The sequence below is a fragment of the Colias eurytheme genome, chromosome 12 (assembly GCF_061535395.1).
Source record: "Colias eurytheme isolate Ceu_HAF_F1 chromosome 12, ilColEury1 Martin Lab GWU primary, whole genome shotgun sequence".
NCBI classification, from domain to species: Eukaryota; Metazoa; Arthropoda; class Insecta; order Lepidoptera; family Pieridae; genus Colias; species Colias eurytheme.
In genome coordinates this window covers 6,703,383-6,775,471 of record NC_142991.1, presented here as the reverse complement: position 1 = coordinate 6,775,471, position 72,089 = coordinate 6,703,383, and the positions used below count along the sequence as shown (strand labels likewise).

The 72,089-nt window shown below is 34.8% G+C and overlaps 1 protein-coding gene across 1 annotated transcript; it reads right to left on the bottom strand.

The window, feature by feature from the left end:
• Window positions 1–15,950: 15,950 nt before the first annotated feature.
• Window positions 15,951–59,073, bottom strand: LOC149904112 (zinc finger homeobox protein 4-like). The gene is made up of 4 exons (XM_090108300.1): window positions 58,852–59,073; window positions 27,842–30,605; window positions 21,954–24,649; window positions 15,951–20,788 (listed from the first exon to the last, which is right to left on the bottom strand). Exons 2-4 carry the CDS (start codon window positions 30,567–30,569, stop codon window positions 17,948–17,950), a joined length of 8,265 nt encoding a protein of 2,754 aa, XP_089964426.1. The 5' UTR covers window positions 30,570–30,605; window positions 58,852–59,073; the 3' UTR covers window positions 15,951–17,947.
• Between the last annotated feature and the right edge of the window lie 13,016 nt (window positions 59,074–72,089).

Genomic DNA, 72,089 nt, shown 5'->3' with positions numbered 1-72,089 from the left:
AGTAGGTACCTGATTGGTGTCTATGAACGATCTTATTATAATCATACACCCATACTTATGTATTTATACAAAAGGAATACCTGAGAGTAATGTAATGCATGCATTAGTCATTCAAATTAGACGAAAACAAGATAGTCGACGAGTGATGGACATTCAATCTTTGTATTGTATGGTATTTGCATAAAAATCCGCAACGTTCAGACGGCAGAGCGCTTTTAATGCAGATTCAGGGATTGTACGAACATAAATACAATATTATACACATAAATTATATAGTGGACATAGTGAGGGGTTTTTATTATATGTTACGCATGTGTATGTGCTGAGTGCGTGTGATTTATTTTTTTATTTTTATAGACATAACATTTTGATTATCTTATATATAAAATTCTCGTGTCACAATGTTAGTCTGCATACTCCTCCGAAACGGGTGGACCGATTCTCATGAAATTTTCTGTGCATATCGGGTAAGTCTGAGAATCGGCCAACATCTATTTTTCATATGTACCACGGGCGAAGCCGGGGCGGACCGCTAGTTTTTTTATATAATTATAAGAGTTAGCTTACTACCTGTAAATCAAGTGTGTTTTAAGTTTGGTAACAATTCAAATAAAAACTATTGAGCGACACTTAAAAGCTCTATACTCTACAAAGGTGAGTAAACTTGAAATCTGCTGTTGAGAGTAGCAGTAGAATTAAAGTATTAACTGAATCTTCTAAACGACATTGAGCTTGCCTATATGGTGTTAGTATTGACTAAAAAAAAAAACTGAAATAACATAATATCAATATAGGGACTTTATGAATCATTAAGAAATAAAATAATGAACTAAAATTTTCTATTTAAAATTGCAATCGATTCTACAACCAACACAAATAAACATTGGTAATAGCAGTTAACATAAAAAAGGAAAAATCCACATCCGCTAACCGTAATTTTGATACCTTAATAAATATCGAAATTTATAAGGCTCGTATTAGTCTTGTAGATTTTTATTATCAAATTAGTTTTACGGCGATGTTATTGTCATTTGTCCAATACCTGTCGATTATTGTTTATTTTATAGGCTTGATATGAGGGCACAGGACGATATCGCATAAAAGTGAGCATACATGTTATGCATCGATACACATTTCTCTTAAAAATCTCCATAACATTTGCCCAGCGAATTTAAGAAGCTATAAATTTAAGTCATTATAATAATAATAACAGTTGGTGTGGTATCGGGACAGGATGTTAAAACGTCTTTTGTTCGAATGTTCGTTTCACGCATACCAATGATCTCGGATTATTAAGCAAGCCACATTTTTTTCAATCAACGCGTTATTATTAATGTTAACGCGACACTTGGATTTAGGTCTCTTAATCTTAATATAGTTGTTTCATAGGTATAGATATATGTATATACAGGCGGATATAAAGGATTACTTTGGTCTTTGACACACAAGTTACGCTTTGTTACAAGTTGCGAAATATCGAAATTTCCTCAATTTAACGTCACATATGAAAGTTGACAGATTCGCACAAAAACGTATGCCTTTCGCAAAGCAATTTAAAGTATGTTAGTAACATTAAGAGGGCTATCTAAGCGCCATACAGATCATTATACAACTGGGAACTTAAAACAACCCATCATTAGATATTAGCATAACAGCACACAGCAAAAAGCTGGCAAAATGTCAGAAAATATGCAGCGTAAGTCACCGTGTCGAATTTTAACGACAGCCGAGGGAAAGTCACACAGCCACTGATTTATTGTCGCGTTTGATAACTTATTTGATCACTTTATGATAGTAGGAAAGCTCATAAGGCACGTCATGCAAATCAACTGGATTAAGGATGTAACGGACGGCGCTGCGTGACAAAACGACCGACCTTTACGCATCATAACGGGACAGAAATTATCCAGCCGCCACGGAAATGACAAGAAAATCACCAATGGCTTTCAATGCTAAATCAAACTTATTACGCCTCTATACAGTAGGTACACACGTCGCACATTCGAACATTAAGCTATCTCTATTAGTTAATGTGACTTTCGAATACGTATTTATATTTCATCGGCAAAAGCAATCACAGTAATTGTACGAGCGAGGTGTAAAGAACCCATTATGAAACTCATGACTCATTTACGCTTAAAATAGAATTAAATTTTAGCAGCAGTTGGACTCGTATCACGTTTATAATAAGAATAAGTTAATTTAAATAAAATGTACGAATTAGCATGCCAGTGTGCGCGCGGATCTTTCCATTGTTTTCGCTAAATGACATCAAAGTTGAGGCGGCAGTGTGTATTTAGCATGTAAAATGAAATTGTTGAGTTTTCTAAGAAATATGTAATGTAAGCTCAACAGGTGTACTGCATGGAGTAATCAGTCCGCGGAGATCCGATACGGATTTACCTATACCTTTGAAATGTGCTAAATTCAGCTCAACGGCATCAACGAACATAGCGATACGACGCGAAGTGATTTCTAATTATTGCTTAAACATTTAATAGATTGTGTTGCTCGTGACCAAAATTGCTGTAAATTATTTGAAACGTCACAGATGTGTAAATTAAATAACAGCCTGTGAAATAACTGCTATTTGGCAATAAATTTAAATAACAGATTTGTAACGATTCAAAGATTATTGGAACAACTTACTTTAGATTTAATGAAATGTTTTATTGTCTATCTTACCGTCAGTAAATTATATTGATTGCTAAGTAATTTATATACCTTATACTATGAGCATCATCGCATGGTACATGAAACAAAAAGATAAAACACCAATTAATCATTTGACTCTTAGTGAATTTTTTAAATAGCGTAAATTTGCAGATAACAATTTGAAAAAATAATTGATTATTTTGGAATTTTGAGATATTAAAGTATCTAAAGGAGAAATATCACAAAGAACAGTTGGTACAGTTAATACCTACCTATAAACATTCAAAATATCCTATAATTCGAAATCCTAATTTCACAGAGAATATTAAAGCCAATTATTGTGATTCCAAAAGTTTTCTTATTAGAAATTACGCATGTATGATTCTGAAATTTCCTTTGCGCAGATGTTTATGATTTTCGAGTTCTCAAACGAAACTTACAAGGCTTTATGTTAATCCACGTATACTAACTCGAAGGTTAGTCGAAATGACACCTGATTATTATTTATCAGTTATGAAAAGCGACCGTCACGTTTTCTGGCAAAAAGCGTTCGAAAAACATGTAAAAGGGTAAAAAATCAGGGTGATATTAAAACAAGCTTACGTGCAGTCGCGTTCGGGCTGCAGTCACGTTTGATGGTAATGACAAATTTGTGACCATTGTTATTGTTGACGATTTTCATCAAGGTCCGACTTTTGAACAACGGACGTGTCAATAGCACGTTTTATTGCAGTTAATTATGAAAAAATGGATCCCGTGGTAGAGTTTAGCGCGCAAGGTCGACGATTTAGTCGTTCGGTTAATTGTCAATTAGATTACTATCTCGGGTCAGAAGAGAAATCTGTTATCACGAAGTGCCCTCGAAGCACGGACGCGTGTAATTGCGATAAAGATATAGCAATTAAACGTTTGTTTGACGCAACGCTTAATAACTGAGTCGCTGTAATTAGAGACTACAATGCTGTCACAAAGAACGCTCTGCTGTAATTTATTGCTTAGACTCGCTATTACGGCCAGTCGTGTTAATAATAACGAATTTTAAAATAAGCTTTCGAAAAGCTCAGATTCGCTTCCAATGCATAGTTTGATACAGTTTGCCATTGGTCAATTGAGGTAAAGCAGAAATGTAAATCAAAATAACATTAATTGTCGGGGTTATTAATTACGGCGTCACGCAGGCTCCATTAGAGGACTCATTACGTGAATAAAGTCTGTGTAAACAAAGGTGACGGGGGAATCACGCGACGATGACTTGCATTAGACCGTGGTCTTAGCTTTGTGGCATCCGTTTTGGAAAGTGAAACTCGATAAACGTGCAATTAATGGCAATTGTAGCGTTCTGTTGGTGTATTCGTGTAATAACAGTGCTGCCTTTGTTGTATCGCATCGACAAATGTTTGCTTATTGTCTTCGTAACTGGGAATTAAAGTTGGTATAGAATTATTTTGAGAAATTCGCCGTTGTGCGGTAAAAGTGGTTTCATGTTTTTTTAAATTTGATAGATTGGGTATGTTTTATTGTGAAATAGAGGTAAATTTGGTTTGGAAAGCACGTTTAGCGATAGTTAGCAAAATTAAAATGAAAATTGATGTTTGTAACCTGTGTAATTATGGGTAAGCAGAATTTATCTAAAGCTTTAAATTTTTTTTTTGACGAAATAATATTAAATTATCACTAAAGTAAGTGTGTACTTTAAACTTTAAAGTCGTTAGTAACACTATTGCTCTTTTAATGCGTTTATGTAATAAAAAATAAATTGTTTGTTTGTTTATTTGCTTGTTGCTCTAAATACTCTATGTAGAGTAGGTAATCGCTACTAATTCTACGTCTAAATCAATGCGCTAATTTTCTATTTAATGTTTCCGCTAAGCTCAACAATCAGTGTGAGAAATCTGTACTACTAAAAGACAATCCAGTTTAATTAGAACTAAAGTTAAGTCGTAGGGCCGTTTCAAAAGTCCATGAATACAAAACTAAGGGGACATTTTGATTTGATACACTTATTGAACGTCCCGTTGCTTGCCAAATAAAAGAATTAAATAAAGGAACTGGTTCTTAGGACAAAGGGCCCTCATAATGAGCTCTGCGCTTTGTGAAGAGCCCTTAAAATCGGTGGATTGCGTTGCAATATGTTTTTTCAAGTTAAATGTAACTATTCATTGTGTTCACTTGTGTGTGACGTATGTTCATTAATTTGGCTCGTTGAGTTAGATTGTGATAAGATTGCTGGCTGTTTTGAAGTTATGATTAAAAATATTAATAGTTTTATGTGGTAAAATAACTCTATAAATTTTAAATGAGCTAGCTTCATCTCATAGCTTCGCGACGTAAGTATTTTGGGCAGTAGGCTATAAGTAGATAGAAACTATTTCAATGTTCGGCACTTATTGACATAACTTGTGTCTAAAAAAATATCGTATACTAGCGGTCCGCCCCGGCTTCACCCGTGGTACATGTTTACGTTTTCTCTACATAAGAACCTCGTACTTCAAGGAATATAATAAAAAAAGAATTATCGAAATCGGTTCAGCCGTTCTCGAGTTATGCGCTTACCAACACATTTTGCGATTCATTTTTATATTTAAGATAATACGAGTCGAATAAACCAAAAGTACCTGTACCCCACAATCTTAGTTTTTCTCAATACCTGATCATTGAAATCAAAATCAAATGAATCATCTCATGAAATCATTTTGTACAAAAACCATTTAAGTACTTACTTACATACAGTACTAAGATGTACGCTATTTATTGATTAGAAAATTGTAAGTATATATTTTATAGATAATAACTTCTACAAGAAATGTGTCAGAATACGAATAGTTCACTGAGAACCTAACCTAACATAACATTAACTGTTAATCTACAAAACCGTCAAAATTCTAAATTCATTTGAAAACAATAAAACAAAATCACAATACCCATCCATAGAGCGCTGATTAAAACTGACATGTATCTATTGAAACAATGGACAACGATTCTCCCACCAGGATTAGACAAGAACTTCCTTATTGCGTTAGCGTGATCGTTCTGAAATCGTTCAATCAGATAATAATCTAGTCCCGGCTCAATCCTGACTATTTAGCGCTTCGCAATGGGCTCAATTAGAGGACGACGGATATGCGGGCCCCTTCCTAGCTCTGTGGAGCGATAAAATGACGCTTCTGTGCGATTTCGTTCGGAAATTATGGGTAAGCTTTTAATAATTATATTGGAATATATTGTATATGATTTTGGAGTGATTATGTATAATTGTGTAAAGTAGCTACTTTTTGGATATAATGAAATAGTAATAAATTCAATATCCACTAAAGTTACAAGTTCTTAATAAATATATTATTAGTTACCTATTTCTACGAATAATTTGCCTATTTGAGTACAATATTTATGTAATAAACGACATTAAGTAGATAAATGTTCATATTGGTAAAAAATAATTATTTATATTAACATAATTTTAAAGAAATATTTTAATAAATAATAATTGTAGATCGGAATATGATTTGTAGTGTACTACTTTAATATTTTTATTTCGAACTTATAGTACCTACCTACATTATTATTTACTATTATAATGTGTTCATGACTTGCATAGGTAATGTTATTAAAGAATTTTCTTTCTTACAGGTACAATTTCTCAATTGTAACTCAACATTTCAAATATAACATTTAGCCAGCGAGCTTTCTCAACATAACGTTTTAATATCTGTGGCCGGTAAGCGCCATTTTAGCCGCACACACTTCGTACACTGATTCCCGCTCAAATTAGTGAGCGAGTGATTTCAACGGGGACATTAAACTAACCGTTGGAACTCCGATGTGATTTATTTTCAGTCATAAATGATTCTAATTTGTAGTAAATTTTATGTTTAATGAAAATAATGAATAAATCTAAATGTGTTTGAATGTTCATCGTAATTTGTAGTCAGTACCTAGTCACTAGATTTAAGAAAAGGAAAGAAAAAACATTGAGGTCATTTAATGCGGAATGTTTTTTTAAATTTATAATAAGTAAGTACCTAAATTGGACAAAAGCACAAATTGAGAGCTTTCTATCGACAATGCTTTTTACTATCCGTAATCCGTTTCTAAACCCTATCAGTTATCGATTTAATATTCCATAAATAGAGCGAGAAATAAACTTATTAATTTTAATATATTACTTACTTATATGCTACAAAATTGACTATTGCGTATGCGCCAAGTCACGTGTCAGCCTTTAAAAGTCAAAATAACTGTTCACAATGTATAATAAAGTTCCTTAAGATACAAAAATTTTCCACTATGAATTAATCAGAAATAAGACAAGGCAAGCCAAGAAGGTTCTCTGATTTTATGATGATGGCTAAATATGTAAAATGCATGAATTCATATTGATTTATTCTTGCTACGTGATAGTTAAGGGTTATTTAGTCACCAGTTTATTTAACTAGTGGTTTAAATTATTGAAATAATAATGAATAAATAATTTTGTAAAAAAGTGTTTTAATTAGTATTGTAATAAGAAATGTGTTTGTTTGTTTGTCCTGTTAAAGAATTATGCAACTGTTTCAAATAACAAGAGTTGAAACTTTAGAAGTCATTTTATATTAGGAATTAAATCAACAGGTTGGTAGAGCACAGAAAATAAATAAAAAATAAAAGTAAAAATCATATGACGGAGGTAGCGGTGAATATTTTTCATAATATGAATAAAATTTCAGTGTTGGAAGTTGGATCAACAAAAGTAAGTTTCATATAACGGCTTATTGCTGGAACTAAATTGGCAAACATGTTGAAAATTAGGCATTTCAATGCTTTAAAACTAAATATGTATCAAATACTTACAAAATACACATAAAAGATGAAGAAGAATAGAAAAGAATAGAATTGATAGGATGAAAAATATATTCCTGTCTCGTGATCTTAGTTGAAAATTGAAATCGTCTAGATCTAGTTTTGGGTAATTTTAGTTTATATTTCCAGATATTCACAGTACATTTCTAAACATCAGGCAATATTATAATAGTTTTAAATATCCATACTAATATTATAAATGCGAAAGTAACTCTGTCTGTATGTCTGTTACTCAATCACGCCTAAACTACTGAACCAATTTTCATGAAATTTGGTATGGAGATATTTTGATACCCGAGAAAGGACATAGGCTACTTTTTATCCCGGGAAAATGACGCAATCACGGAAAGGACCGGGACGGGAACGGGAACTATGCGGGTTTTTCTTTGACTGCGCGGGCGAAGCCGCGGGCGGAAACCTAGTAGTTTTATAAACTTGTAATGTTTTTGCATAGGTACGATTCAAATGTAAGTTATTTATAGACTAAGTATAGAGCTCTACGCATTGTAGACATATTATGTGACGCTTAGAATATTTCTGTAAATCGATTGCATTATTGAACATTTTGATCTCAAAATAGCATCATTATATTCGTAGATACTATATGCTGAATTTCTGGTACATATTATACATTTTTGACAGTAGCACAAAATGCTCACAATATTATAATCCATATTAATATTATAAATGCGAAAGTAACTCTGTCTGTCTGTCTGTTACTCAATCACGCCCTAACTACCTACTGAACCAATTTGCATGAAATTTGGTATAGAGATATTTTGATACCCGAGAAAGGACATAGGCTACTTTTTACCCCGGGACATAGGATAGGTTTTATCCCGGAAATACCCCGGGAACGGGAACTATGCGGGTTTTTCTTTGACTGCGCGGGCGAAGCCGCGGGTGGAAAGCTAGTAATTAATAAATAATAATTTAATACTAAATTTGCTGTTAAATGTGCTATTGTATGTAAGATACTATCAATATGTAAATTTCTACCAATAAAAACCTAATTAGAGCTTAAAAAAGCCCCTAGTGTTTGTATTTAAAAATCTGAAAGGGATAATATTTTTATTATTGTGTAACATCGTTCGATAAAACCCGTCATAAATATCATCTGACAGTCAAATCTTAAGGTAATTTGTGACGATTTTGTCGCTCATTTAATATCCAAGGAATATAAAGTACCTACAGACGGAATCGATTATATTGCAGCTGCAAATCAAGAGAATCTGACTATGAAAGCGACGACGTCATCTTTTACTCGAAACAACGACTTAGTATTCATTCTTATATCAAACATATAGGTAATGTAGGTATATGTGTATGTAGGTTATGTTGCAAATCGGCTGGTGCCTGCCATGGTCAGGAGGAAGGTGCCGGGACCCGCTAAGTATTTGCCGATATCTAAATAACATTTAAATTCCTACACTATATGAATTATTTACGCCAAATTCCATTTACTTGTATTTTGTTACGTTTACGTACCTCTGAATATTGTATAGGTACAAAGCGAGATAACAGTTTATTTAAAACGTGTAGGTATAGTGAATACAATTAACGGAACGTTTTATTTAGAGGATAAGGTATGTAAACGTATTTTCAATTCAAATTCAGTTAAACATGACATGAGCACAATTTAATTTATTTCATTTATACACATAATCAACCGCTTTTCAAGACAACAGACGTCGGTATCTTTCTTTTTTTATGTAAAGTTTAAATTGCGTTTTTGCTATCGAGGTCTTAGAGTCGGGTGCAAAAATGTTTATTTCATATTTTGATTAAGATAAATTTGCGTACCATTGTCCCGGGTTATGAGTAGGATTAGTGTTACATAATCATAATACATAGATAGGTATGACTTCTAATTTGAGTGTGTGACATACTGGAAGAAATGCTTTTCAGCGTATTGACAAAATGTTCTACGATCACTTAATTCCAACCTTGTAGAATAGTGTGCATGAAATAGACCAGTTTTGAAATGAATAGGTAAGTATTATGAATGAATGAATAAAAACAGTTTTTTGCAAATAAAGGATAAAAGTTAAATGATAAGTTTTCCAGTAGGTATCATTAAAAAATCTAATAACTTAACTGTCACAATATTACCGTTAGTAGTGTTAGAAAATAAGTTTTTCGAACTGATGCCTATACATTATTTGAGGCAAAACCCATTTCGTTTTTCGAGAGGCATTTATTCAATGACTAGTATGCTTTCAATATAACAACGTAGTACTACAAAAAATTATGACGATGATCATTCCGATTCAATTACAGTATCGAGTGCTTTATTAATAATATTAAAATGACAGCAAGTTATCCGTATAATTTCGGCTAAACTTTTGCGAAGCATTGATGTTTTTTGTCATGGCAAACTCTATTTCACGCAATTATAGTTCAATCCAATCTGAGTCACAATTCAATAACAATGTAGTTAAGTTATTGTCGTCAATTTTTGTAAATTTACAATTATCTAATCTGTATCACAAATCTGTGTAAGGCTAAAATAAATCTACGCTTCGATATGCCGTATTTTCTGCAAAATACCACGATTCTTGTTAATCTAGCTCTAGTGTATTTTTTATTTAATTTGCAGTCAAGTTTTAAATGAGATTGTTTTCTTTTATTATTTTCAGTTCGGTATTGTGTAAGAAATTTTATGTAAAATGTATCGTTCGGTCGTTCGGTAAAGAAGGTCAAAATTTACGAGCAAGTTTCACTTTGAATATTTAGAAGGATTATACCACTTATACCAGTATAGGTTATTTGGAGATAATAAATGTTTGCACATAGTTGATTTATATACTATTATGGTCTTTCGGAGAAGACAGGTAAAAAATAAACTCTCGAAATTAGACTGAGAAGTATTAAAGTGGATTTTTCTTAAACAATGAGTACTTAAAGTGTTAATGTCAAGCAGTTGTGTTGAGCGGTTGTGGATACCATGAAACATAATTAAGTTGCAACCTCAATAGGCAGTCAAAGTAAAAATTGCTTCATTCCTTGTATTTGGATGTGATAAGCAATACGGCATACGCAATTTTTGTGTAGATACAAATTACTTAAGTTGTCGTAATAAATTAATCAATGTGATCAATCAACGTGCATAATTTTTATTGCATTATTTTCGATGAAATAAAAATTTAATAGACAATTATGTGTTTTATTTTCTATACACCAATATAATGTGAAGAATAAACTACTGTAGCTGTTTTATTATGAATATTAAATAGATACCTATCTGCCTACGCCAAAAGCTTTTCCTCATAATATCCATGTAGGTATCAAGATTTTATACCAACTTCTGTAGATCATCATATTATATACCTACCTTAATATCAATATAAGATAAACTTGTTCTTTATTATTGTTTACTAATACATATAACAGTAAAACAACATTTTTATAGTCAATGGTCGCTTAAATTCAACAATATGTAAATATTATAATTTATTACACATCTTTATTAGTTTGTCTATCATTAACTTCTTTTATCAGTCTTCTATCAAAGTAATTTAAAACAAAATTCGACCATAACCAGTCTTTAATCAAGTAAATATTATGCCTACGAATTATTTTAAACAATTATAATTTTTTTCATTATAAGCTTATTAAAGTGTGCATTAACTGGTTTTTATAAATATCCCTATTAATGATTAATACAGTAATAAAAGGAATAATTAATTTTTATGACACTTTTGCTTATCATCATCCATTTATGGTGGTAATGAAAATGTAGAGTCGGGCGTGGCAGCGGTTTGCGCTAACCACTCACTTGTTAGATTGTACCACTTTGTTACCGATTTTCTCATTTGTAAACTACAGTTTTATTAATCTGGATTTATTTTCGCTTTAGGTAGTTACTAGAAAATTTATATAGGGTAGAGTTGGAGTAGAAATCCATACGTAATATTATAAATGCGAAAGTAACTCTGTCTGTCACGCCTTAAATACTGAACCAATTTGCATGAAATTTGGTATAGAGATATTTTGATACCCGAGAAAGGACATAGGCTACTTTTTACCCCGGGAAATAGGATAGGTTTTATCCCGGAAATCCCACGGGAACGGGAACTATAGGCTTTAATCGTAACTTTGACCTATTAGTAGTTTACGTAGAAAGTAATAAAAAACTGATCAAATCAAGTTCATATTTCTAATTTAAACGTTTATTCATTCAACCATATGATATTTTACTCCTCGTTGTTTCTCAAATGACGACACACAAACAACGGCCAATTTCGAAACGAGATAAGTTCGTCTAACAAGCCCTTAGAACATTCCACACGATGTAGTACCGTACGGATAATTACCGCTAATCTCACTTGTTTCCTTTTGTTAGCGAAACGATTAAAATAATAATCACAGCGTTAGGTAGTAGGTACTCTGTTAATTAGACGTTCTGAGTCTATACGATTTAATAACTAGATATGGCAGGCTTTTTTTGACAATATTTTATCATTAGGAACTTTAAAAGTTGGTTAAAAAGGTAGTGCATCAAATACCTAGCTAGTAATTTATTCAACAAGTTCACATTTTTATATCACGACTTGATAATCGTATTTAACGGGACAGTAATGCATAACAATTCAACGCAAAATCAATAGCAACAAATTGCAGCGTGACCACAGATTGGAAAGTATTAATACGTTTGTCTTGGTTTTCCTTATAGGTGATTGAACTTATAATGTACCAAATAGTAATAAATAATAATGGTGAACGCTTAACGTGTAACATCGTTAGCTTTTAAATGTCATTACTTTACTATGATTATATGAACACGAATTTGAAGGTAAAGAGATATTAACAGAATGGTAAAAACTCTTTGAATAAATTTCTTAAATGCTTTGTATCTTCAAAAGGTTACGTACCTAATTATTATGTCTACAGAATGTTTCTACTAATAAAGTGCCTGTAACCATAGATACATACATACTCAAGATACAAATGGTACCTCTTACTTATTAGGTAAACTTAGCTATAGTCTTAATCTTAATACTATTATAAAGGCGAAAGTTTGTAAGTATGGATGTATGGATGTATGGATGTATGGATGTATGGATGTTTGTTACTCTTTCACGTAAAAACTACTGAACCGATTACAATGAAATTTAGCACACATATAGAGGGTAACTTGGATTAACACATAGGATAGGTTTTATCCCGGAAATCCCACGGGAACGGGAACTATGCGGGTTTTCCTTTGAAAACGCGGGCGAAGCCGCGGGCGGAAATCTAGTTTTGCTATATAACAGTTTCATTACTAATTCAGGGTTAGGTAGGTACCTATACCCCATCCTATCCTTCCTATCCTATCCTACTAATATTATAAATGCGAAAGTTTGTGAGGATAGATTTATGCGTATGTATGTATGTTTGTTACTATTCTCTGAAAGCTAGTCATCTATATTTTTATACAACCGACACTAGGCTGTCCACAGATGAGCATGAGCAGTAAGTCAATGGCCGCAAACCATCCGGATCTAATTACCAACGTTGTGTCATTAAACATCGCGGGGACGGCACGTCCGTCTAGGAAATGGAATCGAATCATTAGTTGTTTGATTACAAAAAAGGCTTAATAGAAATATAATAACGGACGGAGAAGAAATTGTAAAAAGATTGTAGAGCGATCCAATAATTGGCGGTTATTCGTCGATACGGTTTGGAGCAAGTAATGGGCTGGGATCTTCGACGTGACTGCGAGACGCCCTTACCCCTTTCCCCCCTTCATTGTATTACAATTTACAATTTAGCTTTATTTCGCTATAGGTTATTTGGAGATAATTACACTTTGTTTGGATGTAGTGTTGATTGAAAATTATGTTCGTGTAACAATTTGCGAGATTATTGCAATTGGTATAACTCAATTAAACAAGGATTTAAATAGAATGTAAATGTAGGTAGGTATGGGTTTGTACTTATACAAATAAACTGTTAAAAATAGTTTTATCAATATTCGGATACTTCTGAGAAGATTGTTGTCATAGATATCATGTTGCTAAGTCGTTTGATAGAGCTGTTGTATGAGATAAATTCTAGTCATTCAGAGCATCTTAATAAAATTCATGTGTATTGATCATGAACAAAGGATTTAAAATATTACCTTTCAGTAAATCTCATTTCCATATTTTGATCTGTTAATTATAGGCTCTACCTACTCTATCTGTTGTATAATTTTATGGAATTTTTTTAAACTGCAATTTTAATTCATACCAATAGTCATAGACCATGAAACTCTACTCATAAAATATTATTTTAATACTAACACTTTACTTAAAGTTGAATAAAAGGTAATTTTTTTTGTCACCTATTGTGATTTGGGTGGGTTTTACCTAACAAGAAATTTGATAGATACAAACCTATTAGGACCTATTTTTGAATACAGGTAAGAGCAGATTATGAAAAATTTTCAAAATTTTTAATTACACATTTCTATGTCTGTCTGAAAAATACGTAGCAATATATTCTTCAGTATAGGTATTAACTTTTGATTGTAGTTATTTAAATATGATTTTTATGAAGAATTTCCTGAAATGATTATGATTATTATTTATTATAGTAGTTAGGTATCTATGTTAATTTGAATCTAGATATAACTAGGCACCTAACTTTCTTTTGTAATGGAGGAAAGTAATCGTGTTGAAACTTACCTTACTGCTTGAAATAAGTAGACAGATACCTACCTTGCCACGACACCTATAGGTACCTATAAATTTAACTTTCAGCGATTTTTTGATAGGTTGGTTTTGAATGTGTAATTTAGGTGAGATTTTACTAGTAGGTAGGTATGTGAAGATAGTATGACGACTAGCAGATGTCTATGGTAGTAGATTTCAAAACTTTGGGAAGGCTAAAGCTATCATTATTTGAGAAATATTTAATGGATTTAATGTATCAACATATTTAATATACAGTATTATAATTTGATTTGAGAACTTGTAATATGAAAAATATTTAACTACTCTATAGGATCGCAGTGTGAATTGCTATTCTAAGTACATATTCAAGAATTATTATAGGTGCCTACCTAATAGTTTCAATGGATTTAGAACAGTAGCAGTTTCTTTAATTGTATAATCTGTCTCTGAATATCCAGTTATTATGAAAATTAAAAGCTTTCGATTACACAATGCATCACGTGACATTAGAACACCGTTATTCATATCAAATATAAATAAATGATACCCTTCAATGATATACCTAGCAATGGATCACGGTATCGGTTATATTTTATAAAAAATCCATTGTATTATAACAAAAAGAGTTGTTTTCTGGTAAGCACGTCTTGCTCTGGCATTTAACAATGAAATAATTAGCTAGTACCCAAGAAACGGGAGGATTTTTTCCAACTGCAGCCTTATTCTATTGTGCTGTTGTAATTTAATATTTTTTGTAATGAGCTCTCGAATATTGAGTGGGTGGATTAAATACTTTTTTGTTGAATTTCATGAAATGGTTCAATGATAGTTACGTATATCGGTTACCGAGTGATTTCTGCAGGTAAAAGTATACTTTTCCTTAAAACTCTGGAACTTATAGTTTATTTTGGTTTAAGATGAATGATTGAGACGTGACTTTAGGAATAAATATTTAGGCTTTTTACGTCTATTATCTGAATAAGAAAGTCATCGATACCAAATGAAAATACGTAGTAGGTATACTTGTTGATATCTTACTTAATAGTGAAAGTAACTAATTTTATGCTTCAAATGAGTTGATATAAGAAACATCTACTGAATATATAATAAATTTATCATTTTAATTATGCAAGTAAACAACTAATCACCAAAAAAAAGTGTATACTATGTATATATCTGTATACCAATAATAAACTTGATTTTGAGGACATTAATTGTAGTGTAATGTAGAAATAGATTTATCATAGAAGCAGAAAATGATATGCACCTATTGATTGAGGCAATTATTTTATAATTCCAAGCATTATGTGTCTTTCATATTATTCATAGACTGGTAGTATATGTAGTTGGGCTCTACTTCAAGCAATTGTAGCATGCCGTCACGATCGTTGCTTATGCATTATTGTATCACATGATTGAATATTAATTATGACTAGCAATCTGTTCTGCTTAGTAGAAACAAACACTGAATACAATTCAATGACAGCACCACCCACGAAGCGGGAAATGTATGAATTTAAAACGTGTTTTGTCTCACTGTAAAGGTGAACAATATCCGTCTCTCGTTATGTGTAATCTACAATAGACTGCTTTGTTTTAAGCTTCAGGTATTTTGTGTTACACAGCTCATTTTTTCCTCACCTTACCGTTTCACTACAATGCTCACCTGCTTTAATTCTTCTTAAACTTAGCTGGAGATTTAAATAAGAGAACATTTGAATGCTCCCAAAACAAAAAATATATATATATTAAAAAAAAACATAAAGAACTCAGGATAAAGGAACCAAGGAAACAAAAAATAAAATAAAAACATAATTCAATAATATAAATATTGCATTTATTTCAACGAATTCGGCAAATATAATAACTGTAGATAATAATTATGATAATACTATTCAGTTTACAGACTCGACCGATCGGCATTTAGCCGGCAGAGACCACATTTATATCACTGGCTGGCACTGGGCTTCAGTTAATCATAATTATAATGTCATCTGAATAACAAGTAAATGCAGATTGCATAAAATTAGTTTATAATTAAATTATACAAATAAAAATAAAAATATCGGAAGTCGAAAAGGAGGCAAATCTGTCAACATCAGCTGCCTGACGTTTATATGTCTACGAAAACAAAATCGATAATAAAACTAAAGAACAAAAAATATATACAAACATAACATAATGCAAATAATAAAAATAACAAAAGCGATATGCAAATAAAAGTAAAACCTGTGGAAATATTTGTAGCGGATTAAATAGTGAACGTTTGTATGCGCCTAGGTTAAGTGCGAGATTTGCATCTCAATAGTAAAGTGGAGTATGACACGGCGCTAAGACGGAAGGCAAGTTTTCACATAATAAATTTGAAATATAATAGCAACACCCGCAGCGCGTGCTACGATTCGCTCACACATTGAGACCGCACGAGCTTCGGTATCATTATGTACAAGAAAACATTAGAAAAAATATTTGCATATCGCCTAACCCTCCAATTTCAAGGTAGTCTTATGTAAATGTGTTAGAAACTGCAGCCGGCGACCCCACACGAATCGAATTCATTATTATGTAAAATACTACAAACTTTCTATGTTATGTCTGTATGTATTTCGTGCCCTTCAGTGAACATATGCGAACTAATTAGATACAGTATATCACAAGTTTTAAGATGCCTCTACGAAACGAACCATATATTTATTAATATCTATCTATCTCTAATACTACACATCGTAGTACAAGTTCACGAGCGGCAATCGCAAACAAATTTTACAACTTTCTATCGTTACCAACTAATAGTATACTTTTACACGATTCAATTATTTACAGTGGAGCTACGATAATAATTTACAAAACACTTGAATCCTACAAGGCACCTTATTTAAATAGTAATAAAGATTTCAGGCTTCGCTATGACTTTATATAATAACTAAAACGTTTTAAATTCTCTAAAATATATAATTTGGTTTTCATTACACACCTACAACAATCGACATCGCTAAAACCTAATAGGAGTTTTAAATATGAACAACTAGGAAGAATAATATTATGCAACAGATTACTATCAGCTATGCTGTGTATATGCGGCGTTAATTTTCAAATCGAATAAATACAAGAGTAAAAGTTTGGAAAGTATTTTCGATTGGCACGATATGAATAATTGATTATTCATGTGGAGCGAATGCATATGCGGCAGATCGGTCCCATTAGATATACGACGTCCTTCACGCGTCCTAACTCCTACCATTGTTAAGTTCGTTTGAATTTGAATAGCGGTGTTCAGAGCGGGCCGCCCACCGGCCGCCCGGCACGCCTCTCGCGCCTCCGAAGACGTCGCGACTCATCTCGCGATCCATCACTCACATATTCAAAAACAACAACCGAACAAAGCGTCCTAATGACATTACGAAACAACTATTCCTCTAGTGCATTCATTGATTGTTGTATTTGGATAACAATTTATTGAAATCCTAACTATGAGGCATATGCGATTAACCGTTGATATTTCATGCTTATCTTCGTAATAACTGACACAAATCTAACGTCGATAGCTATAATAATTTTCTATCTTAGAGATTCATTACTTTGAATATTAAAGCCGCATATACCGAACAGTTCTTTTCACTCAAATAATAATACATCTAAAGTTTATTTACAGGAATCACTAGTAGGAAATATAGATCAACGACCGTCACGGCACGACATGAGCTCCGCCCGGTTCACGGTAATTGCTATTATCGGATGCAATGCGAAGCTCGCCACTGCGAGGTACTAGATAAGTTCAAACACAGCGCATGCTAACGCTACCACAACTACGTTCAAGTACACTCACCGTTGCCAGCGAGCTGTGGTCGGAGGAAGGCGTTGTGCAGCTCGGTACCCAGCCCGCTCTCCAGCCGCGCTGCCATCTGCATCAGCGCGAGCGTGCCGTCGTCGGCGGCGCCCGCGCTGTTCTCGAGGCGCGCGCGCACCGCGGCGATGTGGCCCCGCGTGAACACGTGGTCTTGAACTGAATACTTGTGACTGTACTTGAAGTCACACACACGACACTCGTCGGGCGGCTGCGCGTCCGACACCTCCGAGAGACCGGCCGCCAATCTTGCCTTCTTCTCTTTGGCACGAGCGTTTTGGAACCACACTTGTACTACTCGCTTTGGTAGGCCAATTTCGCGTCCGAGCGCTTCGCATTCTGCCATTGTCGGCGTTTTGTAGTCACCGAACAGAGCCTTCATAATCTTAACTTGTATTGAAGACATTTGAGTTCGAAAACGTTTGCCGGGAGGCCTTTGATTTGGATGCTGACCCGCTAAAGGGGAGGTGGGGTCATCTTCTTCATAGAATTCCATGGTTTCAGATGCCGTATCTGACCTCTCGTCTGCGTCCGATCCAGGTCGTGACAAATCTACAGGTTTGCTGAGATCTAAAGGTATTTCAGATTTTCCATGTTCAGGTCGTCTCTCAGATGGTTCATTGCTACTGCCATTCTGTTGGGCGGCAGCGTGAGCTTGAAGCTCACTAACATAGCGCTTCATTGACTCCTCACTATACTGTTTGATAAATTTCTCCATGTCTGAGTGAAACGGCGGAAAAATAGGGGGCAACATGGGAGCCCCCCCTTGGGAAAAATTTTGCTGCCTGTCACTTTGTTGAGAACCAAAACTAGGCGTCGACTCTGTACTTAACTCCTCATCAGGTAAAGCGTCCACGTTGATTTCTCCTCTTGCACACTGATCAGCGTGTTTCGTGCTTAAGTGGCTTTCTAATGCGCTTTTCACTTTGAATAAAGCAGGGCAAAAGGGACAGCGTTTATTTATAACTTGTGCATGTGCACGAAACTGACCCTTCCTTTCACGCGCTCTCGTGTTTTGAAACCAAACTTGGACTACCCTTTTTTTCAATCCAACTTCTCGAGCAATATTTTCGAGCATCTTTCTGGATGGGTTTGATTCAATTTGGTACTTTTGATACAGGTAGTCTAACTGTTCCGGTAAAATCGTTGTTCTCAATCGTTTATCTTTTGGCTGTTCTCCAGTATCTGCCTCCTCAAACTCATCAAATTTTCTTTTAGCTACTTGCTGGTTTAGAGCAGCGACTAAAGGGTGGCGAGCTTCTTCATTTGAGAGTGAAGCGTTGAGCTGTTGTAGCTGAGCATGTTGTTGTAAGATCCCAAAAGGGGAATCTGGAGGGTAGGTGGGAAATAAATTTGGGTTCATAATATGAACCAACTGATGTTCTCGCCAGAGATCAAATCTTGGGAATACTAAATTGCATTTATCGCATTGAAAATTTCCATCTTTTTCTTCTCTTGGTTGGTGCGATAAAGGTGTTACGGGTGTATGAGGTGTAGTGGGAGCCGGAGATACTGGATAGTTAGGCGCGGCAGGTGTGGGAGTACGAGGTGGTGCCGGTGAAACTGGCACATGCGGAACGTGGTGTTCTACGGTGCTAGAGTTAGAGTCTTCGCTGCTCAAAGTAGCAGCAACTTGCGCAGCTGCCGCTTGTGCCTGCGCCGATCGTTTCGCATCCTCTTCCTTAAAACAATGAGTTTTCTGATGTCTAATCAACTCGTAGTATCGTTGAAATACTAATTGACATTTTTTGCATTGATAGTTCAATCCCGGTGTGCGTTGAAATCTATTTGCGTCATCCATCGAGCCCGCTGGTGGATCAGCTGCCGGTTGATTCTCGTATACTTTTCTTGCTTTCTGTCGAGCGTTTTGAAACCATACTACGATGACTCTCGGACTTAAGCCCAATAATTTAGAAAGATATTCTAGATCGTCATCCTTTGGGTAAGCGTTATTTTCAAAAAACTCTTGCAATACTTTAATCTGATAGTCAGTGAATCTAGTTCTGTTGGCGCGTTTGCCAGAAGACCCCGAGCTGTTGGATCCATTCGAGTTGCCCCCGGAAAGTCCGAAATCGGCCGGTCCCCTGCCAGGACTGAGGCTGCGATTTGGGGTCAAAGGTAGGACGTTCGGGGGCGCGGAGTTTGGGGACGTGAAATTAGGATTTATTTTCGGTGGTAGCATAGATGGATGTGGCGGCTGAGGTATACTCGTAGCCGGTATTGAGTCAAGTTGGGATTGTATTAAAGAATTTAACGATAAGTGAGTTGGTGTTTGAGGACGAGATATGCTTTGATGCAGTTCTGAGCTGCTTAATGCAGGACTTTGGGATGGAGCTTGTGGAAAGATGAAGCTTTTGTCCTCTTGATGGCGGTCGTCGTAGGAATTATATTTTTCTTCCATTGTAGGCTCTTCATTAGGCTCAGATTTAACTTCTTGTTGGCTAACCAATGAAATTTCTTCAGTTTTTGCTTTTTTTTCGGGCGGTGGTTTGCCTTCATCGGAGCTCGCTGAAGAATCTAAAGGCGTCACTTTAGCCTCTCCGGTCTTTTCGTATTCTTCAAGGTTTAATGTCGTAGATGGTGGATTGTTGAAGTTGTAAGGCGAATCCTTGTTTCGTTGGCGTTCCTTGAAAAGTGTATTTCTGAACCAATGCTTGATAACCTTTGTAGCTAGGCCGGATTGTTTGGCCATTTTCGCAATTGCTTCGTCGCTTGGCGAGTTATTAATGTCAAAGTGCGATCGTAAAATTTTCAATTGCTCGTCAGTTATACGAGTACGAGCTCTTTTCTGTCCAGCTGCGGCGTTAGCCTGCAAACAAGAAGATAATATTGTATACAACTATACCAAATTATTAAAAATACAGATTTTTAATATTAACTTATGTTTGTTAAGTATGTAATTCGCATTTATATTGATAAGATAAGATAAGAATTAAATGTGTATGTTATCGAAATAAGCTTCTAAAGTATAAAATACATAAAAATATTCATAAAGTTTGTCTCTACAGTTAATATTGACTTTAAATAAATATACAAAACGTAGTTTTCTATATTTAAAACTAAACACATCAAAGCTTAATTTGTAATTTCAATAGTTAATATTCTTAACGCATACGAACGATTGCAGGTAAGTTTGAATAAGGTAATTGTTAGAGATAATAATACCCCGGCCCTTGGCACCTAACAAAGGACCCTCTGTTGGTTTGGACAAACAGCATAAGCTTATCTTATAACATGTAAGTACGTATATTTTCTTGCTACGATTAAATAAACGAATGGCAACAGAATTATAACAAATTACACACATAATATATTTTTCATATAAAGCATTAGGTGATATCAGGATGAGTATTTTGCATTATTTATATAGTAACTATTGTCTATTAGGGAGCAATTAATTAAGGTAAGTTGTTTAATTATACCTACATATGTAAACATAGCTCTCAGTATGCTTTACATGACGTAATTATTCTGTACTCTGAGTATTCATAATATAAATGAAGTAGTTAGTCAATTAACATTTGACGGATCTGTTTATATTTATTAATAGTTACAATTAATTATTATTCCACGTACGTTAATATAATTTGCAAGAGATATTAGTATGTAAATTTGTAGAAACTATACCTATATATTAAACACGTGGCTATGTCAGCTTGTTCGAGTATGTTAATAGAGGCAATGTGTTAGTCATTTAAAACTTAATGAAGAAAATTATTTACATATCTCTTGTATGTTTACTTATGTGTGGCTGTTATTGGTTGATTCATAACCGAAATTATGTATAATTAGTCACTATTGAATAAATTTTTATAGTAAATAATTTGACTAAATATAAATCCAATGTTAATATGCCATTAGAGTAATAAATATTTTAGTAGATATATATTCAAAATACTTGAAAATATTAAAGTAGGTATAATCATGAAATGTTAATAATTAATAATTATTGATACATATTGCAAAAATCTTACCTGTTGTTGTTGTTGGATTAATTGTTGTTGTTTTAATTGGGCGTCATGCGAAAACGGCATTGCGTCGAATGGTGGTGGCGGCAGCATGAGCGGCACCAAGGGAGGCTGCAGGTTCATCGCTGCGAGGGCCCCGACGTTCAAGCCGAGAGGCAGCCCCAGCGAGAGCATCTGGGCCACCATGGGATGCAGTTGTCCGAGCTGCTGTTGCAATTGCAGCATGTTGAGTGCCGCCTGCATCTCTTGCACTTGTGCGGCGAGCAAAGCTCCAGCCTGCGCTTCACCAGAGCCGTTCGCGTTCTCGTTGTAGTTGCCATTGCTGTCACCACGGGGTGAAGGCGAGCGGTCGCCTTGCGGCGCAGGTGATGCGGCCCGCGGCGAGTTCGGCGCACCCGATTTCCTCTCATATTCAGATTTAAATTGCTCCGCGAACTGTTCCAAAAACTCGAGCGGAACTTTATCTTTATGCACTTCTTCACAATGAGTCTTTAAAACGAACACACTAGAGAACTCCTTATTACAATGTTGACACGTCGATTTGTTTTCACTGTCCGGGGGCTTCTCTTCGGGCGGCGGAGGCGGCGGGCTCGGCGCCCGCGCCATCTCACGTTCCTCTTGCAACTTGCGGCGCTGATTCTCATTGTACTGCATCACGAGGTCGAAGCCGAACGTTTCTAAAAGTTGCTTATACATTTGCGAGTTCCTTTTGGGCGGATTGCCCTTCGCTACCATCTCGTCGAGAGCGGCTGCTTCTGCGTCTCCAAGTGGCGAGTGCGCCCGCGCATCGCCAAACGGACATAAAGTAGCGCGATGTGCGTCGAGTAGCTCCCCAGTCGGGAATGACGCGTGGCATCGCTCGCACGAGGCGCTACCTGCCCGTGGGGACCGAGGGCTACCTGGGCGAGCGGGGGGCGAGGAGCGCGGCCCCCCGCTGCTCGTAGATGAAGGGGATGTATTTTTTGGCGACAATACGTCTTGTAAAATTTTGGCGGGGTCGTTTCTATCCGGCTGCTCTACTAAAGGCCGTGTCAAGTCGACGTGGCCCGCAGCGGCGAGCTCTTGCAACTTTCCGGCACGTGTTTGATGCAAAACAGATCGCATATGAATATCTAACGTGCTGCCTTGCGTATAAGCCACTTTGCATATGTTGCATTTATATCGTTTACGGTCATCCTCTTCGCTCGATGTACTTTTTGGAGTGAGAGTTAAATTCGATGGCGCTGTTCCCGCGCCTGGTGAAACGGGCGGATTGTTATTGTTCTGTTGTTCTTGCATGGCCCGTTTCAATTTGTGTAAATGACTGACACTGTTATAATGAACCAATAAGATATTTTTCTGTGTGAATGATTCTTTGCATACGTCACATTTGAACGGTCTGTTAGGATCCAAGTATTTTTCCATAGGATATGTTAATTTTTCACCTTTTCGATGTAAGAGCGTCTTATTATGTGCGGTTAGATAAGATTGCCTTGTAAATGCAACTTTACATCGGTGACATTTATATTTTCTGTTTGGATCATTATAAGAATCTTCAGCCATAGCTTGCGAGTTCAAGTAATCTTCTAAGAATTGTTGATCTTTGTAAATTATGGAATCATCTGAATTTTCAGCGTCATTGTGACCGGACTCGTCAGCAGCGGTGGCACTTGAATCTCTGTCTTCCATTTCTCCCATGTCATCATCTGGTGTTCTCAACGCTTCTTTTCGCAATAAATCTGCAGTAGCTGGGTCTAAAGCTGTACCCTGGCTTGATTGCAATAGGGGATTTGACGCCAAGCTTCGCTTGAATGCAGATAATTCATCTTCAGACAGTTCAGGGTGTGAAGTCTCCACGTGTTTTTGGAGCGCCAGTATTGATCTAAAGCTGCGTCCACACAAAACACATTTAGTAGCGTCGCGTATAACATGATATTGTGAATGCAATTGAAGCTTTTCAACTGTTTTGAATGCGAGACTACATTGATTACAACGGTACTTGTAAACGTGTTTCTCCGATACCGACATGTTTGCAATAGAATTGCGCGCATGAGCTTCTTTAAAGTGATTCTGTAGGGCATGAGCCGCTTCAAAGTAACGATTACATCCTTTCTTCCAACAAACGTAACCGGGACCTTGCGGTGTTTGTTTTAATTCTAAATGGCCTGACTCATTTTGATGATGACAAAGTTCGTCGACGTTGCGGAATGTTCTGTTACAAGTCGAGCATCTTTCTGTCTCTCCGTCCACACTGCCCTCTGAGCGTGGAGATGAAATCTCGCGTTCTTCATCGCCTTGTCTTGAATCTTCTCGTTGCGCTTGCGCACCGCCATTCAACCAATGGCTTTGGTCTACTAAGAGTAGAAGGCGTTGTAGACCTTCAGAGTTCACGGAATGGATTTGCATTACATGTCGCTCGAGCGCGGGTCGGTCCTTGAAGGCGTCTTGGCATAAAGGACAAATGAAATGCCGCGCTGTATCACTATGCATAGAATTAACATGAGCGTGAAGTTTGCTTTCACTATCACAACTAAAATTGCAATACGGACATGGGTGAGATCCCGTAACCTCTTCTTCGTCTTTCTCACTGGAAGTTTGTTGCATTGATTGCTGCGAAAGCTGTTGCTGTTGTTGATGTTGCTGCTGCTGATGTTGTTCCAAAAATCTCAACATCTTTTGTTCTTGGGTCAACTCAGGTTTCTGATCAATGGGCTCCTTAGTATCTGTTGACAAGATAAATAACAACGATTATTATATGTATCGTGTCACTAGAGCACGGCATGTACGCGTGGGCGTATACCACGAACTTTCCTCTGCGGAATGTGCAAACCGAATGGATAGTAATCGGTAATCTGAACATGTTAACAATGTCTACCTACGTCTACGTGAGATTTATCTACAAAAAAGATTATTTTTATAAATGAAGCTAACTATTGTTCGGTGCGAGCGTTTGTTACTATTCTGAATTGAAGTTAAAAATAAAATTCTTCTCCTTTATATTATTAGTAAGACTCGTTTTGTTTGCGTCGTCCCAGCAAGACAAAGGTATTGCTCTATCCATCCTGAACGCACACATTCTCAGACGCATTAATACTAACGTAACAAGTATATTGTAATTTTGCACACAAAGGAGATACAGGACGGGCAAACAATCATTGTTCATTATTACAAAAGGTTCGAATATTTCGCTTCGCGTCAGATCAAATGCATTCGGCAGATCGTATGTGGATGTGACAATGAGTGCGAGAGAGATGTACAGCTACTAAGAGAATATGTAAGGGTATTTATTATTTGACCAGGGATACGTCCGCGGCAGCGTGTGAAAGAAGGTCCGTATTGTTTACGCTTAAATAAGGAAGGTGAAAGAAACGACCGATGCGAAGAGCGGAAAGATTCGTTAATATAACGTTACAATTATACTTTATTAGATGAGCAACCGATATTTCCATTGTTAGATAAAAACTGAGACTGACTATCGATAAATGTACAGTTTACCATAAAAGCGACATCCGAATGCGACTTGAATGTGTGAAATGATCACGACACATCATATTTTTTCACGCCAAATATGTGATAAGGCGAACTCCGTCACAGATTAAGATAATACTTTTTGTGGGAATGAAACCCATGATCATAAAATAAGGACATTTTATTTTGACACCAAGACAATGGGATTTTTTTATAGGGAGATGGACTGAGGAACTGTTTGTAAATTCATAAAATCTGTTCGATTATTAAAATTCGAAGACCAAACTTTAAACGAATAGCTTGCAAAGATAAATCTTACAGGGAACAAGTAAGGGGCGATATTTACAATTAATTAAAACTGGAAATTATCTCACAGTCCAGCGCAGCTGAAAGCAGCCGGTCCCTTGTGGAACTCGTTTCATAGTTTTAAGCAGTTGTAACCGTTACATCTAATGAAGGGGAGAGGGATAAGTAAATCCGAACGCGTAATAATAATCAAAGAGACTGACCCTAATCGTGGACTGGAGTGACCAGTGAATGTAATTATTTATGACGTAAAATCGTCGTCCGACAGTCTGGTAGGAGCATAGAACAATGGCCAGGTAAAGGGACCATGTCTGCATAAATGCGATCTCCAACGCTTTTTGTCAATGGACAAAGGGTCTTTTCTAAGGAAACACCACATCGTTATGGCGTCGTAAAGTAAGTATTGTGCAGTATGTGCTTTGTTTTGTGAGATTTGGGTCAGGATTTTTACAATGTGGCGTCTGGAATACAATAAGCTTAAACAGTGTATGTCGCAATTTGAATTGGGGCCTGCGAAATTAATTTAATAGAATTGTATTGAGTAAAATATTGAAGAATTTATTTTGCCGTCAACTTCCAAATAATAAATTAATGACTTCAAAAGCAACATACCTAGTAATACGACGTATTTAAGTCAAACGAATTTTTTAACGATGTCAGCATAAAATTAAATTCTATTACTTACACGATATTGTGTTAATAATGTGTTGAATTTAATTTAGTGTCTTCTTTGATAATAACCATATCGATAAAGCGAAGACTTATTTACAATTTCGACAAATTTTTCGTCCAATTAGTGTGTCGAGGTTCAAAAAAGGGAGAGTTAAATTTATGGACGTCAATCGTTTAAAGTGTCTACTCGGTAAGGTGAAAATAAGTAATAAGCATAAATATGAGGGACACAATGGTGTAAGTCGGATTTCTTTCGCCTCCACATTTCTCTCGCAGTTTATTGTATTTCACCGTGGCCATAAACATCAGCGGGCAATGCGGCCGGCGACATTGTAAGATGATGTAGCAGCCTCATCACAAGGGGGCAATCATTCTTAATGCGCGACGGCCACATACGTAATGCGAGTCATTGTCCCGCGTGCGGTACTTATGGAAAATTCGCGTTCTCGATTCAAATCTTCTCGTCGTCTCCCTCGCTCGCGGGGCGGAGTCGCTTCCGACCAATGGCGCAGCCCGACTGTGGCGACACCGTGTAAGGCGTACGTTATTAAAGAAACCTGTTCTAATATTGTGCGCTTCAAATTAAATTTTGTCCGTGTGTAATTATCTCATTATAGTAATTACGAATTCCTCGCTAAATACTCATCGCTTTAAATGGTCGCGACTCGGCTCGAACACGACGCGTCGGTCACGCGTCCCCCGTTAATGAAGCCTTCGATGCCGATAATAGAACGTACGTTATGTTAAACACCTTATTTCGCCGAAAACTTGGTGCGTAAAAAAGAAAACTTTTGTTATTTAACTCGATCAAAAGTGAGAAGTTTGTAAAAAACGCAAAACAAAATTGATTAAGGAACGAATCGTTTTAAATTGGAAACCGATAGTGACGTTTCGAAATCACATTCATAAGTCGGTTCAGTATTATTTTATCGATATGAACACCGGTAATGGTTCTAGTTACATTAATTTTAATGGAATTTTCACGGTTTATAGTATAAAATATTGCAAAATATGTTAAGTATAATAGTTATAAATAACAATGTTATGCTCACGAAAAGTGTTGCATAAGCGACATCTAGTGACAAGTGAAAAAATTATTCACGAAGTGGCGCACGCGCAACTAATTGCATTTTATTTTTTTCTAAACCTTTTGTAAATGTTTGTTCTTATATTCGTTTCTTAGTTTTAAGTATCATTAAGACTTGTTACTTAAAGAGACAATAACTCGAGGAAGTGTGCAGTACAGTAACAATAGGTTTGTCATGCTTGGAAAAATATTAGTGACGAACGCGGAGCAGTTTCCTTATTAACACTAAATTAAACATGTTTTTTTCTTTTAATTTTATGGGAACCTATATGGAATTTATTCACGATTATTTAAAACAATTCTTTTTTAAGAAACTCGTTTGAATTTTTCATGCTTAATTTATTTTATAATCAACTAAGTATAGAATACATTATTAACTTACCATTTTCTTGTTGATCGAATGGACTGGGTAACTCCGGTGGCTGAGGTATGACTTGGAAGAGTTCAGCCACGTCTGGTGTGGGATCCTTGCCTTCTGACCGACGTTGAAGTTGATGGATTTGTTCCATTTGCAGATGTTTGACGGAGCGCACATGCTGTAAGAGTGGTAGGCGATGTGGGGCTCCGAAACCGCACAAACCACAACGGTACACTCGAGGGCGATCACGTGGTATTCTTGATGCACAGTCTCGAACATGTCTTAGCAACAGCGTGGCTGCCTCGTGGCGAGCACCAGCTGCGTGTAGTTGTAGTTTATGCGCCGAATTCGTATAGTAATCACACGCGCAGCATCTCACTTGCACACCACCTACACCTGCACCACCAGTTCCGACACCACCGCAAAATTTCAATTTCCACTCATTTCGAGGTCCACCTTCTTTCACATGGTTAACATGTTGTAGCCTTTGTAGATGTTTGTCTGTTTTGCAATGCAGTTGGAAGTTTGCTTTCAAGTTTGTTTTGTATGTGCATAATTTGCAAACGTAATGACCAGCGACTAGCGCCAGAATTTCTTGCTCTCTTATCTTGGTGCGGTCTTGAGCTAAGTGGTGACCCAAGGCTTCCAAGGAATCGGTGGAGAAACAGTTACATATACAACAATGGAAAGTCCTTTCGGGTTCAGGGTCGGCTGGTTCTGGTGGTGGTTCCATGGCGTCAGGGTTGAGACCCACGTCTAAATGTGCGCCAAGTTCAGGTGGAGATGGTCCAGGTCCGCCGGTCATCAGCTGAATCATAAGCGCTTGATTGTATGCCATATCGGCTAATGCTGCTTCTGGGTTTGGTGGTGGAGCATCTCCCCCATGGAAATGCAAAAGGCTTTCTAGTTGTTGTTGACTCTGTTGTCTATGATGTAGAGCCGATAAAGTCTGCATATGCTTCACATTTTGTTGTAGGACAAGCATGTTATGCGTATGTTTTTCAGAAGTCATGTGTATCCTCAAATTTCTTGCTACATTAGTCTCGTAGTTGCAGACGTCACATCTGAACGTTGGCTTTGGTTTTTGTCCTAAAGGTGAGTGATGTGGTAATGGTGGTTTATGCACACCTGGTGGTGTATGTTGTGATGGAGGTAAGTTGCTTTCTCCAGGATTGCCACCATTTTGTAACTCTTGCATATTATTAAGATGTTTATCCGACTGCATATGTATGCTTAGGTTACCTTTTGTCGTAGTCGAGTAGTTACACACTTCACATCTGTAAGGTTTGTATCCACAAGTGTACGTCTCACCTCTTGCTAACCGTGGATGAGGTTGTCCTGCAATGCAGTAAATACAACTTGTCTCTGCTTCGGGATGTTTCTCTTTCATATGAATTTCCAATGTTTCTTGATATTTGTAATGCCAGTTGCACTTCGGACATTTGAGTGTTTTACATGAGTTTCGACTGTGCATACCAGCTAGTGGTCCACCTAATCTACCAGAATTTAAAATAAGCTCGCATTTTGGGCAATCAGCACCTGACGGCCTTCCACCTAAATGGTCTGGGCATACTCCTATTGTAGTGCCCGACAGGAAAGCTGGTGGGGCTGCTTGGAATGGTGGAGATGAATTTGGACTTCCACGTGGTTGTACTGACGCGTTAATAGTATGAGGATGAGCTACTGAAATCAATGAATGTTGTGGCATCAGAGATTCAGCCATTGATCTAGGTGGTCTCCACGCAGGCGGGCTAGGTCTTCTGTCATCGCATGATCCATTAGGTAACATATTGTCGTTTTCTCTATCCGGTGTCATAAGGTCTAGCCTTTTATCTACTGATGGACTCGATAATTCTGACATATTTGCAGGGCTACCAGACACGGAAGCACGTGGTGGTGCAGCAGCACCTACAGGTTCTAAGAATGAGACTAGTGGTTCTTTGTCTTTTCCGACGCACTGAATGATGGCAGATGCATTTTCCCTCGATAATGCATCTCGTTCTGTATCAAGTAATGATAAACTATGGTCTGACTGTGCATGCGCTACAAACGACTTCGCGTAGCCAAAGCTTAGTTTACATATAAAACACATTAGAATTGGTTTAACTGGTACACTAATAGGACACTCAGGGGTTGGAGACTGGGGTCTCGGAGTCTCTTTTCCTCCACGAAAACTGAACACTCGATAACTATGCATAACAGGCGCGTCAGGTCTCGCTCTCGCTCTTTCAGCAGCCAGTCTTCCATAAAGCGCACCGTATAAAGAAGGGTTTCTTGAAACATAAAAAGCACTCGCAATCTGAGGAAAGTCAAGTTGTCTCTCGACGACGTTGCTGTCTCTGCTATCGACGATGCAGCCCGGTTCTATTTTAGGTAGATCCGACAAGCTCGTTTCACCCTCCGATAGTTCAGGGTCCTCGATGATGTAAGCGGAGCCGTCAGGATTGTAAACTATCTTGCCGTCAAAATGTTCAACATCAGAGGAGAGGAGCGGTGAGTCACGTCGCGAGGTAAGATCTACGGCATCCGGGGCAGCGGGCGGCGAAGTGGGCGCGGGAGCAGAGGACGGGGCCGGAGTGGGCGCTGCCGGGGCTGCCGGCACGTTTCTAGGTTCCTCCTCGGGGCTCATGTTGCCGTCGTCGTCGTCTGGCTCGAGCGATGCTGAACTCTGCGGGTCGTCGCGTTTGCGGCGCCGCTTGCGCTCCGGAGGCGGGCCGCTAGCGGGGCCGCCGGGCTGCAGCGGCGTGGGCATGGCGCCGGGCGTCAAGGGCCGGCATCACATGCTCTCCTGAAACAATTCATAAATACTATGTTAAATTTTTACTTACTTTTTACTATAAATACACCCCTTGTGATAAGAATCAAATTATAATATTAAAGTTATAAGGCTGATATTATTTTAGATTGTAATCAAGTTGATATGTCTACTGCGACATACGAAGCTATTCCTAATAAACATTTTAAATATTTAAATTAAAATACACGATAATCGGCCCTTATCTATCCGATATTTACGCAAACAAATGCCATCATTTATCCAAATGACAGCCCGTCAATCCTGTCAACGGCGACACTATTACAATTAAGCAACCAATGGTCTTGGAACTCGGTAAACAAACACATATAGATCATGATACGAGATTTTATACGATAGTGATCCTTCTGGCGTACACTGTAAAGTCAAAATTCATAAATGCTATATAAATTTAATTCTCGAAATAGATTGAGTAATACCTACTAAAATTTGTTAAAAATTGAGATTAAGCCGTCATCTTCGTTATCTACAACGTTATCATTGATAACTGTGTCTCACATACGCCCGCCTAACGAAGGCATGAATATTATAAGTATTTTTACTTATTTATTTAGTTGACAGACTTAAGATAACTAATCGCTGGATTGACGTTTGACACAAAATAATTGATGATATAAAATATTACCTGGGATGACATTATTATTTACTATTTATTAAGGTATTGAGTTCACTTTTAAATATTATTTTTCTAACCACTCACAATACATAATTCACTTTTGATGTCGATCACAGCCACGGTTATTTCTACTTATTTAGCATTACTAATAAATTAGATTTGCGAGTCTCTAATCACTGACTAATGAGTGAATAATACCAGGATGTTAACGATAATGTGTTAAAATTAATCATATTTCTAACCTTACACCGGATGTTTAATATTGATAAACTATTCATTTAAATTAGACATTTTTAACAATTAAAAGACCTTGATATTTTTTCGTGTGTGGACAGAACCGCGCCTATTTGTATGTTTGCTTAGCTAACGGTCGAGTACAGCCCTTGAGAATGATTGTGCGATAAATTATATTACACCAGAATTCGATAAAGTCAATATTTACTTAAACGACAGTTATTCTGTGTGAAAGAAATGCCTTGTCCTGGGATCCAATTGACGTGTTCGCCGTCCTGATTACGGGTTTCTGCTTGGAAACGAATAATTCAAACAAATTATTAACTTCAGTTTTTTTCTATAATGCGCAATTAAAATGTCATTTTGTACAGCATCGCCATTAGTTGATATTGTAAAAGGCTTTAATTACAATTGTAATTATCCAGCATTTCGCGGAGGCAGCAATTTGTAGATAATTTTGCAGTGCTAATGTGTATGGAAATTATGCAAAGAACCGGTAATTAGAGAGGTGAACGCTCTAAAACACATGATTTCTTATGACTCAATTTTTCCAACTAAAGAATGAAACTCTATTTGTATTTACGTTCAAGAGTTAACGCTTTCTAATAAGAAAGGCGATGCATAAAATATTACTTTACATTGAATAAGAACGCCCATTCGCACGGAGCTGTGTCATTAAAATAAAACAAACGCGAAATTATAAGAGGCAAATAGATGCGGCTATAATTTGTGTTTTGCAAATGGTGTTCTAAAGTGGCACTCAATAAGGTTAATGTTTAATGAGGACGCACGTGCAGGGATTCCCATCGTAACGCTAACAATCAGTGGTGTCGTCAATTACCACCGATGCCCTGATGTAAGCAGCAGAACTAATTCCCAATAAACACTCACACATACAGTGTCAGCGCAAATTGTGTGCATGTGAGCGTGAGAAAAATACGACGGAAATATTTGTTCCGATGCACACATGCGTGTTTTTGCATGACTAGGTATTAACACACACACACGCGTGCAGACACACTGCCCGCATCGGAACTGACTACAATAATTGCTATCAGTCATAATGGCTTTTAAAATTTTATGAGGACGTGATTAATAAACGAATTAATTAGGCAGTTGAATCCGAAAGGTAACCGATACACAAAATATTTATAAAGTATTAAGAAGAAAATACTTTCAGACTTGATAAAGTAACTTGAGTAATGAAAGGACTCATTAATGTTCGGTCTAAATGCAGTTCGTGATCCATGGATCACTTTCGAATAAGAATTTACTGTTTATTAGAAACCACGACAATCGCTGCGCTTACCACTTTCCTTAATGTCGTAGCTGTTATTATCATAAATAATTCATGCTGGTGTGGGGGGAAATTTATGAAATTCGTTTGTTGCTTGATTTGAAAATCAAATACGACACAGGTACAATATGAGAAATGGCAAATAGAATGATAGAATTCATACTAATAAAAATAAAAATTGAGATGAATATCGTACTGCGTATACATTGCGAACAAAGTAAAAAACTTATGTTCTTTAACCAAAACTTGAACTATTTAAGAAAAACTTAAACCACGTTTACCAGCATAAAATTGGATACAAATATCAGTTTTAATATAACTAACATTATATTGAAGACGGTTTAATGCTTTCATAAGTGTGTGGAATGCATGTAAGATGTACGTAATGAAGGTAGTCTTGTTAGACGTGGGAACGATCGAGTAGAACATGGTAAGGCTCGATCCGACTTTGTCCACCGTTAGTGCTTAACTTTAAACCTTCATTAAATCGTAATGGATTTGAACTTGCATCAAATTGCTCTTTTTACAGCGAAGTAATGGTTATAGCTGCAACGCTTGTTCGTGAAAATAACTATGTAAATATATAAGATTTAGTTGTTTTTGTGTTTAAGTATAGGTAAATTAGAATGCAAAATACTAAAATTTGTAGATTTTCATTTCCTATTTATGCTACACAAGTTTCTAAACCATATAAAACTAAGAAAACGTTAATTTTAGTACACCTACGCTAAAGTGATATACTTGCAACAAAGTAACAACAAAATTCAATTTGCAAGCATTACTAGTGCTTGAGCATTAAACATAATACCTATTATCCTATAGAACAAACTAGACGACAATTTAATTAAATAATCCAATGAGAAAGGTATAATTAAAACAAAGCGACTGTAAAATTGCGAAAGACGATCCGTTCTTATACCGCGCGACGTATGTGAAATGCGAATCTTGTAAGTCAATTAGCGATTCTAATTTAACTTTCCCATTAATTTGTCATTTTAATTAAAGCCGGCGTATATTTAGAAGGAAAACCCACAAATAAATAACAAGGCTTAGAACGTGAGCGAACCGAGTAATCATCTAAATGAGATCGAATCATAAAGAAGATGATTTTATGATTTATTTGCTTTCGAAGCTAATTGTGTGAGGCGCCTGTCGGCTGTCGTTCGACGTTACTCTAGTTAAAATCATGGAAAAGCCTCGTAAACTATTTATCTTGTTTATTAGAAACCAATATCTAATAGTATTTATTTGTATGAATCTAAAGTAGGTACTTAAGTATTCATGTAGAGTAGTGTCTAGTTATATCATATTAATGTTTTATACTTGTTGGCGTTTTATATTTTGTACGATAACCAAATTTTCATTCATTCATTAACAAAATAAATATAGGAGCAATTCTAATATCTTTAACCTGTATACCTTTGCATGATGCTGCAGGTAACCTAGCAGGCGCCACTCAGACCATGTGCTCTTAGGAACCGTCAATTTTAGCTGTAATTATTGCGGACCCTTCGATACTTATTTCTATTTTTTAGAGGCTTAATTGTTACAACAGATGACTTTTTTGTCGAACCACCTCAAAGAGAGCGGAAAGGCATCAAACGCAGCGTCGAATTTGGAAATAATTATACATAAATAGTCCCTTGAGCGGCCGATTAAGACAATTTCTGAAGCAAATTGCCGCAGACGAGCATAATAGCACACACGTTCCGTCATAAATAAATCTGGATTACGTTTCGTACGAGATTAAGATTGATTCGATCTCGATGCTTTCTGCTATTAATGCCCGCGCCGGATAATGTTTCGATCGTGTTAATATTTCAAATCATTATATTCCATTTTTGTATGTGATTTGTGGGATAATTACGATCGACAAATTGCGGAGCGTCATTAAAAGATAACGGGTGGATATCGGACGGTCGGTCGATCGTAATTAATGATCGATACATGTGAAATAATTAATTAGTGGCGAGGTGGGATCCTACGGCGCCCGGGGCCGGGGCTGGAGTACAAAAAACAATGACGTGCGGTTTTTGGTTCAGTCGGCGCCGAAGCCGTGGCGACATCCACTGATCAACCACTATAATTTGGTAGACCACGAATTAGTTTTAATCACATTTCTGTGAGATGAGCGTGACGCCGAACCAGTCTCCAGAATGTGTCATTAATGATAATTTCAATGATTGTGTTTTTTCCATAGCGTAATTATGTGGCTCTCGGTGTGGGTTAATCAAATTTCAATATGAAATTACTTTTCTTGTAATTATATGTGACTGTAATGGAATAAATATTAACTTTAATAGAGGTATAGGTAATATTGGAAGTTGTTATATATATTAATGAGGAATTGTTTGATCGTGGAAATGAAAATGTGGGAAATAAAGAAAATGTTCATAATAGTTTATATTTGATTTGTGTCTTTTTGCAAAACGAATAACAACATTTAAATTTCATTTTAAAACAAATGTTACCCATGCTAGTCGTTACCATTTAATTTTAGCCTCCCACATCGATCTTGAAGCATCCAAATCACTTATGTGCGCGTAATTTCAGGTCTCAGCAATAATTATAGACCAATTGTTAACCTCTAATGAGGTTACCTAAAATCAATAGCAATTAAGATTCTCACGATATCCACGATACTTCAAATCCGTGTTCCATCGAGCTGCGTGTGCGCAATTAAAACGAAACCAGCAATCAGCGGCCATGTTTGTACGGACGACGTTAATAGCGTTCAGTAATTACATATCAGAATCATGCTATCGTTGTTTCTCGGAACACTGATTGGATTAATAGAACCTATTTTAGGCTTCATTTAGGTGTTTATCCAAACATTATTTTGACCTTTCATTTGTTGAGGGACATCCATTTTACATACCAGAAGAAATCTTGTAACACAAACCGTTTTTAAAGTAGGTAGTAGGTACCAGTTAGTCATATATACTTAAAAAGACCTGACCTTACTTGACTCATACATAAACGAAAGATTACCGCAACAACAGACGATATTGTCACAGTCATATCGAATACGCCGCCACAATTTTATTCATCCTCAAAACTAGCTGTCGTTATATCCGGGAGAATATCCAAATTCAATTACAAAGCCTCCGTGAGGTGTGCCGTGCACCCGCGCCTCCTAAAGGGTGTATAGCAACTCAATTTCTCCATATTATTAAGACGTAGGGTGAGGGTAGGTTGGGGTGGCGCGGAATACAAAAAGAATGCTAATTTAAAATTCCCATTGCCGTGTTTGTATGCGCGCGCGCTCTATGTATCACTGGAACAACAAAAGGCGAAGGAGACCCGCTCGAGCGCGTAATTTCAATCTAATATTCAATTTGAGACGCGAACTTCAACCATCTTTTATTTATATGCCGGGATCTAAGCGTTTTTCATGAATTCACACATGATGGTACAGCGCAAGTGTTTTATTAGCGGCTTCTACGACTCCATTGTTGCCAAATGTTTTTATGAGTGCCGAGAGATTTGGCTTTTATTTCGTTCGTGGTTGGATTCGTTTATTCTTATATTGTTCATAAAATTTACTATACATAGTGAAGCGAGTATATAAGGAAGCATAACGCCTTTTATTAAATCGTAAGAGATTTTGTCTTCACGCGTTAAATTCTAATTGTTCGATAGAAAAAGGGCGTCGAATAAAACGATGAAAAAATGCAGTAGTTAATATAAATTGGATACAGTTTATTTTTATCGGACAAAAAGTGCTTTATTAACTTTGTTTATATTAATTTCTTGGAAAGAGCGGTAAAATCGATTAACATAGCTTTGCTTCCGTAACAGCCACTAAACGTGATTGGTCATTTGAGTATGGCCACAGATAATTGCTCTATTCCACGCTACGATCAAATAAATATCTGCTCACAATGCTTATTTGTGATTGTACTTTCAAAGTAGATGAATAATAATATGAGATTGTTGATTCTTGTTAAATGGTATTAACAAATTATGTAGCAAATAATTTAAAATGAAATATTATAAGTATTTCCTTGTGCTGTTATCTCATATATTGTATGAAAATAAACAAGGTACCTACCTATTAACTTTTTTATAAGTTACAGTTGCACTTTTCATACTTCAAGTCGCGACAGAAATAGACATCTATTTAATTTGAAAGTGTTGCCAAAAGTCGAAGATGACCTCACTATTGTTTATATTATCACGATATTTAAATCGTGTTCGTGACGAATTTGTATCGAAGCCCTATCAGCCTTGACTTTAAACAATACTTTTGCTGATATTAATTGAAGGCGTAGCTCTGTGACCATGTCTAATGCTTAAAATGGATAAATTGTATCGCAAAAATCTAACATTAATCGTGGATGGATATAAATAATGAACAAGTCTAGTATGTTTACATAATGTGGTATGTATAGTTAAATTGTAGGTTCTGTATAGAGGTAGGTGGGTATAACAAGTAACATCAGCCATTGCAGTTAAGTATTATTCTTACATTTAGTGTGTTCAGAAAGCGTGCGCGGGCGTTTCTTGATAATTTGCCGTCGACCTGTCTCTTGCGACTGCGCATTTATTTTTATTGACACGTACAAAACCCATTAATTAGTTTAATACAATTTATTTATAATATATGATAAGAAATATCTTAATCTTCATACTTTTGTTACACGTATTAAACATTATAATAACTTTTTATTACCTCATTACCCCAAAGATAACGCGAAGGAAGTTATTTTTTATTTAATTATATTTTAAAGGCACTCATGATGTAAGCTAAGCTTAAGGTTGTAATTCATCAGGCACCCACTCCCGAAGCTGTATTCATAAAAAATAATAAATTACAAAAAGCGAAGCAGATAAAACCGACATTGTCGCATGATAAATGATCAGATTTAAATTTAGGACCAAAACTAAAGGCACCTCATATAACGAACGCGACGAGCCCCGTTTATAATTATAATTAATATTCTTACAGTATAAAGTGGCCGGTGATAAAAAAATCGATGCGAGAATTAATAACAAACAAATGGGCTACCTGCCACGTTTTTTGTGACTCCCACAGGTAAGGCCGCGCTGATGAAAGACTCGTATGCCTGTCTTAGGTTCTTAAACAATGTCCGTTTTGACACGGTTGCACCTTTTTATGGGAATCGGCGGTCTCATTCATAGACAATGAGTAAACAAGCAGAAAAAACGAACCAACACATTTCGCCACTTGATAATAGATGGCGACACGTAGCGAAGATAACGCAACCGGCGACTTATTCGCAAAACGCCTTACAAATATGAAATATGAGTTGAATGCACTCCGAAGGTTTCTCGTTTCTTTAAGTGTGACTTATCGAAAAGAAAACAAAAAAGTTACATTTGTAACAAGAAACCATCGATTCGAAATACGGGACAAAAGCGAGGAACTCTCTAAATGTGATACCATAATGACAAAACAGAAATATGATTTCGATTAAATTGTGTGAACGGGACGGCGTGATTGGCCGGTCGTGTGTTGAAAAGAGACGTGGTAGTTGTTAATAATAAAAATATTTTATTTGTATAGTGGGGTAAAACACCCCCGCTGCGGGCTGTTTGGTCGGGACGGCATCTATCATCATTATATTAACCGATTTAACACTTTTGAACAGATTCCTGTGTCAGTTGGTGGTACGTTTACCCGGGGGACAAAAGTGCACATTGCAATGAAACTTGAATAATGTATTGAATATTTCTTTCAGATCGTGATTAATGGTTTGCGCTCTGATGATATACGTCGAGTTCATTTTATTTAATTATAAGTGTGTTTTAGCTCCAAGTTAGGTTATAGTCTACTGGCTGAGTATGGTCACATAGCTATTAAATAGACATGTGGAAACGAGGCCAAACTAATTTAACAGTCACATAATGAAGTCATATGATGATTCCTTTTATTCATTATGATTGTGATAATTCGATTGTAAACTTACAAACCGACATAGTGTTAATGGAAAATTACTATATTTTACTGGTATGGTGGCAAATGATAATGTAACTAGAGTTTCACACGCACCCAGTGACAACATATAAGGGTTAAGTAGCCCTTTGGCCTTAATATAAGTGATATGTGGTGCAATGAATATCTATTTACATTGACTACTTGAAAAGCACGACTGTTTGAACGTTTGTCATAATTTAAGTACACATTGAGCATACTTTTAGAAAGCCAACACTGATGTTTCGTAATATATCTCAGAGAAAAAATGTCTCAGAATAGAATTTAGTAAGAGCTACTTTTTATCTACACGTGTAATTATTTCATAACTAATCGCAGCTTGTTATTAAATAATCGTTTGAGAAACTAAACGTCAATTACTAACTCACATTAATTGACATGTAGGTAGCATTGACCAGCATTCACGTAATTAAAGAGTTTTCTAATCATTTCCGATCTCGTCTCGATCTTATAAATGTTCATGTACGATGTGAAATATGATGGGAAACTTCTAGAAATTAAAACTATATTATTGTTGTGTTTTAACAATTTGGTGAATAACCTAGTTATTCACTACTAGAAGGTATGATAATTTGGTAGACGTAGAGCATACTTAAATTGCAATATTTGGGTATGATGATTTAAATTACATGACTTTAGTATGTCAAAGTTCATTGATTAAGGAGCTTTTATAATCAAGTAGTTTCACGTAAAAATTAGCTTAATAGTTTTGAATCCTAGTCATTTAATTGTAAAATAATTGTAACAATCGTCCGCCATGGTCTATTTGAATATCTAATGTTTAGGGAAATGCAATTAAGCCTAATGATGCGTGTCAATCGAGATTGATATGCAAATAACTGACTCGCCCATGTTCACCAATTTTTGTTCGTTAATCTGAGTCATTTTCATTCAAAGTATTCATAAGCAACAATTGATTAGCCATTGTAATACAGGCGTTGTTTAGAATTCCATGTGATGTGATTTTGTGTGTGATTGTGATGTGATTTAGTTTCATTTCAACATATTTGGCTGGTTGTATTTAATAAAATGAACAACATTATATACCTACTTAACTATGTTTTTATGTCTACTAAATTCAATGCGTAATGGTAAAAATATGTATGAATTAATTCATTAAAAATATAATATGTCACTGTCAAATAAATGCCGACATAGAGACAAAATATTTCCAATAATATAATCAAACAACATAAATATTCATTTATAATTTATCCATTAGCAGCTCGGCCGTAAACTCATATTGTTATCGTTTAAAATTCGCTTTAAATGCAAATTGTATTCAAATGAAACTAATCATTTATCAGTAAGCGCAAACGTATCAGTGTCATATCAAATCACGAAGGGCACCCATTCAAGTGTGCCCGTATGCCGTATACCCAATAATTAGAGGCGCTGATTAAATCTCAGGATAAGACTCATTCCATTAATTACTCCCTACAGCTAAATACACGGCCTCGCTTTTTGCGATACACAATATAATAAGCATATTAACCGGGCCGATGCCATAGATAGGTATAAAGCCTCGGGCGATTCTCGCTAATATCCTTATAATGCTGTTAATATAGAAGCGAGCTAGCTCGGCGACACATTCTCTCACCGCGAGGTCAGAGTGGAATGACCAGTAACCGCCTAATGGAAACCAGAAGACGTTCGTTACTCGAATCACAGTTGTCCAAGACACATTCGCATTACAATCAATTGAAAGCCGCTCACATCGTGTAGTCTATGATATTGCGTGGAGCGTCGCGTGTGGCGGGCGGCGGGAGGCGGGCGGCCGGCCAGCTGTTTGGCTGTTACGGTGATAGTGCGAATGTACGCGCCGCTCCTATAATGTGTACTTTTACCAGTTTAGTGCTGACGTCTAATCAGGACAAATTAACGTATGTATTTTAAAATCGAGTTTATGTCACACGGAATAAACTGAACTTAAGGTTTACAGAAAAGCTCTTGGTGAAGATGCATGAAGTGTTTCTTTGTTATTGACAAATTTGTTAATTGATAATGTTGAAAAATAAAAAGAACTGATGTTGGCTCGAAAAAGTGTCGATAAAGAATGTTTATCGCAAGTATCTGAAAAGTTTAATTAGACGGTCACGTATCGGCAGGACACGTGTGCGCGTCCATCTGTGGCAATCAAATTAGGAAGCAAACAATGCGACGCAGCGACCGAGCGCCCGAGCGACCGGCCACCCCACGACAAAACGTTTTCACGCAATCTTCGATCACCGGATTAAGGGACAGTCTCGTCTCGTACGTTTTATCTTCGATTGTCCGCACTTAACGCGCACTTAACGCCGAGTGCCCCTCGAGAGGAAATTGAAAGCGATCGCTTTCCCTATCTTATCTGTAGTGTTACACTAATTAATCGATGTAGCGATCATCGTTAGTGTAAATAATGGGCACATTGAAGCGTCGCAGGTGATATATCGGCGTGAATAGACAAAAGTGTCGCGGGCGGAGCGGACAATGCGATGGAATGTCGTCGCGGCCGGTCGTCGCTCGTGCGGCGCGCGGCCCGCGGCCCGTCAATGCGGATTATTAATAACTCGCTCGTACCCGACACGATACGCGACGCACTACAACTCCCACCTCCGCGAGCCGCACCATCCACTCCACCCGAGTCGTGTACCTTTGTGTATTCAACTATCATTTTAATAACAACTATGACACGAGTTGTCATCCCACAAACTCACTAGATGCATACTTTATGAGATCTCGTCGAGAACCTCGAGTATGTGGAGCTTTTGAAGCTTCGTGCTACTTACTTCAATTTAGCGAGGAAAATCTGAACCAATATCGTCATAGAATATTGTTATCAATTATATTAATACAAAATTACAAATTACCACTTTCCGTTAGATGCATTCCAATTTCCCCCAAGCTCGATTATCCTCCGTCCCGTGAATACAATGCATAACAATAGGGTCGGCGCGGATTATAACAAATTCCCCAAATCGTGTGGGTTCATATTTTCGCGTAACAATAAGACAAAATAGTGATAATGTCGCATGTGTACGTAGCTGCATTTGGAACTAATTGGGATAACGTTTCATAATACTTTGATTATTGAATGCGACATCTGCTCCCACGAACTCTGGATTCAACTGTGAAATGAAACGCGAAGAATTAAATTAGAATTTTCGAAAGCCTAAAGTGTTTTAAGAATTTGTACAAAAAACAATATATCAAGGTAAGTGAATAACGCCGAATAGCGAAGCGTATCAAAATGAAAATGCACTATGAAATTACCTTTCACGATTTGATGCCGATAGAATTAAATAAGAACAGTTTTTGTCGCCAACTGCAGAGATATCATAAGTTTGGCAGCCCTACGGTGTCACGTACTTTGTAATATCGAAATGAAATCGTCCCACATTTTTGGTTTCCATTCGAGATAAAGGTATATTTATTGGTTCTGCTCAGACATTGTACATTGTACAAGTAAATAAAAATTTCGAACGAGAAACGATAATTAATCGTTTCGATAAGCGACATCGATACTTCTGCGAGAGCGATAACGACAATGATTTCGACTCGATCGCTGAAGACGCTACTAAGAGATATGTATAGATATATAATAGATTCGACATTTAACAATTAATTGTTGAGCAACACGTTTTTTATGTATTAGCCTTTTTATATTTCTTTGTTGGATGTGTCACGAATCATTTTTTGCGTATATCCATCGAATAGTTATAATCAATGTCGTGAGAGATGCGATTGAATGTTGTTTGTAATTAGCTTTACCGTTACCATACTTTACATTTTCTACGGGTGGGCTCGATGCAACGTCGCAGCCGTGACATGACATTCTTCATTTTGTTGTCAAATAATACGATTCTTTAAAAAACTTAATAAACAAGCAAAAAGTGTACGGTCACTGGTGGCACATTTTTTGTATTGAAGCCTCAGTAGTACCACTGCTATTAAAATTTAAAACATACGCAATAGGCAAATAACAATTTACTTATTGACTCTCACAGAATCTTTCTTAACAACGTGCCAGTAAAAAGGTATGTCAAATTAGTTATAATTGTAACCACTTCGATAATTTTCCAGAAGCTCATATTTCAGTTTGAAATTGTTTAGTGACTCGAAATTTGATTTATTAACACATTCCGATGCTAATTGTCGTGTCGCAAGAAAGTCGTGTCGTGTCACACTTATTAAGTGGAGACGCGACTTTTTCTCAAAATTTAATTATCGGCATTTGTATGCCACCAAATAGGAAATCGCTACGTGAACCGACACAAGGCTTTGTTTGCGAAACCACTTATGATATTCTATTAGGTATTTTCTAGAAAGTTGTTAATTTATTCGTATAACTTACAAATGAAACTGTCAAAGATAAATAAAACATCATTTTTGAATTATTCTTTAGTGAGCCACGAATAACAAGGGTGACGAATGTTTAGTATTATACCCGTGCCTTCGACGTTTTTATAAAAAATGGCTCATCATTTGTCCCTAAACGATGCTATATATTCAATGGATTCAATGAATACGACTTTAAGATTACAGATGTACCAATTTGAATTTAATATTCTGTTTAAATAAGTAAGCACTTAAACATAAAATACATTGTCGGCATAAATATCAAACCCATTACGGCTGTATAACATCGTTGAGTTTAATATGTACATAATGAAGTAGTTAAACCCAAAAAAACAAATTAGCATGAGCTCTCTAAAACAAATAATATAATTTAATTTACGTGTCAGCGACGACGTAAAGACTATCAAATTATAGATACAACTATTTGAAAACATACCACTCGTGATCGTCGCGTTAACGCGCCTCGACCAATGGGATCGTCCTGAAAATTGCTCATCTCCATAAAACGACCGACTGAATTAACACTATCATACTAATTTACACCTTATTTGTATAAATTAAGGTCCACATTCACCCGACCGTTAGTCGGAGACAGCACAGGTAATATGTCAAATGGCTTTACCAGGTGTCTGACAAATAGAAAACTCCTAATTAAAATAATTTACTCGGGCCGTAAAAGGAAATACGTACTCGGTCGTAAGAAGTTTAATTAATCTGCTGACGCAACCGATGGATCGTTTTCCTTATATTAGTGCCCGAAGCAGTTTGTACAATTGATTCTGTATGTAGCAATAAACAACTCCAATCTGAACTGTGTTTGTGTTAAAAATTTGAAGAGTTAACTTAACTAAAGATCAAAGCTGTATTAGTGTTGCCCGGACCGACGTACGTGGCCGGCTTTCGTAACCAATAATTGTGATACACGTATTAGCACTATTAACGACCAAGGACGAAAACCTAATGCTTATTAATTATAATTTGTGAGTCGACGTTGTGACAGGAATGATTGTATTTCACATAATTGAAGCAAATTGCCGTAATAAAATTATGAAGGTAACGCCATTAGAATCTGTTCGAGACAATGTGCCCCTAATGAACGTCGGAACGGGTGAAAGAAATTATTTACGCCACACGACAGCGACATTTCTAACGTGGACAGAAAAGAAGATATAGAACCTATGTAATGACGCAAAGTGAATAGACTTCAGTAATTACAGAGCGCACCGGTGCCTTAGTGCGTATCGTCGCAACACTAATGCTTCGCCTCCAACAAGGGGTAATTTATAACATTCTGTATCGCATGCCCGCTCTATGTATTTCAAATTCGAAGCTATCGCATTCCGACCGGAGCCATATATTATCGACATTAAATAAAATATGTTGTGATACAATAATAGGTCCAATATATCCGGTTCTGTGAAGATTCTATTGTAATAAAGAATGCGACATTTCGAAGACATTAAAGTTCTCCGGATCGTAATAATTAAAGACGACACATTTTAACATTAAGACACCCACGCGCGCTCTATGTTGTGGCATTAAACTCGTATAATTTGTGTTAATGCTGTAATATATGAGACTTTAGGGTTCCCTCGGCCGGCGCGAGCGATCGAGCGCTCGATGTTTAATAAAATTATCAAAATCTAAACAGGTTTTTATGGCTCTCGTGCGGTACACTGGCGGAGGCTGCGTCCGAACTTATGAATGGAAATGAAATTTTGGTTATTTCAAAGTGTTTTTGAGGTCGTAAATTATTTATCGCCGCGTGATGTTTCCGTCGGACGAATTTAAATGTTTGAATTGATGATCGCGGCGATTCTAACCGCTACCGGATTTAAAATCCGTATCTACATAATAAATAGCTTTTTATTTATAATTTCATTCTAATACTGGCATATTAATAAAAATAAATTTGACGTTAGATAGATTGTAAGCTCCATTAATTACATCTCTCGTAATAAATTTCCTTTTTATACTTTTAATTTATTATTGGCTGGTAAAAACGCCTGCACGATATTTCAAATTATACCTATTGAAACTATGTCATCGCTTAAATGTCAATCATACTATTATTATGGACCATTAAAGTTTTTTTCGTGAACATAAATTTGGCTAGATGTTAAGGAATGTCACTAATAGAGTCATTGTGCTGGCCTTATGGAATTTAAATTCTGTGATTTACATTATATACATACACTGTTACTGTAAATGGTCAATAAAATACCAAAAAAATTTAACACCTACGAAAAAATATCTAATTAATGAATTCCAAAATTCTAACGTCAAAGAGTAACAAGAAAACGGATGAGTGATTGATTATAGTACATTAAAGCTAGAAGTGATTAAAATCGATATCAGCAAATGTTACGTCATCAGGTTACTTATGATTCAGCTCTTAGGTACTATGGAGCCGTCTGAGCACACGTGGATATGGTTTATGGGCGAACATGGCCTGCCTCACAAACACACACCCTTCTCTTTAATAGGTTAACGACTTTACCCGATCCATCGATTGACGACGAAATTTCTTACATCTTTGGTCGATGTTTTTCCTTATTTAGTATTTAATTTTGTTTCTTTGTGTTATTTGGCACAAAGTTTGACTTAAGTTTTAATATTGTAATATTTTTTTTTTTCGTGTTTTATAATTATAAGTAATCTACTATTAATCCATCAGTCCTCGGAATCACAGACACAATAGAAAATCTATTGTGTCGCGCCCCGATCGGGCCTTACGGTGGTCAATGGGTTAATTACCTAATACCAAATATGGAAGATTATGTAGGTATCTAATATTCACATTTAGATTAAGTATATAGAAAATTATATGTGCACTGAAGAGAAAGTTGTACTTAACTGCAACTGTACTATGGAGCACAACTCAGCGAGTTTAAATGTTAAGAATTAATCGATACAATCTTCTATCTTTATCTAAGTACCTATGGTGTAGGTATTGAATCAAATTAGAAATATTTAAATTGCAGTTAACAACAATGGCCGGTTACATCATCGTATATTTTAATATCTATTAATTTTATACATATAATATACCTACTAATGACCAAATTCACACTTAAAGACTACTGGTTTTTATAATTCGCGGATCCAAAGATTAATTTTAAAACGTAGGCGCGCCATTTGTATTACCCATCACAAAAAGAACGTAACCAAAAAGGTAAACATAAATGACAAATATTTATTTACCCTCATATCGAACCGTGAAATCACGTAGTTAATTTATTTGCATTTATTTCATTCGGTCTTAATATATGTTTTGACACGAAGGCTTCTTGTTTTGATAATGAGGCGATGTTTGGGCGTAAAACCGGTAGCATGCACCACCAACGAAGGCAGATAATCTATAGCGGACGCTGGACACTGATACAAATAAGAAAACGAGTTTAAATATTTCAATTTAACTCAACCATTTTATATTCTAAACCACAATAATATCGTCCTATCAATACGCGAGTCGTGTAGGTATTTGCGTTCGGCATAAAATCAAGTAGGTAACCAAGTGTCAGATCTGTTTTTTGCATAATCTATTGAATCGTTAAATATATGATACACGTATCTAATAGCCTTGATAGACAACCGCTTTATCAATGAAATAGTAACTGAATATGAATGAACTGAGTGCGTTGCAAGTAAATTAATGACTACATCCTAGCCTTGTTTCGTGACAAAAATTATATTGAACCATTGCGATATATAACAGGTACTTATTATCTTACTTACTAGGTACACCTACGGCCTACCTATTGTTTTATGTTATAAAAATAACAGCATATTAATTACTAATTATTTCTTTCAATCGAAACGCACCTGTTAATTTTTATGCATATTGATATTTTATTCAACAAAGAGACCCGATATAGTTAGAATAATACGAATATAATGTTAATTACAATTTGAATAATATTCGCATTAAAATTAATGGCGATTAATTATACAATTAATGATTCATAGTCTTTTATAATAAGGAAAATGTTTATGTACATGTCACGATCATTTGCTGTCTTAGATGCTTATTCAATGTGAATGTTATAGTGCTATTGATATCCTATTCTGGTATTAACATTTCTGTATAAATAATGAACATTTTTATTTTTTATAGTACTTTTACATTTTTGGTAATCAATATGTAAACTTTATAAGCTAGGTAACTACTTATAAAATATTACTCGAAGGTATAAAATATTTTGTATTTGGTACCTACTTATTTATTTTGGTAAAAGTCATCATAACATTGAATCTTAAAAAGTTTTGCTTAGATACGTAATATTGTCGAAATCATTCAAACAAATACGTAATATTTTTTATGATATGAGAGGAAATGAAACAGCATTCCAAAAGGCATTTCAGTCATGCGTAATTTAGTGAAAATAAACGGTCAAATTACGTTCCAATTAGGCAAAAACCTCAGGTATCGAATAACTGCCGATCATCGTCGAAAGTTAAACGAAACAAAATCCCATACACTTGGACGTTTCGACAAATGGCTGTGGATGAGTAAAACCGGTAGTTAATCTCTACCGTTACCTGTTTTATGTCATATTAATTATTCTTATAGAACTCCGCTATGGAATGCTTTAGAAAGGCTTACAAAACCTATAGGCAATTTATTACAAAATAAATTTTATGGCAATTGTTTACAGTTCCTATCTCGGGGTTCAGTAGATTATTGTATTATTACATTACTGTTTAAAATTGTAATTTATTTTTTTGAATATGTATAAAACCACACCTAACTGAACAATTTGAATAATCTCGTTATATACAAATGTCCGTGACAATATTTAAATGTTATAAAAATTCGAGTCACGTCTTTGTTATCGTTACGACGGTTAATTTTGTCCGAATTAATCAAAGGTTTAATTCTACACGCTTAATTAATAAACATCTTATTATAGCACCTTGAACTTTATTGGCATGCACTGGACAATAGACCTCGTTATTCATCTCATATCTAGTCGAAGTCGTATAACAATCACAGACGGTATATCTCAGTAATTAATCGTTCTTTGTGATTGATTAAAAACATTAAACGAGAGCTCCATTTGAATATTTAATCTATTAACCGCATGACATAACAAAACATTTTTATCCCATTGCATAAAACATACCTATATCTATTCAGTTTTGGTAACAATAATAGGCGTCTCATGCATTATTTATACCTTTGGATCTAATGGAAAATATCGGAATTTATGGAGAATTAAAATGTATTTAAATCAATAACGCGACGCTGATAAAAGCGCGACATTACATTGTTTTTATGATTGTGTCGTAGGTAATTAAAAATCTGAAGTGAAAACGTTTTATTTTATCATTGATGAATTTTAATTACCTATTGACATACATTCATTCGAGATAAACGAAACACCATAATTACTCAATAAAAATACTCTTTAATCTTTATTCATTAAGATTATTAAGCTTTACTAATAATAAGTTAGCACCATGCCAAACGGTAGGAATCTTGACTAACTCTTGCATTATTTGTTAAGTCAAACAAAAGGAGAATATTTATCGACATGTAGAGGGCAACCCTTTACCGCGAGCGTACAAACAACTGCTAGTGATGCGTAACGCAAACTGCGTTGTCGATGTTTACACTGCGACTGCAAACACGACACTCGATATTTGAACAACTCGAGCTAATGGCGCGAGGTGTCCGACATCTTGTTTGCTCGACTCAGATTCACACGTACGCTACTGTAATTAAAAGTGAGGAAATTTTTGAAGCATCGAAGGTTGTACGCTTGTTTACCATTAATATATGTATGTTTATACTATTCAACTTTAAGTTGAGCATCACGGGAGATGACACATTTAATTACGGGCCAGGTGGACTTTGTTAGTTTTATTGACGATTGAAGTATCGGAAAGGGTAAACGTCTGGCACATAAAATGAAATAAGAATTAAAAAAGGAATGCCATAACTTTTTGAATTCCGAATGGTATTCCCGTCTCACTCTGAACGGTCGCAGCGGGGGGCACCATCGTTCTCACCTCACGACTCGAGTGGTAGCCGCTCTTTAATAAGCATCGATAAAATATGAATATGTACATATAAATATTTCTGATACTTATCCTTTTACTAAATTCAGAGTAAACTTTGAAAAGGTTACAACTTGCTCGTTTTAAATTCATGTTTTAGGATAAACGCCTCAGGATACGCCTATGAATACTTATTCTTAGAATAGCTAAGTTGAAGGAAGTTCACACAATAAACTTACAATTATCAGATACCTCAATTTAATAACTAGTTTATGACCGACAATATTAATTTAGAACCGGTTTTCGCTAAAAATAACTTGCGCCTCAGGCTTTTACGAACTTTTACTTGCAAAATGCAAAATTTCTCTCCACGCGGTCACGGAAAACTGACTTTTGGGACATAGAGCTTTTTTCAAAGGCGGCCTTACTACTGATATTTATAAGTAAGGATATGAGACGATAAAACGTGACCTTCTTACTAATTCGTAAACATCCTTAGAATTCACGGGTTGGCTCTGTTTCTAGGCGAGTTGCGTATCTTTTTAATGTAAGGTAAATTACGGAGGCCACAACCCATGGAGTACATTTAATATAAGCGTACTTTACGATACGATCTCCACTTGTAACGATCCGTGTGAATGCGACATGGGATTGTATTTTTCAACACCAATTACGTAATTCTTGAATGTGGACAAAAATGACTCTAAACAAAACATCACATTTTCGTACGTTATCTTAGTATGGATTATAAAACTAAGGGTCTTTAAACGACGCATATTTTTTTCGTATTTTATAGACTAGATATAACAAAATCATAAACTGTGACTTTCAGATTTTTTAACACGGGTGTGAAGAAATATGCCCGCCGATAGTTAATCGTTGTTCAGCGTAGTCGTGTCCACGTTTTTACGACCGTAATCAAAACGTGATTGTCGCGCATTCCCAAAAAACTTACTTAATTGTGTTGGGGCGAGTGTTGATGACATAAACAGTAATTACGTAGTACCTTGGACACCAAAAATGTTATTAAAATACGCTTAACCGACACGCTCCGCTGACATTCGTTTAGTTTTCGAACCTTTTAACGATGTTTTGTTGAAAACTTACACTTGGAATATAATTTTTGTAACAATGACTCTAACACTTGGAAATGATACTTCAAGTTTATGTTGCTTTCGTCTTGATTATGGACGTGAACGGTGCAATGAATTTTTTATTGCGCGGCAATGTCTACATTAACCTAGCGTTAAATCAATACAATTACTACACGAAAATTGTAAGTTTTTCTGTATTCTACCTTTTAGATTTTGATGGAAGAGAGGTAATCCTGCTTTATAAGAATCTCAATGCATATAAATGACCGTTAATTCATAATTATTAAACCGTAAACTTTTATGCGCTTCGAAAGCGTTGTATAAAATCTGTAACCACACCTGTTGGTAAGGAGCGTTTAGGGCGTATCTTTGAAATAATTATCGTGAAATAACGCATCTTGGCCCGAGGGTGGTATTGTCTTAAGATAATTTTTATTGCATTTAGACCTGAACAATGGGAGCTGGGAGGGTAATTTGGAATGTCGAATGCATTTAGCTGGAGGCGATGCGGACATGTGGACGTATGCGGGCTTATATATATATACCTACCACCTATCTATAAATAGGTCGTTTAATTATATATATTACCTTTATGTGATTTTGATATTTTGTACTGAGGTAATTAACTGCTATAAGAAGCCTGAAAGGAATATATTTTTTGTTTTAAATTAAAATAATACATTGTTTATAAGTCGTATCCATACATGTCTTGTAATTGTTAAAATATTTTTATAATGACGAATTTAGTAGTGAATAAAATTAGTTAAAAAGATAATCTTTACATTCATATTTCAAACGAAATTATAAATACATGTTCATGACGTCAACTAATTTATTAATAATTTTATTATAATCTTACATAAAGATAACCGTTCAAAGCGCCGCCAACGCTAATCCCGTGTAAGTATAATTATTTGACTTGTTTAATTGCCAGCAATATTAATTATCAAAAAACAAAATTCCGGCGCGTTTATTACGAGATACAGAATCAAATTAATACTTGTTTATTTTGTATAAATTGAGCTGTAAAATAATATAACGATCGTAATGTTTATTGCTTAAATACGATACCTATTAATTACGTGACGAGATATCGCTGTACCAATTATGTAATTAGATTACCTACTTTTTGTTTTATAAAGCTCTTTTTGGAAGGGAACCTATTTATAAGTCGACAATGCATAGGTATGCACTTAAAGTTTACATTACATTTCATAAATGAATGCGCAAATATTTAATAAATAAGAGCGATCCAATTATAGTTCGCCTCAGATCCCCAGCTGGAAGCCGAGCCAAGCCTTGTCAACCGAATTAAAAGTCTCACTCATTGAATATTACAAACTTATTCATCACTGAAATATGTAGTTATCAGGAATTTTATACGCGCTTCGTCCATGTTAACTATCCTTGAATGCAATGGCAACAAAATTATGTGAACCTATAAATACTTGCAACATATTTATTTTGGAACGCTATAATGGATCATTAATAACTCTCCATACAAAAGTCAACCACATCTGCGGCAAACAAAACTTAATTAAAGTGACACATTGCATGCATAATATAATCGTTCACGCACAATCGTCAGTTAAAACTCGAATGCAGCAACCGAATGGGTTATTCATCGAGCAATAACATACACTACGACCTTTTTTAAGTGTTAATTAAACGAAAACAGACAAACGTTACGACGTATATTTGCATTATTACCAAAGAATTAGTAAGCGATTGGCCGCGAACAAAAAATGTTTAATCGATTCAAGAAGCTTCAAAAATCGATTTTATTGACTCTGACTTCACGCGTTAGTGTAAGCAATGACCGCTTATCGATATCGATTATTTAATAGCAAATATTGTAGATAACTTTTGGGAATATCGACTATCGTTAATTATACGTAGATAACGTTCCTATTACTGTACTGCACCTTGACAATGTACTGCGGTAATCACTTCACTGCTTTTTTAGTATTATCGGAACTTTGAAATATCAAAAGGTGGTTATCGTATATTTATTTAATTTAATACCAAATGTGGCTTAGGTATATTTTGTATAACAATCCATAATAGATACCCTTACCTATATGGTATATAATTTTATAATAATTTAATCAAAAAGTCTACGAAAAACACAAGGGCGCACTCAATAATCCAACCTTTGTTTTTGTGATAATCCTAATTAGAAGATTACTAGCTATTAAATGTTTCTTTTAAACGCCGATACCTATCAGTAGATAGCCAAGCAATATACAAGGGATTAGTTGCCTTATCAATACCAACACTTGATTTCGCCTTTCATTTAACGCATTATGTTTTAATTAATTTTTTTAATACTTTTCGATACTGCGCTTTGTCTCTACATCACTAGAAAATGCTCTTTGAAACCTGTATATATTGGTTTTTACTTATTCGCATTAAAATTTTCATTCAAATCTTTTTGAGAGGTCACTTTAGTAAAATATAAAAAAAATTCATCATAATATTTTCTTTTGTTTAAGATTGTATTATGTAGGTAAATCATAAAGGTGCGTGTACATCACTATTAGTTTCCTCACACTGAATGTCTTGTTATATGAGATGTCAACGGGAGATAATAATTGCTTTTCGTCCGCACTTTTAAGTATCTACCCGCCTCGGGCGATTTTAAACACGGTTTATGGGTATAAATGAATAATTACAACTTTCGCTTATTATCTGTGTTTATCGATAGCGATGTGTGTTATTTATTTAGTAGGTAATAGGTGATTGGTGAATAGTGAATACATTTATACACAATTTTGCGGGAACATGTTTCATTTTGTTACGCGTACTAATTAATTAACTAATATCTACCTACTTAATTATTATTTAAGGTACCTACTCTTAAAAATAATATTTTCATTAAAACATTTTCTATACTTCTTTTGTATGTCCTAATAAACACGTCAACAAAAGCCCACGAATTCAGAGAGCGTTTCAGGTCCTCCACACTTGGCGCGCTTAAGTGAATCGTGTCGCTGCGAGCCGAAGCCGTCTGGCCTTGGAAGAACCAGTCCCGGCCGAATCACCTCGCGGCAATTATTCAATAAAACAAAAGCATCTCCACGCCCGTTTACGTCACAGAAATGCGCAGATTAATTCCGCTTAATTAGCAAATTTCACCTCGTTAAAGCGAATTTCGACAATTTCCACCGCGACGTAAATGGGGACTGAGTGAAATTTTACACGGGAACACACTGTTATCGTGCAATTAAATTTTATTACATCGACACCGTAATTCGTTATTTTAACTGCAATGTGCGGACGCGATGACGTCGCGATCGCGCATCCATGGTTGATAAATGAGAAAAATATTTCACGTAATACATATTAAGAAAGAACTGTATATATTTATGACAAAACATATTTTCTCTCTTTTTGTCCCGACCTCACTCTACAAATACAATTGTACGCTATAAATATAAATAGGTAATTGATGACTTGCATATGTATCATGTTTATATTATTTAACAATACCAACATGTTCAAAGGTAACGGCTTAAAATAAATCGGAGGCTTCATTCTTAGCGCACGTGTCACAAAATATGGTACCATTATACGTACAAAGGAAACCTTCTGTGGCACGAGAAAAAAGCACGAAATTTGATAGGCCATTTACCGACGCCTCTCCGGCCATTGTAGGCAAGCGCGGTACGAAATATTTCAAATGCAAATCGTGCTAACGCCATGAATGTAATAGTTTGTCGTGGCATGCGCACGCGTCGTACACCGGAAACAAATTATCATACCCATATAAGCACGTATGAACGAAAAACTTATTGATGTCACCATTCAAACAAATTGTGCTAAACGAGAAAACGGACTCGGGAAGTACCTAGACGTGTTACAATTCGAATACACAGCCGCTAACAGATCGGACGTTTAAAAGAGACAGGATTTTTAACATATTATACGCATTGTATACTAAATCGCTTTGTATATTGAAACATTTTTAAAATATGAGATAGTAAATGCCTTTTAACCTTACAACGGTATTGAATTGTTGACATTTCAGAATCGGGGCGAGGCGGGAAGTGCGAACGAGTTTGAATTTGGATAAAAATTTAACGGTCATTGAATGTATATGGGTAAACAGTGCAGGTCATCTGAAGACACGAGGCGAATAACGGTCTTCGGTCACATAACATTAGGTATCATGAATTCAGAATTGGAATTTACATTGTCAAATGCGTGTCGGTTATATTATCGACCTCGCTGGCTTGATTTTGATACGTTTACATAACGATTTCGAGTCATCGAGAGACGAGATTTCTTCTTATTGTATGGATATCTATTGTGTATGTATAATTTCCATTTTCGATGTATCTAGGCGAAGTGATAGCGACAGGTCGGCGACACTACAACTAAAATCAAATAAACAATAAAACATTCAAATTAAATCTAATCGAATAAAATCTATTTTAAGGCAATAAGATTTATACACTGGTAGGTAATACAAAACGAACATCGACAAGGTCATTTAAATTAATTTTCGATTAGAACGCCGAATGGAAAAACCGAACAGACACATCATAATTAAAAACTAATATTTAATTAAGTTTGTTTTTTGTTCAAACGTAACGAAGCACGGTGTAATACAAACACGATTGTATAATGAACACTTACGTTTCGACAAGTATAATTAATAAGTATACTCTAAGGTACGCATATGTGTGTAATTAATAGTTTTTACCCGGTTTGATCAAGCGGTTGCGTTGGTATGCCATCTACTCGTAGTTCGTACCTACCTATAACATAGCTAAAAATCTTATAAAACAAAAAACATTAAAAGGAAAACATTTCAACGAAAAAATAACGCAAAAAGCAATTACAAATAAATAAAAAATATGTAATTTCTGAATGAATATAATATTATAATGAAAAATACCCATCAATACATAAAAACTTATAAATACGTAAAGCTTATAAATGTGTCAAAACAATTTCCTTTATCAATATTTGGGACGAATCGTATTCTCACGTTATCGTATCTAGGCATCTCGGGCCGTCACGATGACCCTTATCTCTCGAGTGCTTGTTTAGATAACATTAGTGCTTCTACCGCGCGCTAGATGGCGCTGCTTTGTAAGTCACGTGAAAACTATATTTTTTTTGGAAATTGAAAATACTGAAAATTTGTATTTATGAGGATTTAGGTATGCAATAAGGAAATACATTATATCGTTAAATTATCTGTGTAATAACAACTTTATTGGATAACTTCAAGATCAAAATTTTATTAATTGACTTATAAATATAAGAGAATTATGTAAGAGGAAAATAACATTTAACATTTTATGTACTGATCTACATTTTGTCCATTATTATAACAATAAATAAACTAATATTAATTGACCTTCGAACTGCTAAAATAGCGAATTGTCTATGTATAGAGCGAGAACAAATCAAGAAAGCCATTATGGATAAATTATTAAAATGGGATTCCCACTTGCCAAGTTGATTTTAATGCAATTTTAATATGCATGCGATTTTATTATAGATAATGTAGAAAATTCGGCTGCTATAGATATACCTACCTACCTATTTATAAATTGTTAATAAGATTACTATAATAGATAATTATTTATTATAACACGTGATTTGATATTATTTATAAAATGTTCGTACTGAAAATCTTCTCTATTAGGTATACCTACGTTCGTACCTATTGTTTGTATAACTCCATTTAACCCCAAACGCGAGTAAAATATTCATAGGTAGGTATAGAGTAACGAAAATATCTTTTATTTCTATATTATTGTTTATACCTACGTACATTAGGCAAGTAACGGTGAGTTAGAAAAAATAAGACCAAACCTATTTTTTTAATTTTATATGCATTATATGTAAATATATTCCCAGAATAGGTAATAAAACAGTAGATATGTAAAATGATGAATTTCTATAGCTGACGCCATTATGATTCTTGCCGACTTGCTAGGCCTACGCTACATTTTGTTATTGTGATGATACTACACCTGCGAAATTATATTTTCTTTAACCTTTACTATACATGTAGATACATATCCTATAGTTTTTATATAAGTACCTACTTACCTCGATTAATATTGAAACATAAAACAATACCGTTTCTTAATATGTTGTGTAAATGTATAATTTTGGATGTTCATCTCCACTCGTCATGTTAGGTACAATGCACATTGCACATCTATGTGAACAAAGCAGAGGACAATTACTAGTATATCAACGTTTAGCTAATAGTATAGGTATTTATTTCTGAATCTCATAAGAAGAAAACAAATGCAATTTCAATGCTCCGTGCAAACTTTTCATCTTAATAATTCATATCGGTAGGTCTTCTATTCTTCAAGCTTCAAGAATTATAAAAATACATCGCTACTTACCTATCCTTTTATACCTATATTATTTTCATATAAATATATTATGTATGATCATTAGATACGCCTACGCCAAACACGAACTTTCTTTAATGAATTCAAATGTCAAACGTGTCGTGACATTTGACAAAAAAATGCACTCACAAACACGAGTGTATGAAAATAAATCATTTCGCAAATGTAGAGCACAATATATTTATGAAATAAATCGATTTACGCAGGTGTAGTAGTTGCTTTATGAACTAAACGTTGTTTGTGATCGATACACATCTAAGCTCTTGATTAATGACTCTATCCCGACATCGAGATATCTCCAGGATGATTGAAATTATCCAATATGGCCGCCCCGCCGAGATGGAATGTCTATTGTTTTTGTTTAATTACACGTATTGTTATTGCATTAAGTACATATTTTAAAATCCCTACTAATAGGTATTATAAATGCGAAAGTAGCTCTGTCTGTATGACTGTCTGTTACGCTTTCCCGTTTAAACCTCTCAACCGATTTTGATGAAATTTGTCACAGACAATCTTTAAGCCCAGAGAAAGAACATAGGCTACCTTATATCAAAACACCACGCGGGCGAAGCCGCGGGCGGAAGCTAGTATGACATAAAAACGGTGGCTTGTTACGCTTTATAAATTATAATACGGTTTTTAAATAACATTTTTATAAGCAAACACTATCAGTTTATGTAATGGATCCCGGAATTTGTTAAACAAATGAAAGCCTTCAGCTTTAAATATTTAAATCTCATTTTGAATTAACATTTTCTTATTGACGCGTTCAGTTTTATGGATTACCTAACATTGATTAAATTGCCTATGACGAGGATTCATTTTACTTTTAAAGTTATTGTTTTTGATAAACAATAATAATATTATTTTACGTAATGTTGTTGTAAACTAATTCGTATGTAGGTAATCTAAAATAGCCTTATCGTATCGTAAGATTTTATTGCTTTTGTATTGAAAATACCTATCGACTTATATTATACCTATCAACTACTACCACGAGTAGGTAGGTAGGTGTTATAATTTATGAAGTGAACAAACAATGTAAAAGTAATGATTTAAATTTTTGTGCGAGATTTTAATATTATTCATCCTAATACCTAAATATTATTTACCTACCTTCTATTTCAATTAAAATGAATTTGTATTTCAAAATGAAATTTCAAATTTAAAAAAATAGTTTCGTACAACCTACCTAATCAGTTAGAAATGTAGAGTTGAGAAATTAATTAGTTTTTATCAAAGCAAACACCAGCATAATACTAATAGTACCTAGGTACTTAATTAATATTTATTTAATTATAAACAATAGTCATAATTTCAAAATGTTCAATTGTTTCGGATATTTTATTATATAAAAGGTACCTAGTCGTTTTTTTTGGTATCAAACACTCAATGCAAAATGTAACAAACTAGGTATCAGATTCTCTTTATGAAAACTATAGGTACCTAATAATTCTCGAGCTGCATCATAAATTAACGTTCTGTCTAAACAGAAATCGGAAATAGATTTTAATAAGAATAGCAATGTATAAGATTGTATCTAAAAAGCTATTTTCATAGGTATGAATAATTTCAAAACAATGAATTTATAATATAATTTAAAACTAAAGATAATTTTTAACTGCGGCGACTGCAATCCGTCGCAAAAATTGCGTGCAGCTCTCGCAAGATGAAAATGTAGAGATGTACTAAAATACATTTTTATTGCATTTTATTATAAAATATCAAAAGAAATATCTCTTGAAATGGATGTTATTGTTTATTTTGTGTTAAGGCATATTTTAATGAGAAGTCTATTAGAATTTTTGCAACTTTCCTACGAGAAAATGTTATGAAGATTATTTTTGTAAAGAGATGCTTTCTTTATAAATTGGAATCGAGTTGGAAATTTGGTTACTCTTATTGTAATGAAAATTGGTAAAAGCTTTCTATTTAGTAAGTGTTAATCAGATTATCTTATTTGTAGATAGGTAGATATCTATCTATATTTTGAGTCTATAGTGAAATTGTTGGGAAATTATCAAACTAGCTGAGAATAACTATAAAAATATTTATTTTCTCCATGTTTTAACTGTAAGTTAAGATTTCATAAACTTTTCAACTCAGACGAAAACTTGAAAAAAGTTTGCACGTTGTTTTTCCGCGATGTTCTTTATTTTTCTTGTTGTTTTGGATTAAATGTTTGAATTATACAATATTACCAGGAACTTAGCAGTTATCTCACAAAATTAACTCAAACTTGCAAGTGGGAATCTCATGACTAATTAGAAAATGCGAAATATTAACCTGTGAGCATCGCCCGGTGATCGCCGCTAAACAAAAATTTGCGGCATTACACACGCAGTCACAACACTTGTACAGTATCCGAGTGAACAAAACAACACTTAAGTCAGAACACAGTGAACTTGCGACACGGAAACACACACGAAGATGAGGAACTGAGTTTTTGTTCTGCTTATATCGTTCGGGTTGCAAAGCGCGGCGCGCGCGACACTGCTCTATCAACGGTCGCCGGCACACTGCGCGGTCGGCCGCGGCTCCCCCCGCTCGAGGCCCCGTGCCCCGCGCCCCGCGCACGGGGCGGGGCCCAGAGGCGAGGCGAGCTTAATTACGGCGAGCGGGTGAAACGGGACGGCGATAGTGGGCGCGAGCTATTAGCGCGCGGAGAGCGGGACGACGCGCGTCTTAAGTATTTTGTATAAGTAATGAGGGGCGCGGGTGTCGCGGGGCGGGCGGGGGAGCGGGAGCGCGCATCTCCCGCCAATCTTTAATGTTCATTACGTCCGCCGCCGCCTCTATGCGTCCCTCATTAACACAGCCACGCCTCAGCGTTAATTACGCTGTGTAATTGCATTTGCGGCGTAATTATTTTTTATCTGCGCCCGAGAAGAGATTTATACAGTTCGTATTTCATTCGATTCGAATTTAGAACGCGTTAATTGGCATGACATCTGTCATTGGTGTAGGTATTCTAGGTTTAATGGATATGGCAGTTGTTTTAAGAACTCTATGTAGAGTTTAAGAAATTGATTGAATAAATTCATATCTCTTTCCTGAAAGGTACCGGTTTACATCAATTCTATCTATATCTTAAGTAGGCATCTGAATAAATTAAAAAAGGATTAAATGTTGCTTGATATAAGTACCTAGGTATGATAAATAAAATAACCTGCGTAACGCTAATAGGTACACAAGGTATAAAATAGGTGCATGATTATCTATTCATATCTACTTACCTAATTAGACACCTAAATAACTTGCAATGGAAAAATGTTAGGTATTATCATTTATGTAAGTAAACAATAATTAATTTTTAAGTAATTAGGTATCATTGCATTGGTAAGGTGTAAGATTAATATTTAAATTATCTATTCAGAATAATTATAGAGCTGAGATTAGGGATACATGATTTTGCCGATACGATACCGATACCGATATTTGTAGTAATGTATCGGCGATACCGATACCGATACCGATATCGATGGCTTGGTAGAAAAATAAATAGTGAATTATGCATAAAAGTTACCAACATTTAACAGAGACTCAACTGTTAATCGTATTCTTTTAAATAAAAATGCCAAATCAAAAAACAACAAAACCATTTATTTTAGTATTATTATTTTACAAAGTCAGTTAAACTTTAAGTAATACACATACAATCAGTACCTAATAAAAGATTACTATTGGTAGAGTTTTTCAGAAAACAAAGTGCGCACGCGCGGGCGGCGTCCCGCATCGTTCATTGGGCGCGGTTTTTTGAATTGTTTGATATCGGTATCGGTTGTTTTATTATCGGCGATACCGATATATCGGCTTGCCGATTAATCGGCCGATATATCGGTATCGGTATCGGTATCGTTACATCCCTAGCTGAGATATTATAGTAGAGCGTCTTTTAAACGGTTTTATTTACCAAAGTAAAATAAATTGATATTATCTCCGCTCTAAGCTATTAATATACTTATCTATAGGTACGGTATAGATAATAACATAGAAAAACCTACCTACTAACTCATCTACTTATTCTTTTTTTATAGATAGGTACTTAAATTATTTAAACAAAATGTTTGAGTAAGTAGGGAGATCGTATAGCTTGTGTAACAAAATACCTATTCTGAAAATAGCTACTTTGTCAATATGTAAAACATAGGTAGGTATTTTATTCTCTTCTTTTTCCTAAGAGCTATCTATTATTATCTACCTAATATCTTAGAAGGTATTAAGTTAGTAAATATATATTTTCTAGGTCCATTTAGTAGACTTCATAATTATTATTAGGTACATATTGATATTTATTTACCCATGGAAAAAGAACTTAGATACGAAATTTTATTATACCTACCCATAGGTAGATAAGTAGGTAAGGACCTATATCTTCATATGACCTTCATATACCTACCTACCTAGAGAGAAAACAAAATATGTGGTAGGGGAGAGCGGGGATGAAAGTCACATTTTTAACTTTTTTTATGTAACTTCCAAAATACGTTGTTTAGGAATGATATTTGTATACCAAAAGATAGTGTAATTATTCTGTTACAAAAGAAATAAACGTATTTTTGTGTAATATTATCAGTTGTAGAAATATTTTGTATTTTCACTCTTCAGAAAAATGTGACTACCAACTCTACGACTACTAACCAAACCCGGTCTCCCCTACCTACCTACCGTACCACATATTTTGTTTTCTCTCTAGGTATGGTTTCATTTTTTTCGTTTCTTAGATGTTTTTCTTCAGGAAGTACCTACCTACTAACCTACAGCTAAGGTAGTATTTATTGAAACTTAGGTAAGCTTTTGGCTATCGTAGGTCACCCATTTCTCTACCTTTTCGTTACATTTATATTATCACAGAAATCTTTAAAGCATGTTAAATATTTAATTAATAAATTCATTGATTCAAACGTTTAATTATTTTTTTTCATAGATTCCAAAAAGACTGATGGGAGTTTAAGACTTGAAACTAGATTGAATCATCTGATAATGGAATCGAGCATTATTTGAAAAGCTCTATATATCTAACTACTTTTAAAATTTTAATTAATTAAACACTGTATTGGCTAGTGTATTTGTTTGTTGCTGAAAATAAAAATGTCAATTATATCAACAATAAAATGAAATCTAAATTTTATACCTACCCTGTTTGTATTTCGAGATCTCATCCAGCAGAAATTCTATAAGTTCTAGAACTTATTTCAAATAGGTATCCTGTTGGTATTTAGGTATAGAGAGTATATAAGCTACCTACCTAATATAAATTATACCTAAACCAGAAATAAATTATCATAGAGTTTAAAAAATTTGTCCCTATATCTAGGTACCTACTGAAACAGATTTAGGTACCTACCTATAGAGATGAAATTCAAGTCTTTTGGTTATTTTAACAGTTAGATACCAATCTACCTAGGTACCTACCTAAGTACCTATGCTACAAACAATCTACTAAAAAGGTAGAGTATAAACTATAAAGTCTTAGATATTATATCTAGGTAGGTAGGTATCTATATTTAAAGGTCAATAGACGTGACACATCTTCGTACTTGACATGACATAGGTACCTATCTATACCTACTTGCTTCAAGTTATCGTAGGTCAAGAAACTTCAATATATAGGAATACTAGTGGTCCGCCCCGGCTTCGCCCGTGGTACCTACTACCTACATGTTTAAACTATCCTATCTCTCAAGTTGGATCGAACTGCACATGGTGTGCGAATTTTATTATAATCGGTTAAGTGGTTTTAGGTTTAGGAGTCCATTGAGGACAAACATTGTGACACGAGATTTATATAGATATATTAAGATAATACTTAAATACCTACATATTTTAGATATTTCTGAAGAGTCTACCGCGAACAGCTTAGCTTTAACAGTAGGTAGGATACCTAAATGTGTTGTTTTGTTGTCCCTTATCATAATAAGGTACTATTAAGACGGGTTCTTTGTAGGGTTATCAGACGTTGGTATGATTTTATCAAATTTTTATTAACATAATCAACATTATAGTTAATCGACAATACAAATTAAGAAGACCATCCTGAAATAATTTCTAAAACCTATAGGTAGATACACAAACAAATACATATTGCAAATTAGATACCTTCCCATGTAGATAGTTCCATGGTATACGTACGACAATTTTAAGAAAACATAACTGCAGTTATCTAAGTACGTACCTACCTAAATACATTTTTTTAAAGATTCTTACTTAATTTTAAAAGTGAGAACAGCGATGTAAATAAATACTTAGGCACCTAGGTATAAATATTCTCCGTATCTAAATGCGTTGATATCGTAGATAATAAATAATCGTAAATAAAGTGTTTGTTTACAAAATATGCCACAACGAAATTGTTTAAATAAAAAATTCTTAAAATAGAGTTATAAATATAAATATTTACCATGTAAAATGTAAACGAAGGACAGTTTGATTGACACAATTACAAAGTTAATTCATAACAAGTAGGTACAGGCGTATTTTATTTCAAATGGGTTCCGTTTATATTATTTACTTATAAAATCTTTTTGTAAGAAAATATTTAATATATTTCACGCTGAATATTACCTACTCTCATTAATAATAATTAACTATTGTATAATATTATGATAGTCACTACATTAATTGCAATACAAATAGGTATGAAATCAAGTCATGATAAGTCTCGAACAAATTGTGTGCATTTGTTATTTCACATGTTAAAACATTCTCTATTAAAAATAACGTGCTCTGTAACAATTTTACTCAAATTTTAAAACCTTATTCCTCACATTAAACTAACCAATAATATTACCTAGTAAATAATAATATTACTTCTAATTAAATTTCAGAAACACACCTACATTCCATTTCGTGTCTCTAATTAATAAATTATTATATTTAATGCTTCAAAACATTACTTAAAAGACAACCAGTTTATTTCTACTAATATTATAAATGCAAAAGTTTGTGAGGATGTGTGTGTGTTTGTTACACTTTCACGAAAATACTACTGAACCGATTACAATGAAATTTAGCACACATAAAGAGAGTAACATTGCATTAACACATAGGATAGGTTTTATCCCGGAAATCCCACGAGAACGGGAACTATGCAGGTTTTCCTTTGAAAATCTTGCGGAAATCTACTATCTAGTATTACATAACTATGAAGTATTGAAAATCGTATATATGTTTTTAATTCTAAAAGTTTTTGCCTCTAATGGTATTCAATCTATTCATTATAAAACTTTAATTTATTCAAATTTATTTAATTTTAATGTGTTCATGCAAATTCGTTGATAATTCTTCAAGGATTAAGACATTTTAATTGTATTTAAATATGTAATTCATGTAAATACTGGCAATATAAAAAAACATTAAAGGTATTTTAATAATCTTAATGGTTTTGGTTAATAAACATATTTTGTACTATTAATCAAAAATGTATAAAAAGTCACAAAAATATTGTAGTTCGTTATTTAACTTAAATTCACAATTTTATTAAATACATTTTTAATTATTTTTTACATAGATATCTTTATGGGAATTATGGAAAGTACCTCGATTCATAGCTTAGTTCTGTTGTTTTAAAACTTATAAATCGTCTCTACCTAATGTAGAGTTATTTCATAAACTGCTCATCTAGATAGGTAGGTACCTTAATAACATACCTACACTATACAGTATTAATTTCCTTTTTAACAACCTACCACAATCAGATATCTAACCACCAGGTATTTATAATATGTATTAGGGAAAATTAAGAACCCACCTTTAAATATTTTCTTAGTCAAAATTTAATTTAAGTAGGTATCTCTTGCAATGTCAGGATAACTTAAAAATTATCGTTAGCCGGCCGTCATAGAAATTATTACTACCTAAAAGAAACATACTTATTTTTCATCGACCATAGTTATTTATCAATAGACATCGTTACAATTTGCAATATCTTACATATACATATATATATATATATTAACCAACTATGACAATAAAGACTAATTTAGCCTAATTACATCTGTCGATAATAATTAGTCCATCCACTAAACAAATAATGAAGCAGCGTTTATGCAACAACCAACCCTAAAAGCATATAAAAGTATGAGCGGTTCGCAGACCACCCGCCGAGGATCGCAAAAACCAAGCACCTGTAGGTATATATTTGTATAGGCGAATACTGGTGACAGTCACATTGTCTATGTGTAATTTGGAATTTAATATTATTTTACTGTGAAGTGAAGAAGACTATAAATGAGTAACAACATTATTTGTAATTATAATACGAATATTTATGTAAATAAATGATAATGTAATTAAATTTTTTATGTAGGTAATTAAATTTCATTTTATAACATGTTTTAAATAACTAGACTTTGAAGAGTAACCATTTTGTTTAAAATGATTACCTACCTATCCTACGCTACGAAAATATTTAGTAATTATACAATAGGTAGGTAGTTACCTATGCTGTTTATTTCTTATGATTTTTTATTTAGGTACGTAGCTATAGACAGGCAAAAATGGAGCTATGTGTTCGGAGTTTATATTCCGAGGTTTGATTTAAGTATTCAAACTTAAGTAGGTAGGTATCTTTATGTTTATTAATTATTATTAGAATTTTCTCTTCTGATGTGAATATTTTAGTAAGTTCAATATTTTATAACATTAAAGCTTGTATACGTACATTTTCATTTTTCTCCAATACCTACTTGTGTATCTTTTTATGACAATATAGGATTTATAATTATATAGGTAGGTATGTGTAATGTATGTGTTTCGGGAAGGAAAATAATCGTCATCTTTTGAGTGCTTCATTTTTATTATTTTTTATAATGATATCAAATGCCATCTGAGCAAATAAAAAGAACCTAGGTATTTTAGTTGACCGCCAAGCCTATCTACACATTTTTTTCTTCAGATTTAACTTATAATTAATATTTATTCAACATAAAAAGTTAATATGGCTTATCAGATCTTCGTTCAATCTCAATCTACCTACATAATAAAAACCTAAGCCATATAATTACGCGCAGTTAATTTAATAAGCAACCATATCGAGTACCAACACAGAAGCCGAAAAAAGTTCGTATACGTACCAACCTATAAAAGAAAAAAAAAGAAAAAAAAAGTGTAGAATATTTTCGCGCGCTAACCGGTTCGACTATTCAAAAGCGGCCGGCCGTTGACCCTCGCGGCCAACCCCTGACCTTCGTATCGTAAAGTGTATCGAATGATGTAACCGTGACTCTTTTCGCTCAAACACGAAATACGTATGTTGCCGTGTTCATTCATACCTTGCGACTTAGGTACTAGCGATTACGATAGTTCATTCTGTGTTAAATAGTACTTAGGTATACCTAGTATTGTATTATATTACATACATACATACATATATTACTACAATTTGTTTAGGTGAGGGTGAATGACTGCAACTATTGTGTTGTTTAAATGTTAATGCAAAATAAAAATAAAAGAGTGTTTAACTTGAATCATAAAATGTACAAAGGAGTAAAATGTCAATACCTATCCCATTTAGCAATAAAGATAATAAATTTATGTGAATAATATTGAAAATTGCAGTTGCATACCTCAAGTACACATAATTAAATAATTTGTTTTATCGCAGTAGAGCCTTACTATTCTTATTATTTACATAATTTACATTATACGTATAGGTAGATATATATTTTATTTAAAGTTTAATATATTATCATTTATTACAGGTACAGCTACTCTTTTAAGAGATCTTTTAAAGAAATACTTGTTTTTTTTTTCGTTAATTCAATAAAACATTTCTCAATCAAAACAATCAGTTTTCAACACGTAGGTATATTTCCTCAGGTGAGTTCGAATACGACATTCTACCGCCCCCTATTCGTTAATTTCGTAACTAATAAGCTCCTAGTAATGAACCATTTTGTAGTGTACTTGAGAAAACTTCCCTTGGCCACATATGAGGGCGAGCGTGTTACCCTTAACGAACCTTCGCGCCGCCATCTGTTGGCGGGTAGATGGAAACTTTTTATGTTTTGTTTTTACTGCCGCTGGTTTTATATTTTCCTATACCTATTACGTGTAACCGCACTGACGTTTGCTATCGTGACGTGTTATGAAGATTTTTTTCTTTCAAGTTGTGGCTTACCTATGATACTAATTTCTTAAGTAGATAGTAGAAGTAGGCATGTGCAATGTGCATTGTGCAGCTTAGAAATTGTTGTTTGTTTACCTGAAACAAAAAAAAACAATTTTTGGTTAATAATACGCAAAATAGAACTTTCTTGATTCATTTTATGAAAATATAATGAGAGAATACACATTCCAAATTTAATTAAGTTACAAGTGTTTTAACGAGATTTATACCTACCTATATCTAAACTGTCTCAGGTTGACGCGGGCTAAATCGAATCGTAGCTCAATAAAATATGAATAAATCTCGCAAAAATATTCCATACCGTCCTAAAACAAAACAAACAGCGAAATAAACAAACAAGAACAGAAATTAAGATCTCCATACCAAGATACCACTCCAATCTATTGCTGTCGCGAGAAAAACAAAAATTATTTAAAGTAGTGCTTCAAGGGTAGATATCGGATATTCGGGTGACATTCGCAAAATCGATAGCACCCCTTATTGGTAGCGAAATGATTGAACATCCTTATCGCGACATTTTTCTAATGGCGCTCGTGTTAGACCCTTTTTACTAGTTAAGGCTGTTTACGCACGAATATGGTTTTTGTATTTTCGGAGTTGAAAGTTAATAGTTCCATATAGGAAGAAATTTAGTTAGGTAAATACCTAGTTATAAAACGAAATGAAAGGTTGTAAATACAATTCGGATTGCTACGTCTTTTACTTTGAATGTTCTACGATGGAACATACCTATAGATTATTGTTTAGTTTCAAAATTTTCCAGTGATCACATACAATATCAATAAATTAAATCATACGATAAACAAACTTTCATACACTTATTTTATAAGTTTGATTCCTTACAAAGTTCTTATAAACCAACGTAACATAATACATTTTAAACATTTGCAGTTGGAATTCAAGGCTTTTTTATAACGACAAATATAACATTGTTCTGTTCAAACTATACCTAATATTGCAATTAATTATATCATTTTAATTAAATTTACCTATATAAAAATGCAAAAAATAACAAAACAAATTTAACACAGTCTTTATTAAAATAGTGTATAACCAACCTTACACCCTTTCTTTTACATGTCGCGAGCTAACGACAATACAGAATCAATACCAACACCATCGATGCGAAAATCGTGAATATCACGCACACACGCACGCACGCACGTGCATGTGTGTGTGTGTGCGCAAATAATATGCACGCTTCGATCGTGTGAAGCCAAGATGTGGGTGCATATGCTTTTGGGCAGATAGAGTAATTTGAATTTTATTTTGATAATCATTGTTTAAGCTAGACCATGAATATAAAAATGAAAAAAAAAAGCTGTAAGTGTTTATCTGTTTACGATAGGAGCTCGTAGTTTTGAAATAAATTTTCGATTTCAGTTTTAAATCTTATTGTAAAATTATGTGTGATATTTATAGTGATCATTACTCAGGGATGAAAATATTTTATTTACCTACAGTAGAAGTCTAATTATTACCTACTCATCAATTTATGTTTACAATCAACATTCAAAATTTAAGTGAAACAATCATATAATTTATAACTATCTTATTTTTAGCAGTATTAAATTAAAAAGAACCAATATAAATGTATTCATCATTAAATACTGTGACTACCACACTATTCCACACTACCGTTATAAAGAGTGCAAATATCCAACTTTTTCCAAAAACACGGTCACCCCAAAAATTGGTAAAAAGAAAACGCATTAACACATATAGATGAATCGTCACACACGAGACGCACACACGCGCACGCCACCCGCCTCACCCTTCTTTAAAAATCGTTGGGGCCTTTGATAAGGAAATGCAGATATTCCAAGGAAAGCTAAAGTGGATATAAAATTTAGATGTAGTGAAATACTTTATATATGTTTTATTAAAAACTTTTCATAGATTCATTCCGTAGGTATGTACCTACGTAACTATATGATAGATTTAAGTCTAAACTTAAATCAACCACACAAAAATTATTAGCAAATTTTTAATTCTTGCCATTTCACACCGCCAATTACCACGTTTTAATTTGCAAATTAAAACTTAAATCAACTCGAACCGACAAAGGAAACCGCTTAAACCGTAAACAAGAGGAAATCGTTCCCCTAACTCTAGTGGTTATATCTGAAAAGCTTTAAAGCTAAGCCCCTACTAATTAGAGCTTTTAATTGCTCCCAACGACCACCTGTTGCGTGCTGCTATCTCTGTCGCACGGAGGCTGTCCCGTATCTGGATAAGGCTAAACCTTTGTCACATAGTATACTATAGTCTATCGGCATAGTACTCATTATTGTAGACTGTAGTAGGCTAAAGTTGAAGTGTATGTTGTTTCTATTGATATTTCTTGGTAGAAGTGCGCTTTAGATTATGATTAAAATTAATAATTGTTAGTTAATTAATTATAACTTCGATATTTTATCAGTGTGCCTAGTGGATGATATAGGTACATTCACATGTGTATATGTACGTAGTTGATTATCATATGTTGTTGTTATTGTTATACATCATTCCCCATCACATTGTTCATTGACATTTTATTAAACAGTCTCAAAATTATCTTAACATTAATCTATAAAATCTTATAAACATAATATATTGCTATTCAATATTCATAGAAATAAAATCTCAACAGACAATCGATACTAGTTTCAGATTCGCGCCAAGTTAGCTACAGGCTTTATTGTCAGAAAATTCAATATTGAACAACATAATTGGAGCCAAATGAAATTTTCAGGCAAGCCCCGATCCCCTTTGTTCGAACGCCTCCGTCCGTGCCGTAATTGCCTGATGAAATAATGAATTAATTTTATTTACTTTTTTTTTGTGCTGGCATTGAACTGAGGACGTGACGTTGCCATATCTATTGGATGAATAACAATTCTGAATTAGCTGTTCATTAGCGAAATGAAAAAAAAAATCATAAAAATTTGAATGAAGCAAAAATAAATAATAATATTAAGTGCTATGGCTTAGTTTGTTATTTTTAACAAATGCGTTGCGTTAAGGAAAAGCAATTTTCGAAGAAAGTTCAGTTAAATTTTCTCTAAGTACGAAAAGTGTGAAAAAGTATCATTTTATTAACAGAAAAAAACTGGTACTGTTTCTACTACGTCTATTTGAACGAGTAAGTCATAGAGTAAAACATAAGGGCGCGGGCACACGATGCGTTGCGGCGCCGCACCGCAAAGATTTCACCGTGTCAGTGGGCACACGAGCGGTGCGGCGCCGTAACGTTGTTATGTCGCAGCGGCGTCGTAGCAGCGTTGCACAGCGTGTCCTTCCTTGTGATGCAAAACAACTGAGCGGTGCCGCTCCGACGTCACACCGCATTCACCCCTCCCCGCCTCGTCTTGGTGGTTACAAGTCCGGTGCGGCGCCGGAGCGCATCGTGTGACATGCCACAGATATTTCTATGTAAGACGACGCAGCGACACCGCTCCGGCGCCGCACCGCCGCCGCAACGCATCGTGTGCCCTCGCTCTTACACATAGCTAAAAGACAACAATAAAACAGTACACAATAAAATCAGTGAGAACAACAGCTGAATTCAATACAAATTATAAACCGTTCGAAGTTAATAACCGACGTAATTATATTAAAATTGTGGCAATCTATCACGTTCCTTGAAGCATCTAAGCATAATCGCTCGCCACTTACGAAAATAACTATAAAATTGCTCTAAACCAAATTATCAGGCCATTATAAAACGGAACCCTTTCTTTAATTACCTGGTTATAATTTTTGTTTGTTTGTACGTAGGTATATACCGTAATAACCCATATGTATGATTAAAGTTAATCATCAACTATTTTGTTCCATAACGCACTTATTAGACTTTCTTGTTTTATTGTTTCACAGCTTATTTACTGATAATAACGGAGTAAGGAGTAATTGAAGGTAAATACAGCAATTTCAACCTCATCTGTATTGGCTTATATTAGCGTACTTATAACATCGGAGTGAATGTAAAAATCAACTTTTTACGTGCAGAAATAATACGTGAAAAGAAATTTGCAAATTAGAGAGTTAGACTGCGATTATCATAATGACGGAAAACATTTCTAATGATAGAAATTTTGATTAAATGACATTAATTAATTAAAAATAGACATTGTGAACAACAAAAGCAACTTAACAAACTGTTATTTAAATAAAATTTTGTTGTTTTTCTTTTTCCTAGGTGTGGCATAATATTTTGTCCTCATCACGCAAAATTCAAAGTACCTAGGTATAACGACCAATGTTTTTTTTTTATAATATAATAGCTGTCACAGGTTAATTAACCTCACATTCCAAAATTTATAGATCAAATTATGAATCTATAATTAAACTGTAGATAGAAACTAATAAAAATCACACATCGCCACAAAATTTACGATCCAAAATTCCTCATTAAAAACACAATCGTTAAGAGACAAAACTCATCAAGTGGATACAATTTTTGATTAATTAATAATGAATAGGACACTAAAACCGTGTTCGACCGGTCTCACACTGGGTTCGACAAATCGTCATTTATTAACATAAAAATTTTAATTGCCTCCAAGCCTTCATTAATACAAAGCATTATTATGGTAATCGTGTTTCGATCGTAATACGGAAATTAATATTCCATACTCAAAACAGCTTGTAATAAAATGTTCTTCACTTATTTGTTTTTGGCTGTTAATTGCACCAGTGTCTGCGAGGCAGGATTAATTCCTTACTGTATTGGGCTATCGGTGGATCGAGTGACAATTTTCATGTTTTGTTAGCTTTTGTAGGGATATGAGGGGAATACTTTGCTCATGCGAAAAGTGGGACTGTATTACCATTTTCGTGAGTAGATTTGACTAAATTTTTATGCGGTTATGTAAATGTTTTATGTATTTTTTTTTCATAATATTCACTCTGGATCTAGTTAAGATCTAAGGCGATTTAGATAATCTCAAAAATATTCTTCTTATGGTTCATTTTTCTCAACCAGGCCCAGTGACTATTGCAAGGCTCATACCATTCACGTCAATTCACGAATGCCTATAAAGATTAGATGATTGAAGGTCTAAATGTTTCTCATTACATTGAAAATATCCTAATATGCAAATAGATGACCATCTTTTCGACTTTGATTGATCATCAAAACAAATCTAGTAGTTCAAATATCATGATTATCGTAACGACTATAACTATAGACCATTGACCACTATTTTAACGACATAAAGGAGGAAATTGCTTGCACTTTATTGTCTTAAATGATGATACCGTGGTAACAACTATGTTGCGAAACACAGCATTAAAGTAGGTAATAACCATGACGAGGTAAAAGAATTATGTAGTACATTAAAAATCGAAGGCGACTATCATTTTGTCGTCCTGTTACTTATTAGCCATCTATGTCATTACGGAGTTTGTTCTG

Excerpts from the sequence above, each read along its gene's own strand:
- LOC149904112 (XM_090108300.1), bottom strand. The coding sequence starts at position 30,569 with ATGCCCACGCCGCTGCAGCCCGGCGGCCCCGCTAGCGGCCCGCCTCCG. Across the intron at positions 24,650-27,841 it reads ATTCGATCAACAAGAAAATG|ATACTAAGGAGCCCATTGAT; the intron begins GTAAGTTAATAA and ends TCTTGTCAACAG. Across the intron at positions 20,789-21,953 it reads TAATCCAACAACAACAACAG|GCTAACGCCGCAGCTGGACA; the intron begins GTAAGATTTTTG and ends TCTTGTTTGCAG.